This window comes from Dryobates pubescens, chromosome 5 (assembly GCF_014839835.1).
Source record: "Dryobates pubescens isolate bDryPub1 chromosome 5, bDryPub1.pri, whole genome shotgun sequence".
Lineage (NCBI taxonomy): Eukaryota > Metazoa > Chordata > Aves > Piciformes > Picidae > Dryobates > Dryobates pubescens.
The window spans coordinates 21,010,205-21,082,293 of record NC_071616.1 but is presented as its reverse complement, the minus strand read 5'-3'; positions in this window follow the sequence as shown (position 1 = coordinate 21,082,293).

Here is a 72,089-nt window from a genome sequence, read left to right as displayed (position 1 = left end):
GTGCTGAGTGACAATTCTCTTTCTTCTCAGTGCTTTTTCTCCACCAAATGGTTGATGCAGCATTTTACAGGGGAGTAGCATTGCTTTTTTTAAGAAGAAAATAAAAAAAAGCAAAGGATGTTAAAAAATTGATGTTTTGATTGCTCAGTCATCTAGACTCTGGTGTAATATGGTAATATGGAGCAATAACTGTGTAGATGATTGGCTTAAGAAGCTGGCTGGCCCTGATGCCAACCTGCATTGCAAAATGTTTGCAAATGAAAACCAGAGATGTCTGGTTTTGAGTTGTGTCACAATTACATTTAGTAGCTTAGCCTCTTCTGAGGTGTGCCATTGTGGGGATTAGTATCAGCATTACAGCCTTGGCAGTCCCTCTCCATTTAGAACAATTAACTGAGAAAACAAGACAGAAAATCAATATTGTTGAGGACTAATGAGCCAAAGCACGTTCTTCAAGTGAAAATGTTTGCAGTTTTTCTTTAACACATTGTGGAGCCTCACATAAGACAGCTGCAGAAAGGATGAGTGGCAGAAAGACATTAATTCTGTGCTATCTGCACTATCATAACAGAAGGTAACAGTCAGGTAGAGTGATAACCTGCTGCAAACCAACCAACTCAGAAACTTCATGGTTTTTAACGTTGATGTTAGAGTTAGGATGTGAGTGGCTTATTCATCCTTTTTTTCCTAGGTTTTGTCTCAAGGAAGTTGCAGATACTTTGCTGTTGTTTCTCTCTGCTGTATTTGGATTGTGATATGGACTCTCCCAACTGACAGAGGAGGCTGCATGCTTCGTCCCTCTGCTTCCTGTGCATGTATCAACGTCATCCAGGGAAAGCTGCACGTCCAGCTCTGCTATCTGGGGAAGAGTCAGGGCTTGTAGCCCTGGTTTGGTACAAAACATAGCGCGCACGCACGGATTTCTGTTTAACCAATTACACAAGTCTGGCTTGGTCCTTGCAGCGTTGACCCTCCTCCAGAGATCCTTGCAATGCTATAAACGGACAGACGATGGCAGTCTAGCATCGCCTTTCTTTGCTGGCACCGACGACCGTCTGCATGATCGGCTCATTCCCAGCGCTCTGACCCCCTCACTTCCACATCACGTTACTAATGGCCGTTTTGCACTCGTTCTCTCTTGAAAAAACTTTGGGCAGGGACCTAAACATCTCTTCTCCTTCTTCCGTATTGAATGCCTGTGTTATATGCAGAGAGAGACGTATTCCCTTCGTTGCACCAGGATGTGCAAAGTGTCCAGAGCTTTCCTCTCAGGAGGTACTTTCCTCCCCCTTGAGCACTGCATTTTTCCCAGTGCAGATCTTCTATCTTCAGCAGGGACTGTTTTATACCAAAAGGATGACATTTTACTGTCACATTGTACAACAGTTGGTATCTCTCCTGACACTGCTTAAGACCACATTTTCTTTTTACACGGCTGCATCACAGTGGCAGCATATAATCATCCCATAATCACCTCATATGCACAGGTCTTTCTCTGCTACACTCAATTCTGGCAGATGAGTTCTCATTTTATGGAAAAACGTTTTGTCATCAGTTCCTTATTTCAGGACCCTGAACACTGTTGTAGTGAATTTCATATTACTTTTATTAATACCTCAGTCCTCAGGCTCACTCAGATCTTCTCAGACTGCTCCTTCAATTATTTTCTTTGACAGATGCATCCTACTTTTGTGTCATCAACAGATGCCACGTACAACTCCCTTAATATTTATTTCATATCACTAATGCAAACATTAATCCTTACCACCTCTCATGAGCTCCATTAGCAACTGTTCTCTGACATGGTATTTCCCATCTTAACATCAACCATTGCCACTTCCCCTTAGCCAATTCCTTATCCACCATACAGTTCTCTCCTGTTAGAGTTTCTTGTGGCTCGCTCCCAAATGCAACAAAGTCCAAACAGAGATGAACTATCACCCCACTTCTGACTAGGGTAGTGTGTTGGGTGAATTGGGCAGGACTCCACTACAGTCTTCACTATAGTGTCTTTCATTATCTCTTTATTTGAAATCACAGAAAGAGTCATCACAGGGGAGCCCTGTTCTGGGATTACCCAGGAGGAAATTGCTCTCAGAACAAAGTTGCCCCCATGTTGGTCCTAGCTAGGCAGTGGAAAAAGATGAATTCCACTAGTGCCCAGAACAGAGGAGACTATACTAGTACCCAGGCCCTCAACCCTGCCATCAGGCTTTTTTAATTCATTTGACACTTCCTAAGAGGGTAGCTGGAAAACTAGCAGCATTCTGCAACTGTTGTGGAGCTTGTTCAGCTTCTCCACTGCTGACAGACTTGGTGCCTTCTCCTCTTTGTAGTCAGAGCACGGGGCTTGGCTGTGGGGACTTAATACCTGCTGAATGCCCTACAAAGTAAGAGGCCTGATGACAGTTTAAAAGTGGCCAGCCCCACTCCAGGGAATCATTTAGAATAGAATAGAATAGAATAGAATAGAATAGAATAGAATAGAATAGAATAGAATAGAATAGAATAGAATAGAATAGAATAGAATAGAATAGACCAGGTTGGAAGAGACCTTCAAGATCATCGTGTCCAACCTATCATCCAACACCACCTAATCAACTAAACCATGCAACCAAGCACCCTATCAAGTCTCCTCCTGAACACTTCCAATGATGGTGACTCCACCACCTCCCCGGGCAGCCCATTCCAATGGGCAATCACTCTCTCTGTGTAGAACTTCTTCCTAACATCCAGCCTAAACCTCCCCTGGCGCTGCTTGAGACTGTGTCCTGGTGCTGGTTGCCTGGGAGAAGAGACCAACCTCTGCCTGTCTACAACCTCCCTTAAGGTAGTTGTAGTTTGCTTTCTGTGCAATTTCTCTTGTTAGCATAGTTGCCCTCCAAACAGCACAAGTTGCCCTCCAAACAGCACAAGTCATAGCTCTGAAATGACGGTGGTCAGCTCTTCCCTCACAGCTCCTTCTCAGCTTCCAGACAACTGGAGAATGCAGCAACCAGTAAATGAGGTATCGAGCTCTGTTTCCCTCACTGGCAGGAAAATCTCCTGGCTCCAGTATAAAACCCAGTTTGTGCATCAAGAGCAGTTACAGTATCATTCACATCATGCTTCCATGGCAAGGAAGGGGAAAGCAAGGTGAGGTGACTTGTTAAAGGTCACCAAACAAAGATAAGAATCGAAGCTAAAGCAAATGGTCCCTATGGGAAGGGTGGGAACAGAATGCTTCCTTCTTCACCCTCTCACTCTATCATGAGGCAATCCAGGGGCTGCACTGTGAGGCATAGTTGGGTTGACTGCAGATGAGTCACCGTAGCTGAGAGCTGGCTGTGATGCACACACTTCCTGGCATGTTGCAGGCATATGAAGAAAGCAGTTGGCTTAAATTTTAAACTGTTGCTGGTATTTTAGACCAGTGTGCTTGAATCAAACTGGCAGGTTCTGCTTTGAGGTTTTGCAGACAGTAGGGAGCACACTTCCTTTATTTTTCACCAGCTCTACTGGATGTATCTAATAAAATCCTCTGCATTTCAAAAGAGGCTATAAATGAAATGCTTCTGATGTGGCTGCACCAGCTGGACAGTGAGCTCACTATGGAAAAAAACCCCAACTTTATAGCTGCACTTCTGGTGGGCACTGGCTTGTGTGGATTTCTGGCAAACCCAGCACCATGGCTCAGGAACCAGATTCCCCATATTCTGGGGCCACCATTTAATTAAACAGTGCACAGCTTAAAATCTTTATAGAAACTAATTTTTAGAGTGTGTAGATTTTTTTGCCTAATATACTTGTGATTCAAATATATGCAGTTAATTGATGTTTCCTGTGGCTTCCAGATGGTCTGAAAGGAACATTCTATATTGCCCTGATTAGTAGAACAAGGAAGAGATTTTTAGGAAGGAAATGGAGCACTTCAACCTGAGACAAGTATTTGCATTAAAGCAACCAGGGAGGTCACAGAGAAAAGGAAAGGACTGCCCAAGTGGTCTCTTCTGCAATCAGGATGTCATTCTTGCCTGGTCCCCTTCTTTAATAATTTTTAGTATGGGGAAAGACAGAGCCAGTTGTAACAGATTTTATGTGTTTTTACCTGATAGGAGTGGAAAACAACTGCTGCAATGAGTGAACTGCTTGCATGGAAATTATGGACAACTTGTGCATTCACAGAAAGGAGGAAATGCAGAACCTGCCCAGGATCCCTGGAGCCCCAGAGTTTTGCCCTTTGAGCTAATGTAGGTAATAGTTTGGTGGGGCCACCAGAGCAGAGCAGTCCTTCCACGGACTGAGCGTCTCCAGGGTGCTTCTGACTGTGCTAAATTTTGGGAACATTGCAGTAGATACTGACAGGTGGTGGTAAGTGGGTTGAGGAATGTATTACTCAGCCATCAGTTCCTCTGGGATTGTCCCTAGTGGTTTGTAGGCTGCACCTCAATGGCTTTCTTGTAGTGAGGGGCCCAAAACTGAGCACAGTATTTGAGGTGTGGTCTTTACTACATTGAATGCAAGAGAACAAACATCGCCTGCTGGCCACACCATTCCTAATACAAGCCAAGATGCTGTTGGTTTTCTTGGTTACCTGGGCACACTGCTGACTCATATTCAGCTGGCTGTTGACTGACACCTCCAGTGCCTTTTCTAAAAGGCGGCCTTCTGGCCACTCTTCTTCGAGCCTGTAGCATTCCATGGGGTTGTGGCAACCCAAGTGAGTCTTGACAAGACTGAACAATTTGCTCTCTACTCACTATTTGGGATTTTTTAAACTGAGGTAGTATCAGTTACTCTCCACTAATATACCAACTTAGTGAGCAGGTCAGGGAGCTTGACTGAGTGAACACAGCAGATTCGGCACAAGCTCCATCCATCAGAGAAGGAGTGCAGCCAGCCCAGGTTGATATCACTCCTGAAGACACAACAAAGGGAAAAAAATTAAATACTCTTAGAAAATTCATTCACATGAATGACTGCTCTAGATGTACTCCATGCCCTAGAATTACTTGATTACCCAGTTGAGGAACACAAATAGCGCTACCTGACCTACCTTCTCTATTAAGCAATTCAGTTTAAAGCTTGAACCTGAGGTGCTAGATAGTCTCACCATACACAGACTTTTAAAAGGTAAAATCATGTTTGGAAAACAGGGTCATGAGGTGCAATTCAAGCAACAAACCCCAGGAAATCACAGGTCCTCTAAGACAGAAAGTTCTTCCCCAGGCAAATGGTTTGCTGTGAGTATTTTACTCTGTGCTGTGCACAATGAATTACACAGCTTCTATACTCATCTGCACTCCGGGTCACCCAGTGGGGTTTCCTTCACTGCAGCCATTCAAGGCAAGATGCTATAATAAACCTTACTAATAATACTTCCCAGCTCCGCTGCAACTCTGTCTGCAAGCACTTTGCAGAGAACAAGAAAACCATTCGTCTGGAGAAGGACGAAAAAGTTTGGACAAGAAGTTTGCTCAGATCTCATATATCTTTGCTTGATATCAGAGCACCTTAAGGGCATTAGTGTTTTTTGGGTTTTTTATGGTACAGCCTAATAAGAGCCTTTGGGAAAAACACAAGAACATATTCAATAGGCAAAAAATCCTGTTTCTCCAAGGTATTCCTCACCTCAGCTGGAATGCTTTTGTAGGGCTTTAAACAGAGAAAATCATGAACTCTCTAAAGCTTGCAAACATGGATGTATTTCCCTGATGATGCATGCAGAGACAGAACTTAGCATCTAAAAGCAGAGGCATTTTTGCTGTGTTACCCTTCAAGGCTCTGTTATCTCCTAACATTTCAATTAATTCTGTTAGTAGGGACAGAGTGGAATTGGGGTTAGGAGGTGCACCAAGTTGGAGCAAAGGTTTGCTGTCTCTCCAGATCAGCTATTAAACCAGTCCTTTGGCAGTAGCCTATTTATTCAGCTTTTGCTCTTGCTTTTGACTGGAGACCTGCCAGGAGGCAAGGTGAAGCCCCCTAACTTGTAATGTGGCAAGTCATATATGCCCCTTTAGTCCTTTCTGGCTAAGTGGGAGTTATGAAACAGGTCCCCATTAATATGTTTCTAATTAAAATGGTCTGTGAGATGAAGGCAAGTTCTTCACTGAAAGCTTTGGCCTCAGTTTCATTTGCTCCTTGTCCTCAATTCCCCCAGTCCCCTTGCTCTGGGAAAGAGGCAGGACACGGAGGTCAATAGCCGCCTATGCAGACCCCTGACCTGCAGCTCCCTGGCCCTCAGCAGCTCCTGATGCAGACATCCTCCTCTGGCTCACCACTCAGTAAAGGGGTGTCTGCCTCGCAGAACAGCTAAGGAAAAAAGAAGGGGGGAGAATCTTTCTCCAACAGTTTTAGCATGCTGTGCAAGACGCTGCATCTGCCCAACTGGGCAGAGCTGTGACAACCCATGGGTGTTGCCCCAGCACTACTGGATCTTGTCTGAGATGGTATTTCTTCTCATTGATACTCTCAGGAACAGTGTCTTGTAGAGCATCTTGCAGCACTTCCCCTTTGTTTGTACTCAGATGCCTCTCATGCCACTGTAAATCTAGAGCCAGTGCAATGATTTCAAAGGAATAATGGGCAACATTGAGTCAGCAAGTTTGCTGGAAAGCACAATCAGACTCCTGGGGCCCACAAAAATCTGTGGATGGGTGAGGTTCCTGAGGATTTAAAGCTGCATCACAAAGCTGGGCCAGATTATCAGTCCTTTACATCCAGCCCTGGAGGAAGTGGAGAACAGTTTGATCCTTAAGGGCAAACAAAACCTCTCAGTGTGAGGCTGACTACGGAGAACTAGAAGTAGGTGAAGCCAGTTATTATGGCAGTCCCCAAAAGAGAGTCTGAGGGGAGGGCACATAGGCAGATCCTGCTGAACTCTGCCTGGGCTGGGCCCAGAGAGCTGCAGCCAGTTGCTCTAGGCAGAAGAGAGCAGTTGCACTGAAGGCAGCTACAGCACCGCTTGTGAAGGGTAGGAGAAATGCGCTTCTTGACACCATCACCCAGCAACAGCTGAACGAAAAAGAGAGACACTGTGGATACTACACTTCTTTTATACACGGGATGCTACGGATCACAAAGCTCAGAGTCCAACAGAGAATAAACTGTCCAAAGGTCATGAAACTGGGGATAGTGGGGTCCCCTCCAACTGGGAGGAAGCTTCTCTTTTTTCCCTTCTTATAATGAAGCATCAATTTTGCTAAGTACCAGCCACCTTACCAGTTAGTCTGTTGCCCCTCTTTGCACCAAACTGGCCACTTTACTGAGCAGGTGGGGACCACATGGTCCTGTGGGCTTGTGTTACTAAAAAACTGCAGGAGGCATCACTGATGGGGAGTCAGTCAGCTGGAACATACTTCATTTGCAGTAAGATTTTTTTGGCAAATAAAAGCACTAACGGACTCACATCTCTTATTTTCCAGACTAGGACACAGCATACCATGTGTTTTCTTAAAGAAGCTTATTGCCCCGTCCCTTCCCTGCCCCTGCCTTGTCTTTATCTTTAGCCTTTTACAGAGTAAGCTCAATTTATTTGTGAGTCTGCCTTTGTGTTTAGACAACAACAAAGCAATATTATTGTTGTCACACTAATTTTTCTTCCTCTTGCTTTCCAATGCTGCACTATGGTGTGCAGCTGATCTCTGATTCTCTGTGTACACACCATTTCTAAAATCAAATTACAATGGGCTTCTCCAGAAGCTGTTACTCTCTGCCACATCTAACACTGATGTGAACTGCTCTGGTTAAATATTTCTACTGTTGGGTAACTTTTCCAAACAAAATATTTCTGGCTTCAAATGTATATGTACTTGAACTCAGTCCAAGGAAGACTGTCCCAACCCTATGTGTTTAGCTGCCTTTTCCTCCTTGACTTGTACAAGCAGATCCCAGCTGGAATTTGGGTCCTTGCATAATACAGTAGCAGCTGCCGCTGACCTACAGCACCTCATCCCACTGCTTCTCATAGAGACCATGTTCCCTCCCACCAACTTTCACTGCACATTGTAACTTCCCTGGTTGCTTCTTGGTAGACAACTGCTCTGTGGATATTGAAAGTAGAAGACCATACATGATGAGACAAAGGACTGCAGTCCATCTCTTTCTGTGAGCTGGGTGGGACTGTCACTCCAGCAATAGCATCTATTTCTTCAGATGTGCATGCTAATCAGAGCTTTCAAGTCAGCAGCAGCTCAGTTTTATTATGGATGGACATAGTGGACACTAAATTGACAGTCTGACTCTGCAAGATGGTTCCAGCCATGATGATTCTGCATGGCAAGGACTAAAACATGGCTGCAGCTGAAAGCTCTTCAGTGATTTTGTGGGTTTTTCATTCCAGATTAAATGAGGGCTGGGGCAACATAATTTTATTTAATCCTAGTTATTAGTCTCTGAAATTTTCTTTAATTAAAGCCAGATCCTAATGGTGGTACTTCTGTTGAATTGACCTGGAGACAGAAGGGTGACACAGGGATTAAAGAGTGACACAGCTTGAATCTAGTTTGATGAATTCCTTGGGGGCTGCAAGTCTCATATTTGCCTGTGAAGTGCTGTGGTGCTATATGAACAATAAATAAACACAATTTTTTAACTTCCTTTTTAATTTTTATTGTCTTACAGACTTGGATAAAGCAGCATTTCCCTGTGTAATAAGAGTAATAACATCCCAGCCTCTCCAGGAGTTACACAGACAATATTATACACCTGATTTAGCTAATTAACAAAGGAGAAGCCACAGTGTGAATGCAGTATTTGCTTCCCACTGGCTTCTTACATGCTGTGCCTATCAAAAGAGAACAGCAAACATGTGTAGAGAAATTAAAGAAGCTTCTTTGATTGTGTGGACTTTCTAGTAAGTGGCACTTTGCATTTTGTAGATCAAAGTCTGGAAATAACACTGGCAGTAATTATGCACATGTGGCATGTCACCTTGATGCACTGGTATGGAATTGAAGGGGAGAACAAATTTACATAACTAATCACTGACAAACAAGATAAAGTGATTGCTATTAGCAAGTTAACTTTTCTCTACAATTACCACCCTGTGCTATCTCAGATATCCCACCTAGAGTCTCTGTGAAGAACAAGGAGGGCCTGCTGTGCTTCAGATATCACCACAGTGCCTTTTTTTACCCTGGCAAATCATAGAATATCCTGTTAATTTGTTTTTCATCCTTGGCTGTAAAACTTGGAATCATCCATGGGAAGAAGCAGCAAAAACAAGTCTCTCCCTCTGGCATATATTTGGATGGAGATTACATAAAAATATAAATTGCAGAACTTGGTGGATGGACTTAAAAACTGGGCTTATTCAGAACACAGCACATGGGGAAGGCAAAGCAGCAGGAGATCACATGTTTTACATGGAATTTGAAATTAGATTAATTGTTTTCAGGTTTTGAGTGGACGCATTTCCATGCTTTCCTCTGCAGCTACTAAGTCTGGAAACACTCAGTCTTTAGTCCTGACATTTTCCAGTCAGTAAATGGGATCATAGATGTTGAGGTGCTGGTATTAAGTACTGTGAATTTCATCATTAAACCTTGCAAGAGTGTGTGTCTTTCTGTCAGCTGAATGACTCCTGTCTCTGGTAAACACACACTTCTCATTGAGAGGAAAGTGACATGAGTTGCTGTGTCGGGAAGTAGTTACTTCCAGACTTCTTGGATCCTGGATGGCATTGCTGAGCTCCATGTTGGTTTTCTGTCCCAGTCCCCACTCTGCATGATGCATTGTGTGCCTTACTTTACACATTTATACTGTAAAGGATAATGACTTCTGCTTGCCAACCAGCTTCTTCACTTTCAGCATCCTGCTTATCTATTCATGTGGTTCCCCTTCGTGACTTTAGGGTTGGGACCCACATGTTGCTGTTCCACAGACCGAGTGCTCACAAAAGTTTGGTCTCAGGTCAGTGGCGCCTTCTTTTCTGGTTCACAGAAGGATCAGTATAGCTGTTTCCTGGAGTGGAACAGCTGGCGATAGTGAAAGGTGCCACCCAAGTTTCTGGACTGCATGGCAAGCTGTAGAAGGCCACATCTGATTCAAGAACTTTCTCAATTTGTACCACCGAGGCTGGGAGATTTTGCTCTGTGAAGTTTATCTCATGAAAAGATAGAGGAAAAGTGGCTGTAAATATATGCTGAGAATAAACAGAAGCAATTTCATGGAGTCTTTCTGAGTATTTTTCTTCTTTCTTTGTTTTTATTTATAGTTCTGCACAGGGAAATGAGACTTTCAAATTCATTCTTTGAAAATAAAGAAAATTGGGCCAAACATATTTCATTAACTACTCCATCATTTTTCTCCCTTCTATCTGGAACAATCCTCAAAGAAAGGGAAGGCAACTGTGCACAATTAACATAGACTATGGCAGATAATTGGGGGAAAAAAAATAAAAGGACTGAAAAAATAAACAGTGGAGATGGAGAAAATGTTCTCCTTGTCACATAAAGCCCCAGAGAGAAACCAGAGAGTAAGACTAGGGCTTTAGTGAGTAACATCTGAGCCTGAAGACTGTCTACAAAATGTGTTCACCAGGGTAGCCTGGTTCCATCTCAGCAGGGAATTTTCCCCAGGAAGAATGGGAAAGTTTTATTGAGTAATTTTTAGGACTTCATGATCAGTTTGTATAGGATGGTCACTACAAGCATTAATGTAATTGAAGTTTTATGAAGGGTGAACTGGACTCACTGGACTGGAGGCAGTGAGCATAAGAGCCAGCAGAGAAGAACTCTCCTTTGGACAGTGTGGTCCATTTCTTCTGCAAATTTCAGAGATAGGAGAGCTCTGGAGAATTAAGGAAAGATCATTAACTTTTGATTGGTTTTGATAATCATTGCTATGGGGAAAAGTTGTATTTGTCTGTGGTTTATATCAAGTTTATGTCAGGAGACATTTTGTCTTTATTTTACAGGGAAAAGAAGAGATGGTGTCTGTAGGGAGGACATACGTCAATGATGATTTAAGTGATTCTCTCTGGAAATGACCCTACACCCCTGGCTTCTTGTGTGAGCCACTTCACAAAGCAGAAAAGAAGGCAGCAAACAGATAACAAAATAGAAAGTCAGCATGACATCTGTCTTGCATGCATGCTTATGTTTCACTTTCTGATCTGTGAGTTTTCAGGCACAAAATGACTAAATTTCAACAAGTTCAAACCATGCCTCAGATCATTCTATGCAGCAAGTTGTTTACCCACTATATTTCAGGCAAGTAATTTCAATATTGACAGATTGGCTAAAGCCCAAATTTGATATGCTGCTATTAGCATATTTTTACTGTTTCTGTGCTTACAAAGGAGCCAGAATGTTCCCTGGCAGTCAAGGCTAATAAGTATGCAAATCATGATCTGTGCTTATAGGCACGCTCTTTTTTTGGTACGTGAATCTGTATGCCAATTTGGCACTCCCCTTTCTGATCAGAGATAAACAGAGCTGCAGGGATTAGAAAACATAATTTCTCCTGAAACTCTTTTGGGCTTTGAAACACAGAATAGTGTTTAATCCCCTTTTTTCTGCGCAGTGGATTTGTTGTAAGAGAAGCTACTGACCAAAGGGCTAGTACACAGGTCTTTGTGCCAGAATATGTGAACCCATAAGGCTTTCTAGTTTCTTAAGGTCACTTTCAAGTTTATATCTTCAAGAGCTAAGAAACAGCCTTGTGTCTAATGATTTTAGGACCTGAAATTGGATTTATAGTACTAAAGGATCTGGATGAACCACGAGCATGTGAAATAAGATCTTAGCACAATCACTGATCATGGGGTGGCATGCATATATTTCCCAGGCTTCGTGTTATCTGTGCATTCTCTTCAGTCATGACCTGCTCAGTATGATGTGTCACACATCCTTAATAGCTCCTATCTCTTGAGTATCCCCTCCAGACTTCTCTTCCTTGTATTGCCACATGAACATGTGCGACTGGAGCATTGCTTTGTCACATAAGGGAAATGACATCACCTTTCCTGTTCTTTCAGTGATACTTTTTAACTGTGGGACCACTATTCTCCATCCTTCAAAAGAGTACTTTAAGAGCGGGCATCTAAAAACCAGTGCATTGTGTCTCACTAGCCCTTTGTTATGTGCACTCAACTTCTCTCTACAGTAATAGCTGCTGTTTAAGTTGCACAGTATAACTCTTTTATCTCAGCTAACTCTCCTTTGAGAGCATCAGCAAAAGGATTGCTAAATGTCACCCCTGTTGAATGTAAACTGGAGACTCTCCTGTGTTTGAATATCAGTGTGTTTAATCTTGAGTCAGGCCACACAGTGGATGATTTGGGAGATCCTTTGTGTGTGCTGTGCCTGATAATTTCTTTTATAATTCTTGTTATTGTCTTCTCACTTGGAGATCTTAAAATGTGCAGCTTGCTTTTTGTTGCTCATTTTAGCCCAGAGAAATAATGCCAGGTTACCTTGTTCATTTTTTTCTGTCCTTCTCAGGTTAGATTCAAGTCTTCCTCACCACGTTTGGAAAGCCTCTGAACTCACTGGAGAAACTTACCCTGAAGATCAACCTGGATTGTAATTATGGGGGAAAAAGAACAAAACCAACCAGTGAACAGGAAGCCTTGAAGTTGCCTGCACCCTAAGAGAATGCCAGCTCAGATGATGCATCTTTAAAAGCTTGATACACCTTTCCAGCTGCCGGGGTCTTCCTGAACATGTAGGGACTGTGCGCAACCTCACAGGACCTTAATTGTCTGGTCTGATTTGTTCAATTGGTGAGGTCTAATCTTGGATTTAGAACTCCCAATTTCAGTTTTCTGCTGTGTGACAGATGTACTGGGGCTAATCATTTAATCTCTGTGGGCCCCATTTAGTTTCTCTAAAAGGGGTGCATTTTGTACTCTCTGTGAGAATGGGTAAAGAAATTAGAGCACTCAAATATGACTTCAGGCAAAAGAAAGGTACTACATGCTGGAAAATGTTTGAGGGAAAAGAATTAAAAACCAAGAGAAATGGGAATGTAGACTTCTTAGCAAAGACACAGAAAAAGTCAAGGAGAAAGAAAAAAAAAGTAACTTTTAGAAGAACAAAGCATGCAGAACAATGCCCATAGCTGGGGGGGGGGAAGGAAAAAAGGAAAAGAAAAAAATAAAGAAAAAAGGTAAGAATGGATTCCATCTGTGGACTCGTGGCTTAATAGTCAGATTATCCCACACCTCTTAGATGCATGGACTCCATGTGCAGCCACAATATTAATACATGCCCTTAAAAAGGAGTTTTTTAGCTTATCATGCTTTTAACAAATGTACACAGGAACATTTGTAAAGCAGACTACCCAGATGTCTCTCAAGACACAACAATCATGTTATGTTGGCTGGTGTTAAAATGTTAAGACTTGATAGAAGTTCCTCCGTGGCATGGAACCCAAATGTGTCCTCAATTACATGTCAACTGCACATAAATAGCAGCCTTCAGAACAGCCCTAAATCAGGAGTCCTTCACATTCCTCCCATTTTCTACACAACCACCCCTGTAAGTATGGTGGACTATGACTGCTCAGGCACAATCTGAGCTCTCCAGGCTATGTGCTTTCCTCCAGTCATGCTTACAGATTTGGCATACAGAGTCTAGTTTTGGGGCAGGTAATACAGACCTATTCTTTGGCTATAAATGCTATAGATATATTTCCAGTGTAGTCAACAGACTATGGATCAGAATGCTAATCCCTTCCATAGCAGTAGCATAGTGAGCAGCAATTGTGAGTATATCCCCATCTATATTTTATTACACTTTGTCTTGCAGAGGTGATGGAAAGTGTAGAATCTGCACTGCTGGAAGGAAGAAGAAAGAGTTAACCATCCATGCTAAGATTTTTAAATGGAGATGCTGCCTGAAGCCTCCCAGGTGATATATGTCCTGAGGTAAGTGACAAGACTTCTGATAATAAATTGTATTCAATACTTATGGTGTTGACCAAATGGTGACTAATGTGTTGTCACATTGGAGCTTCTATCTCTGCCAAAGCTGTAATTGTACTGGACAATACATGAGCTCAATGTCCATACCAAAGTAAGCTCCATGCAAGCTGAATATTGTATTCAGGTCATGCTCTGTTGCCCTGGTTTTATATGTTCTCTCAAATGCCTATCAAAATCTGAGATTCCTGTGCAGAAAACAACAGACATGTTTTCAATGTTCCTGCAGGATCTTATGGTGTCTTCCCGAGGAGAGCAGATAATGGATTAAGAGGCATTATTTTAAGAGCGATCCAAGAAAAGGATCTAGGATTCCTTCTAATAAAAATGTGCCTGACAAAGCAGCGAATCTAAGACAATCTTGTTTTATGGAGATGTGGTAATTACCTTGTGCAGAAAAACTATCCTAGACAGATCTTCCACTTGCCTGCATTCCTGATGGAAGGAAGCTAGCAGTCTTTTCAATGCTTCAGAGTCAGCATTTGTAAATGCTTCCTGCAGATACTTTGTTTGCTTGCATAATGACCAGTACTTGGCCTGACTATTATAATCAGTAACATATGAAGAAAAGAGCACAAGAACATATTAAGATGTATGCCTTAAAGCTTGTTGCTCTTAATAGAATTAATATTGGGTCAGTCTCAGGGAAGAATGCTTCTGTTTGCACCATGTGTCAGCGTCTAGACTCAAACTGCTAATTTATTTTATTGTAAAACATATTTTTTAGTCCTTTTCAGCACTTGGTAAGGGAAAGGTTGTCATCCCTTAAGCTTTACCTTTGTGAGGGTCATCATTCTCTATCATGAGGGTCATCATTCTCTATCATTCTCTCCACCTCTTTTTTTTTTTTTTATCTCTCTGTGATACAGAAATCCTCACTTTTCATCTGGACAAAACTGACACATTTAGCACTAGAAGTCTTTTTTTTCAGACATTATAATAACCAGGAAAACTAGTACAATGAAACATACATGCTGACTTTTGTCACAGCAAGTATGTTTAGTTGTGAGAGAAGAAGTAACTACATTAATAATAACAAATAAGGACTCTTTTGCCCCAAAGAAAAAGGTTAATTTTAAACAGTCTGTGTGTGTGGCAGTAAAGAGTATTCCCCATCCAAGTCCCTTTTCTGTACACCCACTGGCATATTGCTATGAAAAGAATTCCTGATTCAGCAAAATATTCTCTGCTTTGAACGTGATTGGGGAAGTATTTGCTGCAGCAACAGGAAAAAAAATGATAAGTTAATTGAAGCAACAGTTAGCAACAGGATAAAGAAGGATGCGATGCGTGAGGAGACAAAGTGAAATCAAACAAAACCATATATTCTCCTGCTTGAATGGGAGAAGGCTTCTGTGTTCTGCTGTATCAATACTGGATTGGGCACCCGCTGTAGACGAGACATGTGATAACAGGCAATAAGCAACAGACCTAAGATCTCCTATGTGATGATCTCCTAAATTTATATACAGAAAATGCCTCTTGGTAGCAGCATAAGGTCCCCTGAGGCTCTGTTTCTCCTCACAGTTGCAGTTATTGCTGCTTGAACAGCATAGGGCTAAGAAAAGGAAAGTGTTTCTTAGAAATGTTACTCCCGAGTGGTTATTGCTTTTAAAGGTGCTTCTGCTAGTCATACTGAAAGCATGATTGGGAAAAGCTTTTAGAAAGCATTTTTTACAAAGCAAAGAATATCTGTGTAAACATTCCATGCAATTCTAAATCCCAGCTAAGGCTGGAAACAATGCAGAATTGTACCTGATACATTTAAAATGCAGGGAAAATACATCTGTTGGTAGCACTCTTCTCTAGTTTTCCTGTAAAAGGATCTTCTTCCTTGTCTGTGATATGAGCAGCTGCTACCATTTCATCTTAAGGCTTCTCAAATCTTCAAAGTCCTGGAACATATTTTGTCATACATCCATAATGACCCACAGCTTAGAGAGAAAAAAAAGAGCTGTCTCTAGCCCATTGGCCATGAAATCATTCTCTAGTGATTCCAATCTCTTATGGCCTTGTTAAATTGCCCAGGCTAAATCATTTGTCAGACTTACCCAAGAATAAAATTATTTTATGCTCTTGTCAAGTGTCATCCAGTTCTGGCAGCAGCATTCAACATTCTGTTCTTCTTGAAACTCAAAATGGAAAACAAAGCCACCATCACATTTAGAGATTACTGCAGTGAATTTTGAAGGGGCTAAAACTCACATGTGCTGGCTCATTAACTCTGTCCATTGTTTCCCTTCAATGCCCTCTAGATCCATATATCTGGATAGTTTTTCACATGTTTTGAATAGGGGTCAGCTGCAGAAAGTAGACTTGACCTTTTTCTAATTGCTTCTGCATGTAACTGTAAGAGATTTGAAGCTATGCCACTGCTATTTCTCTTTATTTCATCATTTTTGTTTGTTTTTTTTATCCTTCCACTTAAGGAGACTGTAAATAAATTTTACAAGGGGACTGTGTGGCTCAGTTGGTAGAGCATGAGACCCTTAAAGGCAAGGTCATGGGTTCAAGCCTGCAGTGGACAGCAGTGTCTTAGGGAGTGGTGTGGCTCAGTTGGTAGCACATAAGACCTTTAATGGGGAAGGTCGTGAGTTCAAGCCTGCAGTGGGCACTAGTGTCCTCCCTACTCTAGTCATGAGGTCTGTGGTGACAGGTTGGACTCGATGATCTTTGAGGTCTCTTCCAACCTTAGTGATACTGATTACTAAATGGGAAGAAAACATAAATACCACAACACATTTCTTCCCTAGCTAAAGCACTGAAGATCATCATATGCTTTATGGCATATAATGAGATATCTAAACATGGCACTAAAGAGTGTCAGTCCTTGTTGAGCAGTGAAGTTGCTCTGCTGCCGCTGCTCCTTCAAAAACCACATCCAGTTCCTGGTACCAGAACCAGACATGATCAGGGTTCTGCAGAGATCCCAAATAATCATGTGTTGTCTTCATCTGGTAGCCTGCTTCCCTCTTTTCTCTTGTTAAGGGTCACAAAACCTTAGAGACTTGTGCATATTCATATCTTTAAATAAGTGTTGTCTAATGAAAATACAAAATAGATGAGGTGAAATGTTTGTGTAGGCCTTCCCTAAATGAAATTTTAGCCTTGTCACAGTCAGTCTCCCACTGGCTCTACTGGACTTAGAACAGAAGCTGTGCGTGTTGAAGTTACAGATTTCAAAATATTTTAAATGCTTTCTCAAAAGTTCTTTTGACTGGGAAAAAAAAGAGGCAATGGTAGACCCAAACCCCAGTGCAACCACATACATCTGCAGCAAATCTGTATTGCCCAGCAGCTGGGATGGGTGCATGCTGATACCTAGTGAGCTGTGCATCACGGCCTCTGTCCATGCACCACATTCCACAGCCATGGCAACTTTCTAAAAAAAGGACAAAAAAGCACAAGTGAACACAAGAAAGCTGAGCACACCACTCTTCAGCTGCTGTGTCACGTATTCCTGTCTTCAAATAGTTGTGCTCTGTATTTAGGAAGCATCTTCCAGCTGGTGATCTCCAAGCAAACGGAAAAGAACTCAGGACTGCAGTTAAGTATAATTACTCCACCACTGTCTTTTCCTCTTTCTTCAACTAGAGGAACACAGGAGACAAATTAATCACTAAGTTCTACATGTTTACTTCAGTTGAACAGCTCGTTTGTCCCTGAATAGTCATCTGGATTTATCCTGGTTGGATACTGTACTGCTTAATTTGGGAAAGAGGAACAGATGCAGGTGTGAAATTACTTATATTGAGACTTGATAAAAAGGGCACAGACAAAACCTATTGGCCTTCAATTTGCCAGTCTGAAATGGTTGTTAAAGTAATCCATCCAATGGAACTTTTCTGATGAACAGTGGTAGTAGTATGTTCGGCAGTATTTTATAGCACCTTTTATATATCCACCATGTTAAGCCAATCCAGAGCAAACCAGGGCTCTTTTGGTAGGCTGACATCTCTTTTCAAAACTAACGATGATGCAAAGAAGTTTGTGTGTGTGCCTTAAAGAAAGAAAAGTAGTACTGTTGAAGCCTCTCTGGCTTGCTTGCTTCTGATGCCAGTTCCTAATCAGTGATCAAAGTGGTGCAAAGGAAAGTGAGGCTTTTGCCTGTGATGAGCTGATAGCATTGCATGTAAATTGATGATGGCTTGTGGGATTTTGATGGATTTTTGTCCTCCTTAAATCTCTAAGACTGTATTATGTTTTCTTTACAAATGTCTAACCCACAGGTAATATTTTTCTACTAAAAGTGCTCCCTTGAAAGAGCTGCACCTTTTTACAGATTTCCACAGATTATGCATTCTCCTTGATCAACTTCCCCATCCCTCCCTCAAAATGCATTGCAAAATAAGAGGAAAGAAATGTTCCCAGGTAATTTGCAGAGGTGCATTATACTTGCTCAGTGCTGCCTAACAATTAGTGTCACATGGCATGTTACTGTCTTTTTCCTTCTAGAAGCAAATTCAATAGCTGTTTCAACAGAACAAGGGTGGTTTTGGCAGCTATGTGACCCAGATACAAGCCTCAGTTTGAGTATATTTCCAGCATTCCTATCTTGGCTTATCTCAGTGTTGGGAATCTGAAGCTCTCTATAAGCATCCAGCTGCAGTGGAGTCAGGCAGCTGGAGTCCTGGCATCCTGCTTAGGGCAAAACGTTAAGGGCCAAGCTGCATAGAAAATGCCCTTGGCAACTGCTCAGTGGAGGGAGGAGAGCAGAGGAGAGAAGGCAGCAATAGTGGATAAAACAGATCCTAGAAATGAGGGAGAGAAGAAGACTTTTCTACATCTGAGCTGGGGAAATGCTTGTATTATTGGGGCAGGGTTGTCTGAGTAATAGGGTTTGGGTTTGTTTTTCAGCTTTGCTTTAGCATCCCTCTCAGCTTAGCCGAGTGTAGGGCAAACAGGCATAGCATAAAGCTCCTTTCTGCTCTTAGTCTCAGGGAGCTCAACAAAACCTAGAGTGGCTCAAGAGAGGTGTTAACAAGGGGATTCACACCATCCTGTTTTCATCACATCTTAGTCTGGACAATGGCAGGGTCCTATCAGAAGGTGATTTAGAGCAGGGCTGGGTGCTGCCTTGAATGTCTGTGCTCAGCTGTACCCACAAACGACTCCACAGGAACATAAGCCAGCAAGTCAAGTGCCTCTAATGGGACAGTGTGTTCATTTTCAGCTGCCTCTGCCAAGGAAGTGCCAGCATGCTACACAGGCTGCCTTATCTTCTCTCTTGCTTTCTCATTATACTGAATTTTGTAGGCTGGCAGAAAGGTGGCCGTGCTAGCTTGTTGTCACCTAAGAAAGCTTCTGTGTCATGGGAAGTCTTTGACAGCTTCATTTGGGCAGCTTTGTTTGTTCTCTGTGCCATATTAACAGCATAAATGGGTGAAAACTGGACCAAGTATCCAATCTCTAACATATGATCTGGGATAAACCAGTTATGGTAATATTTCCCCTGCCTTTTGTGACCACCACAGGAAATGGAACTTGGCATGGCTCAGCCTGCACACTCCTTATTGTTCTGTAAATTGTGTCCAGTAAATCTGGAGAGAAAACCTAGCAGGTGACAACAGTGCAAACAGATTGAGAGAATAACTGTAGAGCTGGAAAACATGCCAGATATTTCCAAATCCCAGTGTCTGAATTTCAACACATCAGTCACAATGGCTAGATCAAGAGAGTCTGTTGGCTGCTGGCTAGTGATTCTCCTACGCTATTCATAATGTTCCTCTCTGGATTACTTTGGGCAACCTTTACCACGAACAGAGAGGCTCTATATGAAGAATGCACACAGATGAAGATCACAAAGCAAGTATTTACTGTCTAGCATGCACAACTAATAGCTAAGAATAATGAATTTCTTTAGGTGAAGCATTCATGTGGTCACCATCATATTGTACTGTGGGGAAGGGTCTGGCACTGGCCTTAGGTTGTGTGCTGGCCAACATGCCAGTGATTGGTCAAGACCCTACAGAAGCACTCAGCAGACTGATAACCTTTTGGTTGTCTTGCAGGTCTCAGCCACAACATTGCTTATATTTTTTTGTTGCCTTTATAGAATAATAGAATCATTTTAGTTGGAAAAGATCTTTAAGATCATTGAGTCCAAATGCTTTGGAGCAACCTGCCACATACAATATCCCAAAAAAGACTTCTGTGGATATTTGACCTAATTAGTCTTTGAGGGATCCCAGATATTTCTAGTGCTACATAGATTTCTTTGTTGGACATTTTGAGCACTAGCCTTGGTGGGAAAGACCAAGCTATATGTTTATGTTTGCGCTTCTTTCTTATGGAGTGCTGTAAGGTGAGAGCAGTCTTTTGTGTCTAAGTCCCTGCCAGTTGCTTCACTGTGTGAGGCAGTACAGTTTGCTTGCATTCAAGAGTAGAATATTTCCTATTGACAACTATGTAAGCATGTATCTTTGCTGTCCCAAAAGCTCCCTTCTATCTCAGAGACTCAAGATCTCCAAGAATGATCATGAGACTGGGCAATTGGCATCTAACTCTGGAGCGAGTGGAGCTAGCAGTAGGACACAGTGAATAGATGATTGCAAGATATGTGGGAGACTAGGATCTGAGGGCTGTGTAGGGTAGCTGTATCGCTTCATCCTTCTTCCTCTACCTGTCTTTGTCAGGCTGCTCCAACACAAATGAGCAGCATGTAGATGGGATGCCTATGTGACAATGGGGCCTTGCAATAAAGTACCTCATATCCAGCATGGACCTTAAACAGGCAAGTCCTACCTGAGGGATGTGTTGCCTCTGAATGGTGTATTGCCAGGTGTATTTTTACAGGAAAGTGATGAAGTCTTGATCTGTCAGTAACAGAGCTGGCTCCAGCCTGTTAAACTTCCATTACCTAGAGGACTGCAGTGCACAAGTGTGACGAGCTAGTCAGTGAGGAAATGTGCATATCACGCAAACCATAAAGAATTATTTTTACTTATTCATATCCCCTAACTGATGACTTCAAATGACAGAATGAATGACTGGAATTTTCAAAATCCTAAGGCAGAAATTCACTGCTTATCTTCTTTCTCTTTTTTAAGCAAATGAGGGAAAACAAGCCATGAAGTGTCTAGTTCTGTTCCTGCACCTATTTTACATGTTGAAGAATTGCTTCATGCCAGAAATGAAGGATATTTCAAAGAGAACAGAATACATTGAAGGCAACAGTTCAAAGAAAATACCAGTTACGTATATGGCTGATACAATTAAAACATGTGCATATATATGGTCACTGTTTCTCATCTGCAAATTCTCATTAAATTTCCCCAAGTCTGTGACACCACATTCCACATTCTTCTTTTTCTCCATCTGTGTCAAGTATGTGACTAGATTTATTTACTTTAAGTGAATAATGTTTAAGATGCTTAAAGTGAAGCAAATCCTTCAGGGGTTTGCTGGACAAAGGCCAAAGTTGTGCAGTGTTGCTCCTGTCGTATCACATACTTAAGATATCCACTAATAAACAAATAAAACAAGTTCTGGCATGTGCTAATGGCATTTCCCCCCCTAATTTGCTAGCCAAGTGTTTTCCAGTACAGACGTTTTTGAATGCAAATAAGGAGAAAATGTCATTGAAGTGGTCAACATTTTGGTTTTGATTCCATTCAAATAATACAATTTTTAGAATCATCCCCCCTTAAATGTTACAGCTATGTGTGTCTTGGCACCTAAAATCAGAGAATCATAGAATCATTTCAGTTGGAAAAGATCTTGAAGATCATAGAGTCCAACCATAACCTAATTCTACCAAGTCTGGAACTAAACCATGTCCCTTAGCACCACATCTATGCATCTTTTAAACACCTCCCGGGATGGTGATGCAACCATTTCCCTGGGCAGCCTATTCCAGTCTTTGAGGACCCTTTCAGTGAAGAAGTTTCTTCTAATATCCAACCTACACTACCCCTGGTACAACATGAGGCCATTGGGTCTTGTCCTATCACTTTTTACCTGGGAGAAGAAACCAGCGCCCACCTCATTACAGCCTCCTTTCAAGTAGTTGTAGAGAGGTCTACCCTCAGCCTCTCTTTCTCCAAACTAAATGAACCCAGTTCCCTCAGCTGCTCCTACTAAGACTTGTTCTCCAGACCCTTCACCAGTTTTGGTGTCCTTCTCTGGATCTGCTTCAAAACTTCAATGTCCTTCTTGTAGTGAGGGCTCCAGAACTGAACATAATAGTCAAGGATAGTACTCAAGTGTAGTCTTACCAGTGCTGGGTACAGGGGAACGTCGCATCCCCAAGGAACAGAAATGACAATACATACAATGTCATCCCAACTATGGGAAAGTATCATTATAATTAACTCCATGTATTCTCTTAATTGCCAATAAGATTATGATGCATTTTCTCCTTGCAACATGAAAAATATCTCCAGGGTTAATTTCACCCCCACCCCCCACCTCACCCCCCCCAATCCTTACTTTTAATTTCATGTGCATAAAAAACAAATACATTTTTTGAACTCTGATCCTCTGCCAAAACTTGCATAAGCAGCAGTTCATGAAATGTTTCTCCTAATTTATGCAAAGAATGGAAAAGCATTTGCACTAACACCACAGATGGCTATGCCCTGTCTCTAGCAGCCACTTAAACACATTAGTGGAGATCTGAAACTTGTGCTCTTACAACACAGCTATGGCACCTAACAGCTCTATTGGTCTAAAAACAGTGCCTCTGCCACTCTGAGAAAACTTGATGGCCAAACTATTCCTTTTATGTTACTGTCATGTTTTGTAAAGCACTTTGGAAGTCAGTGATGCACTTGAATAATGCCAAGAAAACCTCCTGGAAATCGATACAGATTGTATGTTGGATAACCCTGTTTTGCAAGCATACCTCCCAGGCTGCCCACATCAGGCACATCCTGCAGTACATAAGATCACTAACATTAGCTCCCATCCCTAGTTAAAACTGATCAGCTATGAAGCTAGACAAGAGATTGTGTCCTTATTGAGGAGCAGGTATGGTTGTGCAATCTACAGGGATCTTTCTCCTGGGTCAGCAAACTTTGGATAAATCCTTCAGCTATCAGGATCTGCCTGTGGCCATTGATCAAGCCTCTGAGACCATGCAGAGCTCCCTCAAAGGGTGGCCCAATGGAGAACCTATCAGACCATTCAAGTCTAGAGACAGTGGGATTGCAACATAACAGCCACAGCAAAACAGACATCAACAGTTCAGGGGCTTGAGCAGATTTTGCTGTTTCATTTTGAAATGACTCTTCATGATATTTATTCCTCTTCATGATATTTATTCCTCTTCAGCAGCAGCTCTGACATCCTTTTTTTCTGGTGCTTAAACTGGTAGGCAATAAAAACATCAACTGAAAATGACCACTGCAGTTCAAATGAGCTGAAAAAGCTCCATTAACATGAAGTACTTGAACATACCTCTTACCCATCTCTAAAATATTTGTGGCTGCATTGACTGTTATAGCCTCTTGGATAGTACACCTGTGTTTAGAAAGCTTAGCATCAAGCAATGTCTCATGAGCAAATGCAGGCTTCTGGCTTGAGCATCTATCACTGGATGAGAAAGCACATAGCTGAGAAAGCATAAAATATCTGCAACATGTCTCTGGGTAAGTCTCTGGTATCCTGTGTTTCAGCATATTCTTCCAGTCTGTCTGCTGGATATGTAGTAAATAAGGAGTCTTACTTAGGCACAGAGAGCAAGGGGTCTGATGAATGGCAAGGAAATGTAATTTATAGGGAAGTAACCTGAGAAACTGCACTGGAATCTCTACTCCCATACATAATGTGCCATTTAACCTAATGTTGAACATGTAAGTCTTACTTGTTGCAGTGAAATTCCTCACTGCGTTACCTTGGTGGCTTTCACGTAGCACAGGCAATCCAGGCTGTTTAATGGCTTTGGCTGGAAATGCAGAACTGAAACAATGAAAAGCCCCACCTTGTTGAAAATCGCTGCTCAGAAAAAGTCCAAAAAACCTTGGACTAACTCAGAGGCCCTGTGAGACTTTCTGCCCTGGGCCTGCTGTTTGTCAGAGCTTGTGGCAACAACTGGGTACTTGAACTGCGCAGATCTCATGCCCTTCCAAGCCCTTTTCTCTTCTTTTGTAAGGGTCCTCCCAGTTAATCTCCATCTCTGTCTTCTCATTAACTGCCACTTAAGAACAGGACTGGTGGTTTGGACAGGTAATAGCCTAATAAGTGAAGGAGCCTTTCACCTCTGGGTTGGAAATTCCGGCACAACGCACAGCAAGTAGTGTGGGGAAGTCATTAGCATCATACAGCTCATCGCTGGCCAGCTGAAATGCATTGGGTATCTCTCTTCACCTCATTTCCACATAAGGCACTGTGTCATCAGCTACCATGTCTCCTGTGTTCGCATGGCCTCAGCGTCCTCAGCCTCCTGGCTCCGTGGCATCACATTGCCCAAATCTGGGAGTGACACCAGCTTGTTCCTGTCTGGTGCTTAAGATGAATCCTCTAAGTCCTGCAAGCATCTGCAGTGCCAGATAGACTGACCATGCTCGTTCCCAGCATGGACTGTACTAGAGTAGGATGGATGCAGTCAAGGTTTTGGCTGCCTGCTCAACCATGTAGGACAAGTTAAAAAACATTTGCCTTGTGCACATATTCATACTGAAGCCTTATTTGTTATGCAGCTTAAGTTACATTCTAACTTGGCATTACTTGTTAACTGTGACCCAAATTAATGTCTTTGCTTTAATTGTCTGCATCAGATTGAGCACAGAAAGAACTGAACACTTATGGAAGTCATTGAATTCACAGCAGTAAAAATAAAGACCCCCTGCCCCAGATAGCAGCTGCCTGAAGGACTGCTGCAGAGCAGCCTCAACAGCTCCTAGATGGGACTGGAGACCTTGCCCATGCCACCCTCATAAGCTGGTTCATATACATCTGTGGACTGTCTCAACAATGTCTTGCAGTTTTATTCTTGATTCTACAGTGCTGGACAAGTGGGGGTGCAATGAAAAATTCTATCATTGTCTTGAACTCATATTTAAAATCCATTCCCATTCTACTCTCTGCATGCCACATGGTAACTGCAGATGGCTGTGGGAAACCTGCATATGTATTTCACAGGGAATTGCTCCCCTTGGTACTTAGGTCTGCTGACTGCAGAGTTTAAAAAAAACAGCAACCCACAAAACCAACAAAAGCCCAGAAATGTCCTGGTAAACCCTCTGTGTTCCTTCAACTGAGTTGAAGAAGGAAAAATACAGGTCTTTGCCTCAATTAGCAGAGCAGCTTTTTAGCACCACCCTGTCATCACCAGTGTCCTAAGCTGATACTGTAGATGGTGACAAGGGTGGGAAGGGTAAGACGAGGACATCCGTTTCATTCTATTTCTGGTACATGAACAATAGCCATTGGTCAAAGGGGAGGGCAGACAGTTCAGCGTGGTTGCATCTCTAAATACTGCAGCTAAATCTGATTGGGTTCATGAGTCAGATGTCTTTCTAACATGGCATCAGACAAGTATCTGAACTGCAGCCTACAAAGAGTCCTTTCTTTCTATTTTAAGAGCTGTGTGAACAGAACTAGACCTCTGCAGCTATTTTCCATTATGATTTATTTCTCCACATACTTGGAATCTGCCCTGATCGTGTGACAAAATCCCAGGTTTAGAAAAATCCTCTCCATGTGATCAATAACTTCTGGTAAGAAATCTCAAAACACGGAAAAAGTGAAAAGACAGTAGAATTTGATGGTGCAGGCAGAGAGGAAGGAAAAGAAACAAAAAGAAACGAGACGAAAAGAAAAGAAACAAAACGAAAAGAAATTAAACGAAATGAAAAGGAAAGGAAAGGAAAGGAAAGGAAAGGAAAGGAAAGGAAAGGAAAGGAAAGGAAAGGAAAGGAAAGGAAAGGAAAGGAAAGGAAAGGAAAGGAAAGGAAAGGAAAGGAAAGGAAAGGAAAGGAAAGGAAAGGAAAGGAAAGGAAAGGAAAGGAAAGGAAAGGAAAGGAAAGGAAAGGAAAGGAAAGGAAAGGAAAGGAAAGGAAAGGAAAGGAAAGGAAAGGAAAGGAAAGGAAAAAGGAAAGAAAGGGGAAAAAAAAAAAAAAAGGCAAGTAGAGAAGATATGCCCTAGTTCATTACTGGAACGAAAAGAATGTATCAAGAAGTACAATCACAGATGAGGAAGGAAAACAACATTGACTGCCTCTGAAAACATACCAGGTGTCATATAGCCCTATAAATTATGTTGGGAACAAATAACGTGATTTAAAAAAATCTCATGATACTCCTTAGATCAGCTGGACCTGTCATGGCCCAGCCACAATGACAGGGTACCTCTGGCTCCAAGGAGAAAGAAGTACCAAGTGAGATCCAAAATCTCTTAGGTGAAACCTCCCTCACAGGGCTTTGGACCTGCTCCCTCAGTGCCAAATGCCTCCTGACTCCATCAGAAATTCATGCAGCCTGTGAGAAAGGAGGTCTTTCCACGCACAGTCTGCCTGGCTCCAAATCTTCTCCTCTGATTCTGTTACAGAAACAAGGTTTTTCCTCAGGCCAGGATAAAAACTGACAGATCTCTCTCTTCCTAATCTCTGAATTTTATGAAGTTACCTGAGAAGTTCAGAGTCTGTAATGCTGATTCCTGAGGCAGGGCATTTAATTCTGCAGTACAATAGTCTTTTGAAGACCCATTCTGCTTTAAAGGCAGGAAATAAAACTTCAGGTGTCACATCATAGTACTTCAATTCACTGAAGCCAGACAGTACATTTCAAGAGATTCACAATAAAGTCCAGCAAATAACTTTGCCTCAGAATTTGCCCATAATTGACTGAAATCCAGCAGAGAAAAGAGATAATGAGAGTCTGCTCATCTCTTGGCCCAGGCCAGCAGCAATGCTGTAGGCTGTACCTAGCAAGCAAATCACACCAGCCCTGTTCCTCCAGGTCTGGATTTTAAGTGTTAAACTCTTGCAGCTCTGCCACTGCTGGAGCACACCCGTGGGCCCTTGATCCAATTTTTTGCAGTATGTCATTTGCCCATGAGAGAGTATTTCTTGTTTATGTTTCAAAGAAAAAGTTACTTTTCCCCCTCACAATCAATTCACTAACATAAGTGTCCTCAGTGCAGAATTTCTAACATCTTTACCTCTCCAGAGTGTTGCTCTCTTCTTTGCAATAAAATAGGTCTGCTGCAGTGGGAAAATTCTCAGCTTTAACTTATACACAGCAACTCTCTTTTTCCTTTGGAAGCCATAGAGAAATACACTAGCAACTGTTCCCATTCTCTGTATTTATTTTATTATCCACCCAAACCTGAATCACTAATCAGCATCTATCTTAAATCACCATAAACTTCCTGACTAGCTTGCTTTGTCTTTCCTCTAGGAAGCCAGCCCAGCTGGTTCCCATTGGTACTAGCAAAGTAAAACCCTGAGAGATCTAAAATTTGATTCTTGCAAGCAAAGCTTCTAGTATTATAACCCAATAAAGCATCAATCAGTGCCTGGCAGTGTTCCTTTCTTCTGCTGCATCAGCCCAGTGCATCCCTGATCTGTATTCCTACCAAAAGATTGGAACTTCATTGAAATATTGACCAAAACAAAACCCATCAATTTGTGCTGTTACTATGGGCTACAATTTTGTTCATTCATTATTACCTGCAGTGAAAACCTAAGCCAAATATGAGTAAAGGGCTGTAGTGACAATCTTCAAGGCTGGCCTCTCCCTTTCCACAGGGTTTCTGTACTCAAGCAGCATGTGAAGAGAGGGTCAGATCACCTAGAAGAGCTCCACGGATGTAATAGTACCTCATCAATTTTGACTCACTCACCCCCTTATTCCTAATGCTCAAAGGGGTGTTGTTGACATCTGCTTTGCATATTTGGGACTTTCTTTGCTCCCTCTTCAGGTCATACTTAAAGACAGTATTTGTCCCTAATTCACAAATGGTGCACAAGCTTCTGAAATGCATTCATCTGGATTGTCTTGGAGGGCAAATGATTGCTCTAAGGGGAGGAACCAAAATGTGACCAATGTTACAGAACCCATTACAATTGCACTAATTTTCAACCAGACAGAGAAAAAAAATCTGCCTGGAATGTTACTTTCTGGTCGAAAAAGGTATTTGAAGGGTTGTTTATCTCAGGGACCAAAAAGTCTCTGAGGGAAAAGAATGACTGTAGGCCAAATTACATACTATTTGCTTTTGCTCCTCTTGGTTTGTCTCCTGAACCAGCCTGAAGGTAGGGTCCATAAAACTGACACCAAGCCTGGATGGAGAAAATAAAGTGGGATTCAGAATAGGCTTCTGCCACATCTGACATCCAGGCAGTGCTGTTCCACACTCTGCAGGCTGTGTCAGCTCCAAATGAGTAGCTACACCTTAGTGTAACTGCAACCTTTCATCTGAGTCCCTTGGCAAAAGAAATTAAGAGTAGCAGCTTCTCATACTCCTGGTTGGAGCCTGACAAGCTGTTAAGTGCCATTTTAGGTCTCCTTTTGGCCTTTACCCAGCAGGATGAGCTGAAGAAGAAGGGCACTCAAGAAGAAGGGCATATCATGTTCAGTGTCATACATGCGAGAGAGGTGGAGGCTTGACTGCCATTGAATCCTGAAAAGAAAGTTGCATTGAAAAGGAGAGTTATTCAAGGACTGCTCTAGGTTTTATTTATCTGGCCAACACCACCAGGGAGCTGCAGACTGAGTCACTTTATGCATGGCAGAGCATATAAAAAGTTGGAGGTTATCTCTAATGGGAGTCTTAGGTATAAAAGCATCAGAGGGAAGAAAGGATGCTGATGTTTGCTGGAACACCCTTGAGGTGGGGGTGGTCTCCTAACAGATTTAGCTCACAGCAGAATACATACTGCAGACTGCTGTACTATGGCTATGTATAATTTCCACCACCAACCATTTTAAAGACAGGAGCACGTGAGTACCTAACCCATCTGGCCTCTTGCCTACTTTCCTATACTTCTGTTTCCACAGTGATAATATTCTGAATCTCCTGGATGTTTTCTGCAGCCATTATTTGGCCAGAATGTGAAATCAGTTACATTTGTTACTATCTTAACAAAACAGGGTTTTGCCATGAATTGTAAAGTGTGAAGGACAAAGGAAGAAAGAAATATAAATTGATGAATAAAAGGGCAGCTATGCTCAAGAATAGGAGTTTTGATGGTTTCCAAGTGCTATTAAAGATAGGTATAATGCAATTTATTTCACTGAAAACAAATAGCTATGCTTTTGAGTACAAATCAACTGAAGCTAAAGTAAGTTTATGGGTGCCACAGATGGAGCACAGGACTGAGAGTCAAGCCACTTGTCTTTCCTCTGCAGGGCTACCACTGATCTGCTGCATGAGCTCAGGCATGTCCTTTACAGTCCAGGGCTGCAATGGTATTTGAGCATTGCTGTGCTGAACTCTGGAAAGCCAAAATGACACAGTGCTCTCACAGAAGTGTCCTGATGGTTTTAGCAGAAGCAAATCCTCACTCTGAGCATCCATCTCCCACTTCTGACTGGTCTATGCCACTGACAAGAATGATGGATACTGCACTGCTACTGAAGCCCCAGAGGTAACCAATATTTGGATGCACATCTCAGCCTACAATCCCAGCTTTGGGATCAGCACCATCAGCAGCCAAGGAAAGCAAGTGGCAGAAGCTGGTTATTTTGGATGGCTGAAACTTAATTTGCAAGTGCTCACCTATGAAAACCATAAGCAGGAACATCAAAAGTGGTAGAAGGAGCCAAGATGCCCATACCACACTGCAGGGTGCAGGCCTCTGAGGACCCAGGTTTGAAAGGCATTAAAGCAACACAGCTACTTTCAAAGTATCCTCCTCAAAACACTCCTGAAAGTAGATGAAATCATAAATCATATAAAATTTAGGCAGCATGAGGAATTACAAGGCCTAAGCATCTTTCCAAAGACGATATCCATTCATTCATCTTTGCTGCCTGTGCTTTCAGAGTAAGCACTGCAAAGCCACAAGCACTGCTCACCCTGATGGTCCCCCTGATCCCATTCATGCACTGCTGCAATAGGAAGTTGTGGAATAGTACTATGAAAGTCCAGATTTCTTCTCCTCATTCCTTCTTCCAACCCCAGAGTCTCATCAAGAACACTGAAAAAGAACACACAAGTGTTTTTGGTGCAGGACACTAGGAAAACACTGAATCTTTTCAAGCTATAACACAGACAAATATTATTATTTTTTCGCAGTCATTGAGCCATTTGGGAAAACACTTTGCCACTCACCTTCTAGAATGCAGATGTCTGATCATCTATTTGATTTAAAGCCTGTTTATTATAAACTTATAAAAGATTTTTCAACAAGCAAAAGAGAAAAATCGTTAGATGTTTCAATAATCACTTCAGTAGAGAAAACACAGAAATGGCACAAAGGCTTTTTCTGTGATTGAAGAAGAAAGATGTAAAGAAGAAAAAAAAAAGGCTTGGTAGCTCTTGAAGAGTTGAGGCAATCTCCAGGAGTCTAATTAGCAGAAAAATAAGCCCTTTCATTGACTTAACAGTCAGAAGCACTGCAAAAAGAAGATTTGTCTATTCAAGATCACAAATGGGACATAAGTAATGTTATGCACGTATTCCTTGGAGCATTCTGGATTATGCATGCTTCTTCAAGACTTGAACAATAATCTGCATATTTTTGGCCTTTAGCAAGATAAATTATGAGATGGTGAAAATTGTACATTCTATCCTGAAGTAAAATATCTGCTATGTCTCTTAAGAGTGACTTAATTTTACAAGGAAATGAAGACTACACGTTCAATCAGCACAGACAGATTTTGCAGCTGGAACCAATGCTGAAAGAATATTTACATTTTTCATCTGATTGTGGAAAATACTTAGAAAAGCTACTCTTCAATCATGGTTTCAGGTTTCAGCACAAACCATGACACAGCGATAAAAAATTCCTCCTTACCAGTTCATTTTTGCCACACAGCACATAATCAGTACTTCATAACCCCAAGAAGCTCTGCAGAATAAACATGACACTAAAGCTTTATTCTTTTGAGGAACAGGCACAGGACTGAGGGCACAGAATTGGCAAATTTTACTTCTGTGGGTAATTGTATTATCATTTTGTGTTATCACAGCAATTTGAAAGCACTGGCTAAATGGTTCCTACAAGGCAAACTTTGTATAGGTAAATAATGCCTTCCTCATGATCTGCTTTTTCTAACCAGTCTGTGTGCCTGTGCTTGTCTATTTTAATCCAGTCCAAGTTTTGAATGGCCCTAAAAGGAGCAGCTTCCCAGGCTTGCTCATTCCCACCTGCCCTCTCTTGGGTGGAGGCAAAGGTTGGTGCAGCTGCATGGTGGGAGGAGAGCTAGAATAAACTTTTCCCTCCCTGTCATTGTGCTTCCTGGTGCACCCTGCAGTTCCTGAGAGATGGGGTTTGCAGATCAGACACAAGAATCTCCTCACACAGACCCCTGTACTACCCCCATTTCTGCAGCACAGGCTGGCAGTGATGGGAAGGTACTGGACAGCAAATGCTTTAGGAAGCATAGCACCTCCTTGACACATTGGAGTGCAACCAGGGTACCCAGGGACCCAGCAAACCACCAAGCCTGTATGGGCCTGCAGCTCACAGAGGCTGCAAGCAATAGAGGCTTGTTTTCAAAGTCTGTGTAGACCTCAGTCTCTAGATGAAGCCCAGGAGCAGGCTTGGTGTGGACACATGTGCCTTTGTGTTCTTCTGTTCTGCTTGTACCCTACAGCACATGATCTTTTGCCAGCTCCCTGCAGTGTGCTGTATCTACTTCAGCACATTAGGAAATGAAACAGAAATTACTCTTGGATAAATTATTCAGGTATTTGTTTTTATTTAAAGAGACTTTATGGACTTCTTGGTTAAATAAAACATGAAAGTGGAATGATAAAGCATGAAAGCATCCTAATACAAGCTGGATGGGAGCAGGGGAACAGGGAGTTTAACATCTGCCTCTTGCTTCAGGTTACAGGCTGGACACCAAATTCCATACTCTTGCCCATCAAAAATACACATTTTAACTTTTTTTTTTCCCCCCCCGTGAGTAAAGGCAGCATGATGAGGGTCTATTGAGTAACAGCAGCAACCTCCTGCTAGCTGTTGAGTTTGGGCTTAGTCTGTTGCAAAATGTTTCAAATACTGATAAAGGTATTGGTGTGTGCCAAGATGACGATAGGACATTTCAAATAATATGTGCTCACTTGCTTCCTGGTGCGGTTTGGCCTGCCCCAGGGAATGACTCCCAGCCCTTGCCCTGTCATAGTTCATGGCTCCAAACTGGAAGATATCTCATGGTCAAAATTTATCTGGAACTGTGTTCTGGAGAGAAAAGCAATTAAAAGCATGGGCTTGAATAATGCCATCCTCTCAAAGACAGGGAAGGAGCTTCTGCCTGTTTTATTTCCTGTTTCAGAAATTGCCGTCACCTCTGCACTCATCAACTCCTCACACGGAAGAGGGGAATAAGAGAGTTTGTCAGTTTTAGCTCCGTATGTGAGTAGGAAGGTCACTTACCATGTGACAATCCAGCATCTTCTACACCCCCCAATTTCTCTTACAGCTGGTAGATATTTCTGCAATTTATCAGCAATATATTTAATTCCACAGGGCCTACTTTCACAAATGTGTCTGTCTTGGCTCTGGTTCATTCATTGTACAAAAGCATTAGCTGATGGTTTTCTTTCAAATCCTATTTATTCTTCTCTTACATAAACTTTCTAAGTAGAATGTGTTGGATTTGGCATATTTCTGTGCGGGAATTTATATCAACACACTGCCCTCCCATAAATACTCTTGTTATCTGTAATTAAGAGCATATTACTCAATCTGGTGTCTCCAATGTTATTACAGAGCTATTTTCTAATTGTTCTTTTGCAGTACAGCAAAGAACTGATCTTAAGTAGGAGCTTTGTTTCATAGGTTGTAGAGTTATCTTGGTTAGCAAATCTGGGTAAACAAAATTAGCTGTGTCTTCTTGTTGTTGTTTTGAATAAGAGAGACTGATTTATTTATCTTTTACTGGACAGTTCTTTTATCTCCTGGAATGTGTGTCAGTGTTTTATATCAGCTCTTTTGCACAACTAAGGCTGAGCTCTTGCTCCTTAAACATAGTAAGAATTGCAGATATCCTTATGCAGCATCATGATGGAGCTTTATGTTCCTCAATGTTTTCCCATTCAAACATTTTAATAGCTGCAGGATGTTCTGCTAAACATCAGAACTGACAAATTTGTAATAAAAATGCAATGGACATTAAATCTCTCCCTTGCAGATCAAACTACAAAATCTCAGAAGCTGTGGCACCACGAGTTCATACAGAAGGATTTGCAAAGGTCTGAAAGCCATTGGCTGCCATAGCAAAGATGGCCAGGCAGATGGAAGGGCCAGAGACTTGTTGCTGCCTAAAGATATGGCAATTTCTGTCCAATTTTGCACTAGAGACCACCCTCTGAGAGGCTTTTAAAAAGCACACAAAATCTAAACACTAAATTTCTGGCTGTCCTTATCCATAAATTTTTTCCTATGCAGTTGTCTTTGCTCCTCCTGGCTAATCAAGGAACTAATTTTATCCATTACTATGGACAGTTTTGTGTTGCTGTACCCACTGCAAAGGAACAAATCCTATCTGAAAAATTGCAGTGTTTGCTCCCTCTTTTGGATGTTTCTCCTCTGTTCTTGACACAAAACCAAATTTTAATTCAGACCACCTGAATCTGGAGGCCTAGAGCCCTGTATATAGTTGATGGAGATGGGCATTTTTTTGCTGGAAGTCAAGCCAGGCCCCTGACAATTGCCCAAAGCTGTGCATGTCTCCCACAAGACTGCTGCAGATCTCAGATCTCCAAATGGAGACAGCAGCTGAGAACAGAGTTGTGTTCCTGAACAACTAAAGACTCCAAGGTCATGGCAGTAAGTCTCAGTTTCTGCAGCAGAAGGGTTAAAAGATGCAAAGGAAAACACTTCCCAAGGGTCAGAGGGACTTAGCTGAATGGAAGCCTGGAAGGAAGAATGCAACGGACAGAGAGAGAATGGGCTATTGATCCTCAATATTTGCACTCTTCTTTCCTGAATGTCTTTATACTTACTCTATTTCACAAGCCCAGTGTTTAGTAAAACCTGACTTTCCTGAGCTGGAAAGTCTTACTTCATCCCAAGTCCTCATGTAAGGGAGGGTCTGGACATGTTCACAGTGAGATCCTGGCCAGTTTGGAGTCTGTTATGCATGCAGATCCCAGCCACCATAGCATCTGCTTTGCAGGAAGAAAGTCTTGGATTTTGCAGCTCCTCCGACTGAGGAGCCAAACCTCCCACACAGAAGTAAATCTCTGTGCGTGCAGGAGAACGCAGCCATAGAGTTTGGGGGTTGGGTGGTGTGGGTTTTTTTTTTCCTTTTTTTGTTTTTTTTTTTTTTTTTAATGTTTGTGGTTTTCAGTTTTGGTTTTGGTTGGTTTGTTTGTTTGCTTGTTTGTTTGTTTATTTGGGTTTTTTTCCTTCTTATTATTTGCTTGCTTGTTTACTTTTGTTTAAGAATGTATGATCAAGACTTAACTAGATGATGAACATACAAAGCTAACAGTGGGCATGGTGGTCCTGGGTTAAAAACCCTTCAGCTGAAAAATTCCTGGAGCCAGACAGCGATGCTGGCAGTCTGCATGCCCCTTACAGGGAAAAATGTGGGGATGCCTGGGAAATTGGCAACTGCCAGTGAGAAGTGTGTGAGATGGGGAGAAAGATGAGCAGAAGTTTCATGCTCTCCAGCCAAGCTGCAGTATGGAGCCACCTTTCTTCTCCTCACAGGTAACTGAAAAGAATTGGAGAAATCTACTCTTTTAGAAGATTCAGGATCGTGGGAGGAGTGCTTTGGCTGTTGCTGCATCTACACAGCTTTGCTGCTCTGAATGCTGCAGTAAAGCTGCTTGTTCTCTCCATGTGCAAAGGGAGAGAGATGATGGCCAGAAGAATGTGACCATCTTGGTGATTTATCCCTTGTCTGTGACTTAAGGGTTGGAATATATTTCCAGGTGCCAAGGAAAAGGTCTAATGTAATTACTCCTGCCTTAACTGAAAGCACAATGAATCTACCTATTGTTCTCACAGGGGCCAGCTAATTAAGCAAGGCAAGCTTTGGGGAAGAAAGGAAGGAAGTAGCACAAATACATACATCAGAAATCTGCATATAATGTTGAGGAGCTCATTGAATGGCTGTTGAGAGCCTTGCAGGCTCGTTAAGCTCTTACCTCTCAGCTTCTTCCCAAATTCTTTTTGAAACCCTCTCCTCATGGCGACAATCATCTCAGGCTCTTGAAGGAAGTGGATAAACTCCACTTGATTGCAGCCTGGTGCTGGTTCAGCCCATTCTGCCCCCAACACCCCCCTTGTAAAAAGGTCATGTGAAATCAAAGAAAGGTAAGTGAGACAAGGTGCTACAAATGAATTTTGCATCATCTGTCAGCTCTGCTTTGATTGTTTTATTTTCTCTTCTGCTCAAAGCCTTTCTGGAGTCCGCCAGCTGTGCCATGCAGTATCAGTGCTTTACTATTAACCAGGATCATGCACCCAAGAAACCAAGGACTTTCTACCAGAATCTTTAAAAAATAGAAATCCCTAAAACTCTCAGATTAGAGTTTGCAATATTTGGCCCCAGGAAGAAAACAACTGCACCCCAAACACTGTCGATAGACTGTAGTTGTTGTAACGGGTAATATATGACTGTGTCTTAAATTTTTCTTCAGACATTCCTAACTCAGAAGCAGGAGCTTATTTTTCATAGATCTTGCCCAGGTAAGGTGTCAAGCTTGTTTTATTACTTTTCTGAGGACCAGAATGTGTAAATAAAATGAGGGGGGGAAACTGTCACTGCTGAGGCCATTTGGCTTTTGGGGCTTTAAATAACTATTTGTGTGATAGCTGAAATTTTCTGCTGAGTATATCCAACATTATTTTCACCAGATCATCCTAAGAGTTCTTGCTTTATCCCATTTTTCCAGGCAGGGAGACAAGAGAAAAATCTCTGCTCTACCATACATACTTCAGGAAACCTGAATAAAAAACAAGAGAGAAAAGAAGGGAAATTCACAGTGACTGCTTTGGATACTTTTCCCCCTCATTTCTCATCAGCAAATTATGGATTTTTGACTGGTTCATTTAATGCATTAAAAGGAGCTTTTTAAACTTTAAAGTATCTAAGATACTGTAATAATACTAAAAAAACTGTCACATAATAGTAGACAGAAAAACAGATAAGTGCTTTTGGTGTGGAACCATACAAAGCCAATGGACTGTGCACAGAAAGGCTTTTCAGCACGGAGGCACTCTGTCCATCACTGGGGCAATCAGCTGTTCCTGAGGCTATTTGCTCTGATGACAGCTCTGATGAAACCAGGGCTTTCTGGGAGTCTGTGATTTTTGCCACTGACTTCAACAGAGACATAGGAATGAGAGGTGAGCAGAAAAAGTGGGAAGATGTCAGCTGGCTATGTGGATTGAAGTGGCCAGAAGGAGAAGGCCAAAGAATCTCTCTGCCAGCACTGAACAATTTGGGATGGCAGGAGCTGAGAACTGTTTTGGTGGTGTGGGGTGTAGTGCCAAGGGGGTTCAGGTGAGCATCATCAATATCTAGAGAGGAGTAGAGAGCTGTTACTGGCCCTGACAGAGTCTGTCCTGAATGAGCAAGGAAGAGGTATCATTTCCTGACTAATTAACAGAGCTCAGCCCATTAAGATCAAGTCCATCCCAAATGTAATGGTATCTAATTAATCTACTAACACCAAGCATCAACAGTAACCTTAAACATATGTGCCAGTTCGTCAAGTATGGCTGTTCTCGCACACTTCATTCCACAGCAAAGATACAGGCACCTTTAATGAGACTACACACAAGCATAAATGCTTTCCTGGAAGGGCCATGGACTTCTTAGCAGTGTGAGATATATGTGGAGCTTTGTAAAGGTCAGAAACTCCTCTTGCAGAGTCAGGTTCAGGTCAGTATCACTCATCTCATAGAAACATAGAAACAGAATCATTTAGGTTGGAAAAGACTTTTGACACCATCAAGTCCAACCATTAACACGGTACTGCCAAGCCCATCACTAAAACATGTCACAAAATACCACAACTACACTTCAATCACCTACAGGGATAGTTACTCCATCACTTCCCTGGGCAGCCTGTTCCAATGCTTAACAACCCTTCTGGTGAAGAAGTTTTTCCTAATATGCAATCTAAACCTCCCCTGGTGCATCTTGAGGCCATTTCCTCTTTTATCACCTGTTACTTGGGAAAAGAAACTGACATCCTTCTCTCTACAACCTCCTTTTATATCAAATTACCAGCTTCTTCTCCTCTGAGCTCTGCAAACTTGTGACAAATGCACACGTGGACTTGCTCAGCTATAGCACGAAAAGGACTTTGGGTTGAGTTCACAGGAGGCTTCAGATTCCTGTATTCAATCAAAAGTGGGACATGGAAGGACTTATGGGAAGGATATGTTGATAAAAATGGGGAAGGAGGCAGTGGGAGTGCATGAAGGAAGGAAAGAATTGATTTATGATGAAGCCAAGGCAACTGATCTGAAAGAGATAATTATTCTTCTATAACTGGCCAGGGAATGGGGGAGCCATTATGTGGATGAATGGAGACAGCAGAAACAATTTGTCAGCCTGACTTGTTTGAGTGAGTAACTTCAATTCCTTCTTGTCTTTTTCTAAGTGATTTTTCTTTCATTGTCACATAGGAATGTGCTTTACATTTCAAACTCTTCTGATGTTTGCCTGAGAGAGGGAAGAGGAAAAGGAAGACTTTTGCATGAATATCAGCCATATTATTTCTGCAGCAGTGCCCACTGGCACTACTACATGCATACCATGTCTGTCACTTCCAGTTTTGGGGGATTTCAGGCTTGACTGAGGAAAATTTGGAATTCAAAAGGCACAGCCTAGAAGCAGAATATTTCCTCTCTCTTCTTCTGTGGGCATTATTTATTTGTATTTTTGATTGAAGAGAACACATTTTGCTTCTGGAACTTTCACTTTATGACCCTAAATCTGTATGGTATTGTGCCTGTCACGTATTAGTCTTATGCACTCCAACATGGCTGTTTTTTAATGAGAGTCTTCAGTGGGCACAGCTCATGCATTGTGCCCAGGTTTTTGGAGGATGGGTCATTCCCCATGGAAAGGAATCTTGCCTGCAAAGTGTAAAACAGGGGTTTGGACCACCTCAGATAGAGATCAGAATTTCTTCTGGTACTCCTTCTTTGTTGGTCCACCCTTTAAGACTATATGTAAAAGCCTAGTCATCAATACAAAGGAAAAGCATCTTTTCCACTTCTGTTTTAGAAGAATAGAGGGAACGCTGCTCTGCAGTTTGAATGGTAGAAGTTCTGAGAGGGAATTTCTGGCCTCTGAAGATCAAGTGAACTTCCAGCAGCCCTGAGAAAGGGGAAAAGGATTTAGGATTTGTCCTTTACCTCATTGTTTCCTGTTGCCATGCCCAAGAATGGTGGCGAATGGAGTTAAATCTGCATGGCATCAGTTCACTAATGATGTCCCCCAGGGTTCAGTACTGGGGTCTGTCCTCTTTAAAATCTTTATCAGTGATCTGGGAGAGGGGATTGGGTGCACCCTCAGTAAGTTTGCAGATGACACCAACCTTGGTGGCTGTGTCAATCTGCTAGATGGTAGGGAAGCTTTGCAGAGGGATCTGGACGGGTCACACCCATGGGCCATGGCTAATTGTATGAAGTTCAATAAAGCCAAGCGCCAAGCTCTCCACCTGGGAGGAGTGTCTGAGGGAGCTGGGGTTGTTCAGTTTGGAAAAGAGTCTGAGTGGAGACCTTATTGCTCCCTACAACTACCTGAAGGGAGCTTGGAGTGAGGAGAAGCCTCTTCTCCTTGGTATCAAGCTAGAGGACTAGAGGAAATGGCTCCAATCTGCACCAGGTGAGGTTCAGGCTGCATATTAGGAAATATTTCTTCACACAGAGGGTTGTCAAACATTGGAATGGTCTGTCCAGAGCAATGGGGGAGTCCCCATCTCTGGAGGTGTTTAAGCAGCATGTAGACCTGGTGCTTAGGGACATGGTTTAATGTTGACTCTTCAGTGCTGGGTAGAGGGTTGGACTAGATGATTTTTGAGGTCTTTCCCAACTGGGTGTTTTCTGTGGTTCTGTGAAGCTGACCTCTGCTCAGAATCTTGAGTGTTTTGAACCTTTCTCTGAGAGGTTTTCCCATTCCCAGGTTCTGCATAGGGCTCTTTGGTCTCTTCTTTTGTGGACATCAAGCATATAAAAGCCAGGAAATACAGTGACTGCAGTCGTTCAATGACTGAGGGATTAGTGAGAATTTTAATGGCACATGAAGTTATGGCATCTTTTGGGAAATGTCGCCTCTGGCATAAGCCTGGCTTTAAGCAAGGGGAGATCCTGTCCTGCTCCAGACCACACATGGCCCTATTGCAGAGCCACATTCCGATTACCTGAAAGAGGAACTGTAAGTGGTTTTTTCCAACTACTTTCAATGCCTACTGCTTGTTACATGCTTAAATTAAACTCCACCTTTAGCTGTTACTCAAACAGTAATTATTCTATGCCCACATCAATCTTGGTAAAGAAATTCAATATTGGGTGTCATTGTGGTTTCCTTTTGATGCTCTAGCCAAGCTTATGAGCACTGTCTTCTCTTCCTAGACACACTTTCCAGTCCTCTTTAGAGACCTCCTTCTCAATTACTTGTAGTGTGGCCACAGCTTTCTGGAGAGAAACAGACACTTGTAAGGAGAGAGATTCAGCTGTCCTGCTCTGGGCCCTTACCTACCAATTAAATAAACTTCATGCTCAAAATGTCTCTTGTTCTCTACTGGCTGTGAAAAGTGACAAGTTCAGATGCATCCAGATTAACTGGGCCACCTGGTATAAATTTCCCCAGACCTTTACTGAAGAGGTTTGGAGACTGGGAATAAATAGAATAAAACTCAATGAAAGACTTTGTCACCTTCTTTCTCCTAGGTATGGTACTTGGGAGGCAGGGCAGAGGAACAGCAGAGGGGTGCATGATTTACTTTGCCCCATGGCTGTCATTTAGATAAGGCACAGTTCTTGTATCTTTTGCCTGAATGATCTCTTAAGTGCAAATACATGTAATTTCAATCGTGTCCATTCATTATTGAACAGGAAAGGGTAGCAGAGCACTTCTGTCAGAGGCTGGAAATTATAAAGAAGCCATAAAATGATGCTGGTAAAAGACAAACTGTTATCAGAGGAAGAAAGGGAGGGAGAAAAGAGGAAGGAAAAATCCCTGCATTTATTCCTCTGAGACAAAATTAAAGCCCTGAATGAAGATTTTTTTGGAAGGTTTGTGTCATTCCCTCTGTTTTATGTTTCACACTCAAAATGACTTTTCAGCAGAAGGAAGTCTTTCATCCCTGCTTTAGCTACATGACTCAAAGTTTAAGACTAATGAACCTGTGAGGCCCCATTCTGCTCATGTACCAGTAAAAGCCAGAGAAACCTCAACTGGTGTCAAGGGTGAGTATGGTACAAAGCCTGGCATGAAGGCAGAGAGAAAGCAACACTGCACCATAGGATATATATGTGCAAATTCAGGCTTGAAGTGGTTCAGAAAGAGACCAGCCATCTGGGGATCAGCTGGTAGCGTTCAGAATTGTTGCTACAAGCCCGGAGGGAATGCCCTCTCTTTCAAAGACATCTAATTCATTTTTCATGATAGTTTGGACTTGGCCTTTACTTTTTTTTTCCCCTCCTAGAAACTCTGAGACAAGTGGTGGAAGAAAGCTATTAGAGGTAACTTGTGATTTATAAAGAATAAGCATCTTTCTCAAGTTAGGATATGAAATAAGGCACTTGAAAATTAAAACCCAGCTTTATTTCAATCCTCTCCTCAATTGTAAAAAAAAATATGTTGACCCAAAACTTGTAAAGATTCAGATAATGCATAAAAAATGGAAAGTTGCTTTCTTCAACTGAAAGAGTTCCTCTTTATCAACTTAAATGCACTTTTATTTAATGTATTTAACCTGATCAGCACAAAGGACAGCCTACAAATGAATACACCAGCCACAGAGCTTACGCTTGAAAGCCCTGAGACATCTTTCTTTCCCTTTGATGAGACTGACACATCCCATCCTTGGCTTAAAATAATCATTATTATGTTTCTAAACAGTCAGGGGTTAGAGAGTTTAAAATTCCCTGGACAGAGATGAAGTTTTCTGTTCAGTGTTGGAGTTGATCTTTCTTTATTAGGGAAGCTAATGTGATATTGATTTTGTACAAGGGAAAAATATGCTGCCATATTGCAATAGATGTAAAGGGCAAAAGGGTTGGCAAAATGAGATTAATATTTTTTATTAATTTTGGGAACATTCCCTGCAAATCTGTAATTGCCCAACTTGTGAAGTTTTTTTCTGTGAGGTTAAACATTTTATACTGTTCTTCTTGCAGCTACAAGTCTTTTTCTTTCCCTTTCTGAACACATACATAAGAGAAGAGCAATGTTATTCCTTGCTATGAAGTGTTACAGTTAGGTAGCAGCTGTGATGGTATCAGCCAATATGTTGCTTTTAATGATCTCACTCATGCATTATGAATGAGGAATCTGCAAGGCAAGAAAACATAGTGAGCATAATCTTTAGCTGTTCAGCTGCTAAAGAGCTTTCTATGTGATAGTTACAGTCCCTCTGAATTTCCTGTTTGCAAAAACAACTTGGTGTGTCACTTGGCTTAGGATCAGTGTAAAATGGAGATGTGGGCAAGCCACAAGTCATGCTAATAGGTTTTCGTGAGTTAAAAAATATCTGACCTTTAGATGAGGTTGACTTTGTTGTTACATCCTGATAAAATTAACCTGTTAATTCCAAAGCAGCATTTTTACCTACCAGATCTCAGCTTGGCAGGAGACATGATGTGAGTTTTGGTACGTACATTTAGCAAATGGTGGTTCTTTGGGGTATGCTGCTTAGTTTGCAACCTCACTTTGAGATGTCACCAGAAAAAAAACGTGCTAAGGGCTCCTCTATCAGCCATCAGCTCTTTGTTATTCAGGGCCAAACTAGCCATGGCAGGCATGTTGAAACACCCAACCTGACCAGCAATGTCAAGTGGACGTTGGCGGATGTGGCTTTGTCTGCACTGCGAGGGGCCAGTGGCTCCACAGGGACTTCTTGATGCCACATTTCCTGGCAGACAGGTGCTGTCTCTTCTTGTCACTCAGCATTTTTCCTTGTTTCTCTTTATCCTCTCTGTCAGTTATCTTCCTCCTCTCCCTGGAAAAGGAGGAGCTGACTGTAAAGGCATCCCATAAGACGCTTCAGACAACTGCATCATTTGTTCTTTCTTCCTAGATCAAAACAGCTAACATTTCAGCCCTGATCCCCCAGAGACAAGAATCAGCTGCAAACTCCTCTTATGCTGCAGGAAACTGCTGCGACTTACGCCCTGAATTTCCTGCCTTATCTCTGCCGGATGTGAAGGAGAGATTATTGCTTTCTGCTTTAGAACAATCTTTTGGATCCTTGAAAAAATGTGACATTTCCAGTTAGGCTTCCGCTCCTTAGACTCTTGGAGTGGTTGTTGCTGGCTGAACTCCACCATGTCCCACCACAACTACCCCTGTTCTAGAGCCCACCATGAGCACTGAACACTGTCAGTAAAGTACAAGCTGTCACCTCTTCTTCTTGCCTACAGACTATTGTGCTACAAAGGGTAATTCCAAATTAATTAATGGAAATTAATCTCTTTCCATCCTTCCACTTTAATAATTTCCTAAATATACTGGGAAATGTCCCCTTTCTTTCATACAGGATTGCAACACTCTCCTTGCTCAACGAAAGATTTGGATAATTTTTGCTTGTTATTTTTCATTGCATAACAAAGGCATTTGTATGTCCTCCAGTTTGAGGGCTGCTAGAAAATAAGGGTCACAGAGTTTGTTCCCATGCTCCTCTCACATTGTTCAGCCAAGGGCAGTGGAGGTGAACACAGTAGAGGAGGAAGAAAGAACAAGTATCTCCACGGATAAAAGGAGATGCTTAGAAGACACATCTGCAGCCTTTGAGCCTGAATTTTTATGTCAAGACACCTAAAATCAAAGCAGGGATCACAGAGAGCAACGGTGCAGCTAATGCTTTGCAGAAAATGAAATTAGATCATAATTTCTATGGGTAATTTTAGGAAAACATGACTCTAGATGCATTTCTAGATTATATTCTTATGCAAATATTTTAATATGGATGATATATTGAAGGAAGGGTATTCTGCCATGCTGAAAGAAAATAAATTAATATTTATATCTGCTTCAAGAGACAGTTTGTGTATGGAGGACAGCCAGAAGGAGACTCTCAGAAATGTTGATTTTATCCCTTGTAGGCAGGTACACTGAGCTGTTCCTGTCCTCACAGCATGGCATACTCTCAAGAAGGAGAAGAAAAAAATAATGCAATCACCTCCCGGCAGGGTTGCCTTGTTCTTGGCATAAGGATTACTGAAGACAGAATGGGAAACACAATGTGCAAAGGAAAAAGAAGGGCAGAAAAGCAGCCCACTGTTCCTACTGGTGCTGCAAGCGCCTGCAGAACATTCTCACGTACATCATGTGAGCACCTAGAATAATATGTGGCATGTCTGGCTGCTTGCAAATGCTGGGGGAGACTGTTCCATGGCTAATTTGTGCCAGCTGCTCCGGAGCAGCTACCAAATCTACACCTCTGTCTTCTCAGACCCTGGCCCTGCTAAGACTGATACGTGTTGGACCATGTCCTCCCTCCCCATTGGCCATTTGTACCAAGCCAGAGAGTGACCCTGCAGGGATGTCCTTGCCAGGTCTCTACCCCTTTGGGCACCCCATTTGCTGCAGCCTGTATCAGATGGATATTGTGATCATGAGATCCCCTGTTGGTGGTCCTGATGCCAAGTAGGCTGACACAGGGACACCTGAGCTGGGTTTGCTTGAAGAGTGGCTCCATGTGGTGCTGGGGCCGCAGTATGGGCAGGTTCTTAGAGAGTGAGAGAATCCTTGTGTCCAGTGGTTTTAGTCCTTCTGTTGAAGACAAAGAGCAAATAGAGGTTGCTACAGGGGAGCATCTGCTGTCCAAAGTTTCTGTTTAGCTCACTTCTCAAAGTCAAAGAATGTGAGTTTAGACTATGCCTTAAAGAAATCCACTCTTGGACACAACACCCTCTGCATCCTCCTTCAGACTCTTTGCAGACATGTTGCCTTATGGCATGTGGCACTAATCCAAGACTTGACATGATAAACTGTGACCGTCTTCCTTCCTATTCCTCTTCACTCTTCCTTTTTTTCTTTTCCTTAAATCTCCTGCCTCCTACTTGCCACTTTGAATGAGATGATTAATTTGTTTATAAATTAATTTATCTCTACTTGTTTTCCCATTCTTTTCTTCTGTATATTTTATCCCTACAATCTTCATGACTAAAACTCTCTTTAATTAAAAGCCTTCTTCTAATCCAAAATTTTTGACAACTTAATCTGCATTTTTTCACCCTTCACTGTTACGGTTAGATACATTCAAAAAGAGGCAGTTGCCTGCTTTTAGGCAATATGTTAATATTTTCATATCAGGAATGGTAGAAATTGGAAGAAACCTCCATAAATCATCAAATCCAACCCCTCACCTTTGAATGACCAACACAGGACCTGTAAAGAAGATTTTCTTTACTGCTGTTTGCCATCCCACCTATGAGGCTGTGTGATATGGGCCTCTTGGCCCTGCTGTGCAGAATACTTGTATTGTAATGCCCTAATAACTCAACCAAGAAGATAAAAAAATGTCTGCTGAAGTTCTGTCATTACCAATAGATATATCTGGGCTCTATTGAAGGCTGCAGCATATTGCAGTTCATCTAACTGCACTCTCTCTGCCATTTACTTATGGCATTATCTTAAGTTTGCTTCTCCTTCATGGGGAAAATAAAATATTTTCTCAGGCTGACAGACAAGGATTCATGTTCTGCTCTTTCAGTAATTTGAAAAATGAAAATATACTGATCACAAGTTGTGGTTGTTGGGGTTTTTTTGTTGTTGTTTGTTTGGGTGTTTTTTTTAACAGATCTATATTTTATCCTTTCATGTCAGATGCGAGACAGATTAATGGCTTCTGGAATTTATTTCCAATGCTGATTTTGTTTCCAAAGTTTCAAGTGATGAGATGGATTTGCAGTCCCCTCTCCACTGGGAAAAAGAAGTGGCATCTGTTCCTGCTTTGTCCTCAGAGCTGCCAGCAAAAGTGTCTGGATCAACCATCCATCCTCTGCCAGTGTACGTAGTCAGCCAACAACACGGGCCAGAGAGCCCTTTTCTGCTGATGTAAATGAGAACTGGCCTGGAAGCGCTCTAATAGATGGTAAGGAGCCAATAGTCCCTCAGTTTGCTGAAGGAACAAAAGTGTTTTAAATCATTGTTACTTTTCTTGTCCTTGGGACTTGTGCTATGTAAAGCTTAGCTGGACTTAAAGGCCTTGGCTTGCTGCTCTGGCTCTTTCTCTGATTTCTGTTATACTGGGCATCCTCATGTAGAGTTACACATCAGGTATGAACAGTTTATGACTTTCATCCTAAACCATGTTGATAAGCTAAACTTCACACATGGCCATACCTCCTTACAAGTAAGCTACTGCTTCTGCTGACTTGCACTGCAAGATCTGTGCTGCAATTGTTAAATCCATCTCTCCACATTTTATCAGACACAGGTTTCTGGGTGGCATTTGACATGGCTTTCTGGAGGCCAGTAATATGGAATGGTGATTTTTCCCATTACAGACAGCATAAGGTTATTCGTAAGACAAATGGAGCCAAAGATACTGAGGGTACTCCAGGGCAGCTTTCCCAGAGCCCTCAATGAGGAGAGACAGGGTTCAAGGCTGCATGGGATAAGGGCAGGAGCAAAGGCTGCTGCTGGCTGTGCTGGAGATGTCATTTCACTGCCACCTCGCTGCTGATTACAATATGTCACTGCAGCCAAATGAGATCAGCATGGTGTTTGCTTTAATGTGGGTTTCTATGTGAACTGGAGCAGGAAGAATGGATAACCTGAGCTCCAGAAGAAACCATTTGCACTAACTTTCTGACACAACAGATATTAAAGCCTCCCTTTCTCTCACAGCAATTTCCAATGTTTGTAACTTGAGGGGGAACATATTTTGTAATCCAGACTTGATTTAAATCCTTCAGGTGATGGGGAAGTCACAACCTTCTGAGCAAAACTGGTTTAATTAACTCAGTGGTTGAGAATTTGTGCCTTATCTTTTATCTCAATATATCTGTCTTCAGTTTCCAGCTGCAAAATCTTATTATGCTGTTGGCAGTGAGATTAAGGTTTTCCCTCCACACAGGTACACAGGGTAACATTAATCTGACATCTACAGTGCACATCTATATCTGCATTACAAGGATCACTGATGACTATGGTCAAAAGAGAGAAATGGAAGCTAGCATGGTGTAATTTACCTCCCTTAAAATGGATGTCAAGCACAGATCAGATGAACTATCCTGTAGAAGTGCCAGCTCAATCAAAATTTAAAGGAGGGAACCTTCACAGACTAGAGGTAGTCACCACTTAATCTAGTCAAGGCATTTGAACGGAGTTATTGTTCAACCTACAGAAGAAAAAACAACACTATGAAACTCACAGAAAGGCTAGGCGACAAGAATACTTCCTAAGAAGATTTAACCCTATTCTTTACTCTTTATCTGCAAATGGTGGCTGGAAATTACTTTCATCTCACTGAAGAGAGTCAGCAGCATGTCTATTTCCCACTTTTGTTCCCTATCAGCTTTCAGGTTTATGTGTGTGCGAACTACACCTGTTTCCAGCTTTCAGTGTTTCAGGATTATCTGGAATTTATTTTGCTTCCCCTCAAGTAGATTGCATGGAAGAAAAAGTCTTGATTTTTTAAACTGAGACAATTAATAGGGTAATATTTGCTTTCTTTTACCTGATGTGATTTAAAAATTACTTCTGCCTCAGCCGTGGAAAAGAATAGACTATTGAGGTTATATCCAAAGAGAGTTCAAAGCCCAGTTTTAAACTGTATGGAGAAATGAGTTAAAATCAATAAGATTCAACTTTAATTGATTTCCTATAGGGAAGATCTGCCCAATAATACATGAAAGCCATTAGTCAATGTCTCTTTGAAGTATTAAATTTATTATGAAAACCCTGAAGATACTCTGTTTTAAATGCATGGAATCTTACTGGATTATAGTTATATATTAAATACAACACTCACCATCTAATGGTTCACAGCAGCATTTTCACACTACTATCATTATTCTGAATCTCATCTTGCTCCTGCACACTCACACAGAAGATACCCATAAAATGCCCATCTAGCTTCATGCCCACTTAATTATCATCTCAGTTTGTGATACATGGGAACATCGGGATCTCATTTGAGATTACAAGGCCTGTGTAATAACATCCTTTATGCTTTAATTTTTAGGACTTTTCATCAGATACTTAGGTGTTTGGCAAAGGGTCCTGGGTTTTAGGTGTTGTTAGTAGGTAGTATTGAACTGGTCTATGTGACTAGCCATGGGATTTTCCATCACTGTTATGTTTATTTTTATTGTGCCTCACACAACAAACCTTTTGGTAGCACTTCTTGGAGATTCAGTTAGTTTCTAAGGGAAAAAAAAAAGAACAGTGTCACTGTACCCAGACATTTACATGTCTAGTAGTGCTTGGACTTTGTCATCTCCAGCTCCACACTGAAGCTGCTACAAACCACAAGCCAGGTAGAATTGTGACTCAGCAAATATCCCTCACTTACATTTTGCTATAGCACAAAGCAAACAGCATTTCAGTTTGTGACTACAGGCTACATCTACTGATTAAACTCGCTGAGTGTAAGTAGGCCTCAAAGCTGTATCAGTGGGATGTTTTATGGGGCTGCAGCCAACCAAGCATAGAAGATAACTTCTGGATTTATGTGTGGCACTTATGCACCAGTGCTGGCCTGGGATTGTCATAGTCAGCATGTGTGAAGGCACAGTCAGATAGCAGCATGTAGGCTGATGGAGAGGGCAGGGAGAGGCTGATACTGAAATTGTACCTTGCAGTGGGGAAGGCAGAAGCCAGCTAGTTGATGAGACCTGAGACTGCAGAGGAGGAAAGGGTAAAGGCATCAGGACACCTCCTTCTTAAGCACAACAGTCCTGGTTGACAAAGATGATGCAGGTAGAATGGGACCTGGATCATAATTATGGCCACTCAATGTGCACACTGGCAGCATACTGACTGTACTGGGTTTGAACCACCCTCCATTGCTCTTTAGCTGAATATCTAGAACAAGTGATCCAGATATTACCTTATTCTATCACATCTTCAGCTGGGATTTCTCCTGAAAACAGAGAAGAAACTTTTGTGGTAAAAAATCGCACTGCACTGCAAAAGCTTCTACAGGGTAAATCTGCAAGTACCTATTCTACTGCTGATGAAATATGCCCAGGTCCATTAACAGAGAAAACAATTTATTCCCAAGAAATAAAACTACTGAATGATGAAATATTAATTTAGATCATGGGCTTTGCATCAAATAGATCTCCTTTCTGTTTATGAACTAGAAACAGTAGGTTTTCTGCCTTATCCTCTTAAAAATTCTTTAGCAATATTATGAATTATTACAGTTGGAGCTTTGGCAGTTCTAATTCATGAGCTGGGGAATTAGTTTTTAATTCCTTTTCTTGCTTTAATATCTTCAATAAATCAGAATTGTCTCCTATCTTATTTGTTTTTTAGGGGATGGAGAGGTGAATGAAGTTACAGGGTATGTTAATAGCTATGCAAGAGTCTCAACGGGGAAGGAGCAGGGCACACTCAGGCACACAGCAAGCTGATAAACTTATTCTTTTTTCTAATATCCTTACAAATTTTGCCCTGTGGATCATTTGAGATGGAAGAAGTTTCCATCAAAGTGCCAGAAATAGGGCATTTCCCTGTTGAGTGTAAACCCCTGAGGACAATTCACTCCTCCTCATGTCTGTGAGTGGAGGTTACTCAGCACCATGGGAAGCTGAGCCTGCCTGTGCATTACTACAGCACTGCACAGTGCTGGGGCTCTGAGGTGTGTGAGCTCTCTAATGGGACAGAGTTTGGGCTACTAAATCCAAAGCTATTTTCTCTGGGCATGCAAACCCTTAAAATTTCTCACCCCTAGGCTTACATCTCCTTTATAGGGATATTGTCTGCCAGTGTTTTGGAACTAAGGTGGAACTGGAGATATACAGACGAACAATTTCTTTGGTGTCCTGGAGAACCAAGCTCTTTGATATGGAAAAAATGTTAACAGCTATTTCTCCCACCACCAAAGCCTTTTCAAATTGTTTTGCTCATGTACCTCATATTTATTCTTAATGAACAGAAAGCAGAAATAGTTGTTCTTCAGGAATAAAGCCTATCCCATGGAGAGCTCAGAAACCTTGCACACTTCTGCATGAACCTCTCCATCCGTTTCTGAAATGCAAGTGTCATGTAATTGGTTCATAGTCTCTGGGGAAAGAGCAGATGAGGGGTGAGAAAGAATTTCACCCAGAAAGGATAGGTTCATTACTTGCTCTCACTTAAAAGGCTGCATTTGTACAATCAGGACTGAAGCAGCAGCACCCCCAAGAAATGTCTGTAGAGAAACATCTGTAGCAACCCCATCTTGGTGAAAAGTACTTACAAAATAATAAAATAAAGAAAAATGTGAACAAGTTCTAAAGCCTGGAGATCAAATTCTTCCTCTTTTTTTTTGCTGCTTGACAGAAGTTTTGGAAGCCCTTTCAGAACAAACAAAATTATAATTTTCATTTTAGAGGAACTTGGAGTTGTTGGGGTTTTGTTTGTTTGTGGTTTGGTGTTTTGTGTTTTTTTGTTTTTGTTTTGTTTTTTTTAATTAAATTCAGACAAATGCTGAAAGAACTAACACCTCAAAATGTAAACATCAACACACTTCAGTTTAAACACCTTGAAACAAGCCATGATGGTAATTTTCTTCCTTTGTTTGGGTCAAAATGACTCATTCTTGTGAAATGATGTTTCATATCCTAAACAAATGTACAGATAATTCGATTGATGTAAGAGATCATTTGGGTGATCACAGTTTTTGCCTGAAAAAAACAAACAAACCAGCAAAGAAACAACTTCTCTAGTGCTTAAATAGAAGCTTTTAAACAGTGAGTGGAAGATAGGGCAATTCCTGCAGCCTAAATAATTGTACATAGAGATGTAGACAGTAGCTGACTAGGGCAAACAAGAAAGTAACATACACTTTTGAAGAAATTCATAAGATAAACTTAACAGGTTTCATCCTGTTCTATAGAGTTCTTTAACAACTAATTTCCTGACCTAGCAAATATTTCTCCTTTGCAAACTGAAACAGAGTATTTCTAGTAACTATTCAGACTATGCAAAGGATTCCTAAACATTATTAGAGAGGTTTTTGACCTTACTGCTTGTGAAGACTTTGATGGGAATGGAAAAGTCTGGGAATGATAAAATCTGATGCTCATAATGGAAGCAAAGGAATAGAGATGAAGTGTTTGATGGTACTCAGCAAATTAAAAACTCATTACTAAGCACATATTTCTGAGTCAAAAATATGGAATTGTCAAAATGTAGCTGCAAGTCCAAAAAGAAAAGAGACTTGATATGACAGGAGACTGAAAATATCTTGCATGAGAAAAATCAGCTTTCTCCATGCTTGGATGCCATGGCAAGAGGGCATGTATAAATATAATGCAGGAAAATAATGTATTGATTTTGCCATTAAACGTTATAACACATGCTCTGTTGTTCCAGGAAAGCTTAATCATATTGCTCAAAAGACAAACATGCTATTATGTTCTAACCTATTCCTGAAAGTAATGAAAGTACATTTAAAAGGTATTACCCTAGGCTACAACAGAGCATAGGACAGGCTAACTATTAAAACTAGCACAACATACAGCGTGATGAGAAACAGGCATCGGTACTTATTGGAGGGCAAGATTTTTTTGCCAAATGGGGCTTAAAAGAAAGTTGATTTGTTAATATACCAAAGGCCTCACTCGTCACCCACTTCTGGTTTTGAGAATACCAATGAATTTCCTTCATTTCTTCCCCTCCATGGTGTGCTAGCAGCAGTTAATGTGAAGTAAACATGAGGAATTTTGCAGTTCATCTTGCTGTGATGAATCACTGTTGCATGTCTCTGTGTGCACTTGATTGGTTTTAGCTGCACCCTGTGTTTAGCTGATGACACCACCCTAGGTCATCCTCAAGAAAAGGAATATAGCCAAGTAAATCCCCTATTTGTACCCCATGGAGAGAAACGGACACTGAGCTTAGATGCCTGTTTTACAATCAGATGAGTGACACACTAGAAAAACCTCCTCTTGACTGTAGTCTCAGCAGCAACTTAGAACAGGTAGCTCCTTTTCAGAAAGCTGAAGGTATGTGGATTCTCTTGAAACTACAATACCTAAATGTGGGTGTTTGCATAGAACTATGCTTAAGATGCTTCTATGGTTGGGACAAGTTGTGTAGATGCCATCAGCCGAACCAAGGGAGATGAGCACTTACTGCTATTATTGTGGAGTGAGCTGAATCCTTCTCTAGGCTTCTCTAACTGCAAACATAAGGGTAGCAAGGGGACAAAACAGTATTATTTCATTTTAAACCAAAATCAAAATCAGAGTGATTTGTTGGGTTTTTTAAAAGCATATAATTAATCAGTGATCAAATAACTATACATTCAGGATCAATATTGGCAACACAACAAATAAGCCACAATGAGAGATACTTACAGAAGAGTTGCTGTACCACTACCGACTTCTGAACATACCTCTATAATTGATCCCCCAAATTCAAGTCTTGCAGCCCCACCCATCCTGAATTATATTCACTCCCCAGGCCATATGGGTCACAAGCACAACATCCCCATCCCCTGAGATGTGAATTTTCCTGCTTCACACCCCTTCTGATGGAGGTGTAGATGCTCCAGTTTCATGTGTACCTGTGCTGCAGCCCAAAATGCACTAACATATCCACACTGATGAGAAAGCCCCCATGAGATCTCCAGCATGGGCACCCTAGGTGAGGATCTCCCCGCTTTAGGGCAGGCCTCTCAGGTGTCTAGAACCAGCTCACACTTCCTTGTGAGTTCCTTGGGCAACTGAGACATACTGGGAAGAGTGGTGTATGCAACATGGGACCTATGTGACATTCATGTAATTCTGAGATAGCGGCCGGAGGTTAGATAGGTTATGTCAAAACATCTAGGTTACACTGGACACCTGCATCTAGGCAACTGAAACCAAGACACATGTTCATCTGTTCTTTTCATACATGCATCAGGAACTCTACTCAGACCAACTGTGATCAGTGCTAGAGGCTGAATGCCATGGTAACATTTAGATTTCATGCCTTGCTGCTTGTGTCTACAGGCTTTCTGCTCTTGATGTTTAATAGTTTTCTTTCCCTTAGCTAGAGTTCCTCCTTCTGTGAAACAAAAAGGTGGCTCTGTGGGCTCCCTGCACAGTCCCTCCATCACCTCTGCTTTATGTACAATTTTCCTAAGAGCTGAGGAGGGCTTGATGGAGAGACAGGAGACATATCCAAGAGCGGAGGAAGCTGCTGAGTGCTGAGGTATGGCCTTTTTTGAGAAATTGTCAGCATGTGAATTGATTTCTGTTTCAAGAAGATCAAAGCTGGCCAGCAATTAACCATTTCCAGGAATTACTGGCTGACCCCTGCAGTGTAATGCCATGGGGAAGGCATTTTCACTGCTAAGCCTGCTGTTTCTTTCAGCGTTTTGGGCAAGGAGTGCTAATTAGCTAGACAGCTAGACAGGGTCAGATGCTGACATCACTGCAATTGTTCTTGCCACCATCTACCCCTTTCTCTTGGGGTCCCTATGTGAGGGAAAGCATCACACAGGGAAGGGAATGTCACTAGGGTCTGCGAGGGTGGGACAGTGCAGTGGTGCAAGAAGGTAGCACATCCTGACCTCCCTAAACCAAGTACCAGTGTGTACCTCGAACCACTGAGCTGCCTGTTTTATAAGAGCATCCAGGTTTTCACATCTGTGGAATATTCTCTTTTTCCTCCATCCCTTTGGCTTTCATTTCTCTCCTTCCTCAGAGCCATCCATTTTATTCTGCATCTTTTAATCCATACTTCTTCAGGAACCTTTATTCAATTATTTGGGGATTAGTAGCTGTCATTCATAGAGGGAATGTGCTCCTTGTAGCTCCCCACAGATACAACTGCCAGAGGAACGCTGTGGATTTCTTGGGAAGAGAAGGGGGGAAGGAACTCTCCTACTTAAATGGATATGACCCTAAACTGGGAATTTGTGCTCAAGACTGATACTGAATGCTGTGGAATGGCTAAAGCAGTCTTTTTCCTTTTCCTTTTCAGATTGGTTTTGCTTCTGTAATGATTCTAGTCAGAAATACCATTTAAATCTTTTTTTCAGCCAAGAAAAAAAAGACTTTTTAATGACATGGAAGTTTTGATGGAACTGTTTCCATTTTCATCCCTTCTAAAAAAAAAGGAGCTAAAGCAAACTTTAAAAATTTGTGAACAGAAATTTAAATACATGACAAAAGCACAACATTTTCAATGACATTATTCTTTCTTGTTATGCAAAAAAGATTATATATATATATGTATATACATATTTATAACTTCCAAAAGCTGTTCTCAAGAAGAAACACAGAAGAAGCTTTCAGAAACATTGCAGAGTATTTACTTTTTTTTTTTTTTAACTTTTTTTTTCCCCCCCAACCTTTTTTTTATTTTTTTCAGAGCTGGAATGATATAGTGCTCATGGGGACAGCTTACACTGATCCTTCCCTCTCAGGGTCTCCATGAGGAGAGGAAGGATGAGTGCTCAAAATTTGTTAAATTAACCTCTGAGCTGCCAGGGGAACATGTCCTGCCACGTACTGCTGGAGTTTCTCAGGAACTCAGCCATTCTGGCATGCACTGGCAATGAGTGGAAGAGGCAAATTGAAAAGAGATCTACATTCAAAAAGAGACCTACATTCACAATACAATTTTGAAGATTGGGAGAATGCAATGCTTAGCATTGGCGTTTACAATACCCGCAACTTGTCTGCTGGTGGCTTTAGAGAAGAAGCAGGGATACCATGAACTGGCCTACCTGGCACTTCTTTCATCTTCTGAACATCCCTCTCTCCATCCTTCTTCTTTCTCTCCTACTCTCCCCATATCTCATGCAGAGCACCTCCTTCTTGTAGCCTTACCTTTCAATCTACAGAGATCATACTCTTGGTTGAGTTGTTTTTTTGTTTTGTTTTGTTTTAATATGAAAGAATTTCAGAGAATGAAGTCTGATCATGTGCCATAGTTTGCTGTAGTATTTGGAGTTGAGAGATTTCTTTCTGTGTGAACTTAGTGCTATGGTTTAGTTATTAGATGGTGTTGGGTGATAGGTTGGACTTGATGATTTCAAAGGTCATATCCAGCCTGGTTAATTCTGTATTCTGAAATACATAACCACACCTCAGAAATTGCAATATCCTTTTCTGTGCTCTTTTACAAATTTATGCTTTGATTATGTATGCTTAATGATGCTGCAAATTATCATTTCCCTGGCCCTTCACTCTGAGATGGATCTCTCTCCACCTCCCTTGGCTCCATCGTCTTCACTGCTTTAAAGTTTTGGGGTTCTTTATTGTTGGGACTTTATGTTTTTTCTTAGTTTGATCTGCCACTTTTCTAATTGATCAGTCTCCTTTGCTGCCATGTTACATCTTCTGAGTGGAGGTGTTTTTGGACTACCACCAATACCATATCCTCCTCCTCCAAATGCCATCCTTTCTGATTGTCCATAGATGTTACAAGCATACAAATATTTAGCCCATTAGCAACCACCAAATCCTATTGTCTGTCTTCTCATTAATATCTCAGGGCACTCCATTTAATCTATTTTATCCACTCCTCCTCTCTTCAGTAACATATTTACAAACTGAAATCAAGACCTCTCTTGTGCTTCTTGATAACCAAAATGGATTTGATTCAAGACTTGGAGACAAAAGCATTTTCAGAAGCCATTCCATCATTCTGAGTTTGTCTTCTACAGTCTCAACCAACAATAATGCCAAAAAGTGCATGTGCATTCAAGTACTGCACTCTGCACCACACCCTGGATTTCAGTGTCCTGCATGGAAGACAAATATACTCCTTGCTGCTTCTCACCTTTCTTCTGGTTATGGAGCTAAAGACTGCACTGGCAAGCTTATAGCCATGGCATCTTTTGGAATAGACAATGTGATTCTACTTACATTTGAACAGCTTCTCCATTATGAATCTAGCAACCTTGTTGGACCTAGTGTTTTACAGCACATAGTTGCTCCATGTTCCACACAAGCTTAATTTGCTTTCTCTGTTCCCAGATTTTGCACCTTTGTGTATTCAAATTCAATTTGTTAGCGTAGGCCCAGGTTAGCAAGCAAACCAGCGTGCTTTGATGACTGACTGGTACTTTAGTTTACTCCTTTAATACCTTTTGCATCACACAGGCATTTTTGGGTAGCATTCTAATATTTTAATGATTTGTTTGATAATTTAATTGATTATCTGACTGGATTCTGCTTGGCCTAGAACAGAGGGAAATCTGTGAAGTACATGAGATACAGGTACATCTTCCTGCTCTTTTTGACAACACTATAAAATTGCTTATGGGATATGTATGCCTGTTCTGAACCATTTGACCCATCTCTCAACCTCCTTCTGAAGACTGGTAGCATCTCAGCTCTTGCTTTTGTCTTCTTCCTGGCAGTACTTCTTCCAAACCTCATTGTACTGTTCTTAGAGATGGATTTTTCTCTGGTGCCTTTATATACATTTATAATTTTTCTGTACCTCATTAACTTCTCATTTATATTGATTGCTAGCTTTCCTTTTTCCCCTCCATTTATTATATAGTGCCATTTCATTTCCAGTTGCTGCCTTCCTTCCACTGTTGAACTAGGATGGCCTTTTGCCAAAATTCTCAGCTTGACATCAGTCAGTCTGCTGAGATATTGAGACTATTAGCCTCCATCCTGACCAATTTTGTCTCCTTGTTTCTTGCTTTCTCCCTTTTCTCCTAGTCAGTCTGCCTGTCTCCAGCTACTGTCTCATTTCCTACTTATGCGAAAAGCTCTTTAGTTGGAGAGATTTCTGTCTTTGTACAACATCTATCAGGGCTTGATCCATCGCAAGAACTCATCAAGCCTAAACTATAGGTTGGTGTTCACCAGAAGAAAAGCAGTAACTCCTTCAGAGGACACCACCCTTCAGATGCAACACAGAGTGACCCAAGGGCCCCCTGCTATGGTGCATTCAGTAACCTTGTTTCACTCTGTGAAGTGGATTAGGGCTACTCACCTGGCCAGTTGACTTGCATCAGTCAAGCAGGGAGGTGAAGAACATTTTTATGGGCAGTAATTTCATATAACTTCTTAAAATATAATGTGAACAAATGATTTGCTGTACATAATATTGATCCAGCAAGGAATAATGAATTGAATCTGGACGGTGGACATTGCTCTCTTTGTCCCAGACTTGCTTTGATTGCCTTTCCTACAGAAAAACTCGAAGAAAGGAAACAAAAACACCTTCACACTCTGGTTGTATTAGAAGTCACTCTGGTGACACAAATACCTGTTTGTCTTTCTCTAAATAACATACTGCTGCATGCCATGATAAGTGAATTTGTCTGATGTAATTATTAAATACTTAACAGTTTTACTTGCATTTGTCAAAACAGATCAAAGTTCTGCTTTTGTTAGTCTCCTTGCAAACAGCGTGGCTATGATAATGTATCAGTTACTACTTATTATTCAGCTGGTGCAAAGACAATGAAGGAAGAAAAAGAAGGTTTGTGTGCATGTAATGCTATTTTTCAATTAGTTTGCTTGCGGTTTTCAGCATTAAATTGGATAAGTGAAAGATGCTGGATAGGACCCATCTGCCAGGAAATTGCTAGCATGTGGCCATCTGTTGCTATCCTGCATTTGATCAGTGGTATACAGTGTGTGTTGATTAACTTGTTCAAGTCATTCTGAGGTACACAGTCTGCCCAAGAACATACATCCTAATAAACAAAAACTCAATCCACAAAAAGCACTTTGTGCAAATATTGAGTAATGCCGCTACCATGTAGAACAAACGAGAGGGACTCTTGCCCTCTCCTTCTCCCACTGTTCCCTGCACCAGCATGGCTAGGATCCCATCTGAAAGAAAACCAACTCACAAGCTTAGGAGAAGCCCTTCCCACACATATTTCAGATCTCTCTGAGACTGAATGTCTAGACACCACAAATAGAACAGACCAAATTCTTGGCAGTTTTAAGCTCGGTAGTGACAGGACACTTTCACCAAGACGCAGTCAATCAGCTCATCTAAGGTGACTGTGTCCCTCCTTTCTTTACAGCCTGCATACATAATTCTGCTCACAAGGCACTGCTCAATGAAAGCAAATCCCAGCATACCCTTCAGCCATATAAAAGACATAGACAAGGATGGTCAAGAAAAGCAGTGCCAGTTTGATGACCCTGCAATCAACTGCACAGGAAGGTGAGACTGAATGTGTGTCCCCCATCATAGGGAAAGGACCTGTACTTGTTAAATATCCTATCTTTGGGCTTTCCAAAGAAAACCTCAGTTTTTCTGAAAAGAAATGTTGACTCTTTTACCATGGTGAAATGGTGCAGGTGACCCAAGTCCATTTCTCTCCTGATCTTAAGAAGGATAAATTAGATATTTTACTGTTTTTCAGAATGGTAACAGTTTTCAAAAACCCATACACTGCATTTCAGCCCTAATCCACATCATATTTTGTATGCCTTCTCTGTTTTACTCCCAATCTCACCTCTTAGAGCCCTTTCCGGTTTAGATGGACCTTTCTGTATCTAGCAGAACTGGATTGTCAGGGCATCCTAATATGTATCCCCAGACCTTCTAGGGAGACGGATAGTTTGGGATTGCAACAAGGTGGATGGAAGTAAGCATCAAGACACCATAGAGTTGTCAGATGCAGGTAGAAGGTTAATACTGGAGAGGGATGCATTTGCAGCACCTAGTAGGCTCACTTGAAGTCATAGCAACTATTCTGTACTGCTTGTGCTTCAGGCACCAGACAAAAATCTTAGCAGGTACTGAAATCTTCTAAGATGTTCCTCTGTTCTCCAATATGTTATCAAGGTGACCAAGGACAGACTTCTAAATCCTTTGAGTGAGCAACTAGAGGATTGAATACCTCATAGTATTTACTCTGAAGAGTGCAGAGAATAAATATTTCTGCTTGCCAGAGAACTGTTTTAAATCATCTCTTTTTGTGGCCGCTTGGGTAGCACATCACAGCTTGCTTCTCTAGACTCATCATTGTTTGCATAGCCTTGATGAGGCTTATGATTGTTTTAATACACCAGATCCTTGAGTAAACCCTGTGGTACTATCTGAGACTTTCATTAGGGATGTTACAACTAAAAATAGCAGTTATGCTCAGAAGGCATGGTGATCAACTCTATATCTTGCTTCACTGAATAATCCTCTTGTTTTATTTTTTCTCAAAACATGTTTTAAATGTAAGAGGGTTTTACAGCATTTAACGGAGAATTCAAAGCCTTTGTCTTTTGTCATGCTTAAACTTAGGGGAGCAACACCAAGACTGAGCAGCATCAAGAGCTGAGTCAAGAATGCCATCCTATACAAAGGAAAATCACAGATTAAATTGCTTCCAGGGAGAAGGTTTTACAATTCAGCCTGAAAAAAAAAAAAAAAAAAAAAAAAAAAGTAAAAGAAAGAAAAGGGGAAAAAAGGACAATGAATAGCATCCCTTAGCAAGCCTGACAAAATCTTTGATTTATGTCCATAAATAAACAGTTAAGTTTTATTAGATACAATCATGTAAGTGCTCAAATCAGAGGTAATTCAAAGCTGGTAAGGTCCAGAAAGGTGTGTTTGATCTCTCTTTACAGCTCTGTGATCCAGCTTAGCCATCTTTGCAAAATAGGCTTTGTCAAAACTTGAAAACTGTAACTCTCTATCACTGAAGAAAGAGTGAAATTCACCCAAGGTGACAGCAGCCCTCTGCAGCAACCTGTCTACCAGGAATTTGCTGGGCCTTTTCCCTCCCTCCTCACCTCCCCAGGGGCTTGCATGAGTCACTCAGTGCAGAAGTGAGCAATCCCAGCATTTGTGCCATTTGTGAGTGGGTCTGCACGTGCATGAAAGAGAGAGAGACTTTGGGGTTTCATTCATTCCTTTAGTGCAGTATCATGGCCTGGTTCTCAGTCCTGAGAAAATGTGGAGGTTTAGGGACTAAACCTACTGCTTCTTCCCAAAGCAGCTGATCTTTCATCATGAAAACTCATACATGTAAAATTACCAGATGTCTGCTCCTTTCTCATGGAAACTCATTTCTACTCCCAGGATATTCTAACTTGACATAATTAACAGTAGAAAGTAATGGCATGAATAGAAAGTTATTATCCCTATAGGTTTGTGGGGTTTTTCCTAGGTGGACATTTCAAGGGTGAGTTGCTGGCACAGCAGAAGGTAGCATCGGAGCAAATGGCATAACTCTATAAATGTATTTTGGCTATCTGTGAGATTGCTTTTTATCAATACCTGCAAACCAACATGTAGGGTGGATAGAACTGAACAATTTAATTGGAGTTTATTTTGACATTGAGTAGAAAACCCTCATGAGCAGAATCTCAGAGAAAAAAATCAAAGTTTAGTTCTTTCTGAGTTTTTGCAGAAACATCCCTACCCAGAAACAGCTGGCACAGATTTCCTTCACACCTTCAGGGTTACAGTGCTCTTCCCACTCTCTTCCTGTTTCTGGAAAAATTCACTAGTAGTCTCTGGTATTCCAAACCCCACAGCACAGAAAGCTCTCAAAACAGCTTTACAGGCAGCTGAGGAAATGCCTTGGTGCCTTCTGGACACCCAAGTGCAGAGCTTGCACAGCTAAGCCAGAAGCTGATTTATGAACATAACCAAACCCAGAGGAATTGTATGTGTGGCAAATATAGATTTGGGTAAAAGCAAATGTAGTTTTAAAATACTATATTCAAAGTAGATCACATTTTTGCACACTTTAAAAAAACAGAAATTGAGAGAGTTTGAACAGCTCCAGTGAGTGCTCTTGTCTTGCTCACATCCAGCCAACAAGTTGCCAGACCAAGTTGCTCTGTATAGATTTGAGGTGTTTGGAGACACTGCTTTTCATATTAACCCTGTCCTCAATTACAACACAAAATCATAGTGGGTAACAAAATACTTTCCATACCAATGACCCAAACAGTTTCTGAGCCTTTAGCAGACACCAGCCTCCCATCTATAACACAGGACTGTCTGCTTCCAGTACTGACTTACGCTGTTCCTGCATGTCCATTTATTACAGGATGTGAGAATGATGGGACATACAGACATCTGTGTTAACCTCACTGTGTTCCCTGTCCGAGTCCTGCCCTAATTAAATTTGGAAGCCTGGTAATTTCTCCATGGACCAGTTTGCAGCACAGACAGCAAGTTCTCTGCTGAGATAATGAAACTGTTATTATAATCTGTAGGATATGTTTTCCTGGGTGGCAGAGTTTATGTTTGGGGTTACAAAAGGCGTAGAAAAAGCTTGTGTTTTTGTAATTTTTCAGTCTAGATGGTAACCAGCATTTTTGCAGCTCCCTGGGAATATCTCCATGCCATTGACAACATGGTGAATTACAGTGTTCTGCCATATCTCCAATGCTCAAAGATGTTGAATTTCACTGTAATTTGTAACACACCCCACAGTGTTTTAGAAGTCAACATGATATATTTGTTATCAGTTGATGGTGCTTTTGTTTTTCTCGATGAGCAGAATGAGAAGCCAGAAATCCCACTGTGCTGAGACAGGGCTGGAGAATTACACAGTTCAGCCTCCATCCTCTCACAACATGGTTTGCAGAGCAGGCTTAACGCTGCTCTTAGCATTCACCTGACATTCACTGGGAGGTGCTAAGGGATGTATTATCTTTATTTATTGAGGCCCCCACCATGACTTGAATTACTTCTTAACAAGGTCACCATAATCACATTGCAATCAGGCTGTCCTTTCCTTTCCCAGTCCTGTAATTAGTGTTTGTCCTTGTAACTGGAAGATTAACCATATGACCTATTATTAACTTCTCTTCACCCATTATGGTCTCTTTGCTGTTCCCTTTTAATGCAGATAATGTTGAAACAGGGGCTTTTGTAATTATATTGTATTAACATGGGAGAGATTCTTAAATATGTGGGGAATGTGATGATTATGATAACTGCAAGTATCAGAAAGTATAACTGTTGTATAATTAGAGAGCTCTCTGGTGCAACAACACACGGTTCTCACTCAGTACTCACTAGAAATCAAAGTGGCCCCACAGTACAAATTGGTATACATAAGTAGGCAAATTCTCTGGCCCATGGAGTCCCATTCCAGAGCAGTCCAGTCCTGATGCTGACAGACAAGTATCATATTTGAGCCACCCGTATCCAAACCTGGACAGTTTTCAGCAATCAGTGCATAGATGTGCACCCCTGTATTGGAAGACCTTCATACATTGCCCCAGTGCTGGTTCAGCATCTCCACTGAGGCCTAGAATTGTCCAGAGACCACCTGATCTGGCAAAGGGTGTGATGGAAGAGTAACAAAATGTAAGAAGAAGGATACTTATATCTGCAATTGCATTACAGTTATTACTATTATTACAGTTATAGCTATTATTACAGTTATTACCATTATTACAGTTATTAATGGATCTGAAACAAGCTACCAACTCACAGCCTCCTGAGATTACTTATACTGTGAATCTAATTGCACAAAGCCTGAATAACCATTGCAAACAGAGCACTAGAGACTTGCTTTGGGTGAAAAGGAGTTAAAAGAGCAGTTACTGTATAAATGTTTCTGAGGCTGCAGTCCACTTCAAAAAATACTCCACGTTTACTCACGGGTAAAACAAGCTAAGTGAGTCGTATAAATGATACTTTGAATTATTCATGCAGTTTGGATGGTTCATTGGGAATGTACTCTCATACCTTTCTGAAAGCTGTTCAGATGACAGTTACCCTCTCCAGTGTTAAGGCCATGCCCTGCATCACTGCAGGGATGAGCATATTCACATATATGTCTCCTGGTCCCTGTATCATGTTCATCAGATCTCCTAATGCCTTGTCACCAGGGAAGAGCAGTGCTCCTCCTCAGAAATACCCTGTACTCCCAGTTTTACTGAAATGGTTAGAAAAGAAGTGTGCAGATATGAAATCCCCCACAAGCTCCTGGGGAGCAGAAGAGGAAGCCGGTAGCAGCATCTAATAGCTTATTATTGGCTTCTCTTTCTTAACACATGGTATTGTACAAAGTATTTCCTCCTCTTGGATTATCGACCATCTGATGCCGTATTTCTCCTTTTCATTCATGGTGTCTCAATTAGACTGTAGATGAGACACAAGATGTCTAGTCTATGATAATGTCTGAACTGATTGACTGAGAGCTTTCCCCAGCTGATGAGGATGCCCTGACTGCATTTGTGCCTGTGTCTCACAGTTTGGATGCAGACTATGAGAAACCTGGGCACAAACCTGATCGCTACTCTGCTCTAGTCCTGGAACTCAAGAAAAGTGTACAGTGTCACCCTGTAAAATTAGCTAGGCACGGCAGAGCTATTGGGGTTTCTGTGCCTCTGATTCATCAGCAGATAAAGCTGATGTCAGGTCCCATTAGGTTTTTATTTACTGTATGTCTGTTTACTGATCCATCCTAAGCCTGTCCAGGACTCGACTCAAATCCTACCCAACTCAGGGTGAGTCTTTCCTTTTGGACTGGGGCCCAAGTGCACAGATGTTCAGGCTTATCCTCCATGACCTCCCTGTGAGCTGTATCAGATCAGGCAGAAAAGTCTCCCTTCACGTGACAGGATTGTTCATTGGAATTGTGGCCTCAGTGCAGCCACTGGACATGGGGCACATGTGCAGAGGGATAGGTGTCATGAAGTTGTAGGCCCACCGCAGTGTACATTACTCTCTCCCAGGAACAGTGGCTGCAGATCTCCAGAGAAGTAATTCAACAACCATCAACACAAACAGGCTCCCAGTGCTGCCACTGGTCTTGGACTTCAACATGCAGGAGGTAATTCTATGGGCAGCTGTAACAGACATACCAATGAAGGTTGAGTTTGGGGTATCCTACCCCAGAAAAAGTGAAATTAAAAATGACAGTGACCATCTTGGTAGGATGCCATTTATTTTCACTTCTGTTAGCACAAAGAAGTAATAAATTTAAGTGGTGTTTTAATCCAATAGCTTCATAGCAAGTGAAAAACCCTAAATGACTTTATATTTGTTGTCAAAATTATTCCTATAAACTGATCTCGTAAATCCAGGACTCTAAAACGTACCTATAACACTTTATGTTCTATCACAGTTTGCTGTAATCACAAGAGAAAATGTTTAAAGCTGTCTAAAGCTTGCAAACAAGTGGAAAGAAGGATTTTTATGATTTATAGTGTAATCTCCTTTCCTCAGCTTTTTGGGATATCAAAAGTGATATTTTAATCACACATCTATCTATGCCAGGAAATAAAGGAAAGACACATGTGGTACAAAGGGAAAATTAAATCCAAGCAGCTATTCTGTGTGGTCTGGCTATTGGAAGAAAATCATCCATGTTTGCACCTAATTCAAATTCACTTACCATAGGATGCTTCTTAAAATATTTCATTTTCTACTTAATTTAGCTGCAGTGAGTCTGAACTGTATTAACTGATTCTCATTTTTCATCTGCACACAAATGTTTAAATGCTGTCACTATCCAATCTACAAGTCCAAAGAATTACCTTTCATGGGGACCTTACAGGGTTGATGAGTTGTCTTTGCAGTTACATTTTTGCTTTCTGGTGAAGTTTTGGTGATACCCTCCCAAATGACCTAGAGAAAAAGTTGGGGGAACTATGATTCATTTTCATATGAACAAAAGTGATGAAGCTAAGTATTTTCCATGCCCTGAATCATGTGCTTCACAAGCTTCCCTTGTGTTATTGGAGGAATAAATAAACTGAGATTTACAAGACGACACTGATATGGTTTACCAGGGAATGTTGGTGGATAGAAATATCTGCCTAGGGACTGAAGTAAACAGAGATTCTACATTCAGAATCTATTTGATTGAGAGATACCATAATAAACTCAGAGATCAAGAAACTGTTGAGATTATATTCCTTGTGAAGGGCAGGAAAAAAACCCCACAGCATATTCCTTAGGGTTTCCATTAACCCTGTCTATGGGACAAGACATCCTAACTTGAGCCTGAATCTTGACTATTTCCTTATCATCCATGCCAGTACAATTTTCCATACTGCACACCTCTAGCAGGGCAGTAGATGGCATCTGGTGTGGATGGCAGAGAGGGTAAAATCTTCCATTTTACAGCATGTTGTCAACAAGTACTGGAGCTCTTCTAGTAGCAGGACATGGTGATTTCTTGCAGGCTTATGGATGAGTGAGGCTGCAGTCAATTGGTACATTTCTTAAAATGCTACAGGAATGTATTCAGGTGGAAGAATAGAATAGAATAGAATAGAATAGAATAGAATAGAATAGAATAGAATAGAATTAACTAGGGTGGAAAAGACCTTTGAGATCATCGAGTCCATCCTATCATCCAACACTAGCTAATGAACTAAACCATGGCACCAAGCACCTCATCCAGTCACCTTCAGTGATGGTGACTCCACCACCTCCCCAGGCAGCCCATTCCAATGGAAAATCACTCTTCCTGTGGAGAACTTCTTCCTAACATCCAGTCTAAACCTACCCTGCTGCAGCTTGAGACTGTGTCCTCTTGTTCTGTCACATGTTGCCTGGGAGAAGAGACCAACCCCCACATGGCTACAACCTCCCTTCAGGTAAGTTGTAGACAGCAGTAAGGTCTCCCCTGAGCCTCCTGTTCTCCAGACTAAGCAACCTCATCTTCCTCAGCCTCTCCTCATAAGACTTGTGCTCCAACCCTCTCCCCCGCTTTGTTGCCCTTCTCTGGACACGTTCCAGGAAGTTAACATCTTTCCTAAACTGAGGGGCCCAGACCTGGAAGGATGCACTGCACTGTAACTCTCCTCATCCCTGCCACAACACAAAGAGAAAAGGAGTGGAATAGGAGTGTTCACAACAGGGTTCTTCATGAAATACTGAACAAAGCAATTTTTTAAAGCCATTGCTCCACACTGCTAGACATATTCTAGTCATAGCCCTTGCTCCTTTTAAAGTTCACCATCCCTTGTTTACAATGATAAGATTTGCTTCAAGCCCATTTCTGTATACTTCCGACACACTTACCTACTTCTAATCTTTCCACCACTTTCTCTTGGCAGCCACTTGCCCCAGCTCTTGCTGAACACTGAGGCAAATGCTCATTCTTGCCCCTTGCTTAACTCCACTGTGGCAGATGCTGCAGATTCACAGCATTAAACATCTTTTTCACCACCACTGATAACAACCAATGAGCTGTTCCTCTTCTTTCAACACTGAGAGCAGGCCACTTCATTGATCTTGGAGGAACCTGAGTGTGTTATTGCTGTTTGCCATGCTCTGAGCTGATTTTTCCTAAAGTTGCTCTGATTATTCATAAATCATGTGCTCACATCTTTTGCATGCAGTGGTTTATTTCTTCTGCTTAATGGGAGCTGATACTTTACATGGAGAAAGGCCTTTTTTTTTGTGAGTCATGCAGAGCATTCAAGACACAATTTGCCTGTGAGAAATCCTGGAGTTAATGTGACCTGACAACAGAAAGTTTGGTTCTTCATGCCTAGTTCCCAAATATTTGCCAGCATCAAAGCTACAATTTATGACTAGTGTTGCTACAATCCAGTTTTTGGAAGAAAAAGAAAAAGATACTTATTTGCACAGAAAAACTCTAATTTATGTATTATCAAAGTAAATCTTCCTGAGCTGGAAGAAGTTCAGTACTGCACAGAGAGAGCACTTTCCAGACCTATGGCACTATTTCAGTGACAAAGAAGGGAGTGACATGAGCAGGCTGTAATTTCCCCACAGAATTTGTGTAGGAGTTCAGCTGCACGCATGCATGTGTATTTGTGAGAAAAAGAAAGGGACAGACACAGAGAGGAAGAAACTTGCTGCATTATGCATTAATTTCACTGTATGTAGGCAGAGTACAAGCCAGAATTTTCTCTCTTGGGGGCCCACAGTTAAGCCTTAATTTTGTGTCAAGGTGCGTAGGTAGAGTGTTTCAAATGAGTTTCCAGTGTGCACAACTGCCCACAGCTTCAATTATGAACACTAAAACACAGTGTTCACTTGCATGGTTTAGTTGACTCGTGGCTCTGAATGGCTTAGGATGGTAGGAGCTTATATTGTAATCATTCACTCCAAATTTGGCCAGACTGTTTTTTTCTGACTTCACCTTTCCACTGCTACCAGAAAACTTGCAACTCAGTAAAATAAGCAATAAGCAACCAATCCTCAAGAAATTTAGAAGATACATTTCATTTACTTAATATTAGACAAGAAGAGGAATCTTTGGAGAGCACCACCTGCCTTAACATCCCAATCCTGTCACTTTCCACACAGAGGACAGGGTGGTTAGACTTAGTCACCATTTTCTCTTGATAATGAGCACCACTGCAGCATGGCAGAGAGGATGACAGATTGTCAAAACCTGGGGCAGTGAGAGGGAATCCACAGAGGAATGCAACCCACTTTGGGTAGGTAACAATGGCTCACATTGATTTCTGATAAGACTGAGTTCAGTACTTATCCCAATGGGCTCCTAAATTCCTTGGTGGGGTGTGTGTGTGTGCAGAAGTGCTCTTGTGCTCCTTAGGGAGCTGATGAGTTTTCCAGAGCTGCCAGCATTTAGTGGGATCTGGCTCTGAAGGTTGGTGCTTAGAAATACTGAGCATTAGACATCTCTCATTGGAGAGCCCATGTGTTCCTTCAGAAACTGAGCGCTGGGACTGGGGCACTGCTGTTGCTAGCCCAGGCTCCCTGCTCTGGGCACAGCCCTCCCACTGGCAGCTCCAACTTTCACATACCCCACAAGTGGTAGCTCATGATCCAACTCTGCTCTGCTGTTCCCAAACCCTCCCACCTAGCCCCACTAAATTGTACTTGGGACTTTTACGGAAGTTGTCATAATTTTATCCACAAGCTCTGAACTAAAAACAAAACAAAGCCTCATCCAAGGCTTTCAGCCTGACAGCTTCTCCTGAAATGACAGATTCTCCATGTGTGACAGATCTAACACCCCAGTTGTATCTTTATGCATCTCTGTCACCTCCTCTCAGCTCACAAGACCCAGAGCCTGGTACTTTCATGGCTATCATTTTGCCAACCTCAATCTCCAACACTATCTATCACAGGGCCATACTGATTATTTCTTTGATTCTGCTGCATACTCAAAACCATTTCCTATTTTCTCTCCTGCTGTTTCTGATCTGGTAGCACCAGGTTCAAGAACAGCACTGAACTGTACGCTTAAAACAAGCCAATATTCAGTATCCTGGAAGAGGATAATTTTCTGGGTCATGGCCCAGTCTTTTTGAAGGAATGGGATACTTATATGTTTCACTTCCTAAATTTCTCACCAGGGAAGATTAAGATAGCTTAGTGTCTTGCTTGAAGTTCACACCTTGGACATATTCAGTGATGAGTGTTCATGCACTGCTTTGCTGTTTGGTGCTTCCCTCATCCTGGGGTCATTCCCTTCCCCACAAGAAGTGATATCCCAGCCTGTTTTCCTGTCCAGGTTTGTTTTAACAAACATGAAAAAGCAACAAAGACCTAGAAATGTAAATATCTCCATGCTGCCCAGGAGGTTTCATTCATTGGTGCTGCCAGGAAAGTCTGCTACAGCTTAGCAGCTCCATTCTTGCTATTTTTGGAGAGGAAGAAACAAAAGGAATCCAGGATGGAGGAGTTTTCTTATTCCTTAGAAGGGTACGCTTGCCATCCTAGACTGCATCGTGTACATCAAGCACCTCTGGATCCCTAGTTGACTTTCTGTTCTGGTCCATCTGAGCCATCCCCAAATACTGTGCCTACATACATGCACACTTATTTGTGTTGTCCTATACCCAGAGGAAAGAGTTAAGCTCTGCAGCATCTCAACACTAGTCTCCTTTACAAAGGAGAAAGTAGGGCAGTTATGTCCTATGCCATAATCATGAAGGTAATCCACAACAGACAGAGACAGAAGGATAATCTCCAACCTGTCCCTGTAGAGGTACCCCATTAGTCCAGTTCTTACAGCTTTCCCAAGCAACACAGTGGTATTTTTTCTATTTTTATCAAGGTTGTTTATTTAACATATCTTGTCAATATTTCTTCCTCTATTTGCTTCATAATCATTACTTTTAGAAAGAGATGTTTCTTCAACATTCACCTTAAGTACAATCAGATCATAGCCCCATATGACTTACAATTCTCAATTGTTTTGCTGAAGTCTTTCTATATGACAGTGCTGGGTAGGAAGATGGGGTACTTCAGATTTTTTAAGAACCATTGTCAAAACAATTCTATCAGCCCATGGCACTAAATGCTTTAATTACTGTTCCTTAATTTCAAGAGACAAAACTTCAATTGTAATAACAGAAACATCCATCAGAAAAGGCATTGTTGCCATATCACTAACAGCAGTCCTGACAAAACTCAGAGTTTGACATATTTGCAGGACTATATTTCTAAAATATCATAAGAAGGAAATGAGTGAAAAGAGAGAGAGAAGAATATTTAGTACCTCCTCCATTGCTGCAGGGCTGATATGGAAATTAAGGACTCTTTCTGGCATGCTAGCCCACACAGTTTATGGGACTGTAGCGAAGGATGTCTGGATTAACCAGTATGATTCTTAAAATATTATCACAAATTCTGCCTCTAAAGCCACCATTTTAGTCTCTTAAATATAGTTACAGAAGCAGGCTGCGCAGATACAAGTCAGCTATTTGCTAACTGTCAGAGCTGAGTGCTGTAAGTGATGGCACAAAAGCAGAGCTAATTTTGTACTAGAAGAGTTTCTGAGATCTGTGTATATAGAAACAGACATTTTTATTAGTAGTGCAATAAGACTGTTTTTATTTTCCCCTGGAGAAGCTCTGTACACAATCCTATATCACTCTGCAACAAAATTAGCTCTGGGCAAAACTATTCCAGGGCTGGAAGGCACACCCAGCTCTAATTATGCTCTGAATTCTCTCTCTCTCTCTCTCTCTCTCTTTTTTCTTTTTTTTTTTTTTTTTTCCCTATTGGTATATAAATACCTTGGCAAAATTCAGGCTTAGTTTGATTCAGCTTCTAGTAATGCTGCACCCTGATACAACAAAGTCTTATGCAGCACTGCATTATCCATAGGCATTCAACTCAAAATATGGTGAGGCAGCACATCTGCCAGAGAGATCTAGCCACTTGTCCCCTCTAAGTGAGTCTCTGGAAGCATTTCAAGAGGTGTCTTCTGAAACTCAGATACCTTACATGGCTATCTACTTTCCATGCTTAGTGATTCTAATCTCTCTGCCCTCCCTTAATGCAACCACGTGTGTACTTTTGAGGTCAAATGATTTAATGTCCAACATATTCCTTGCTTCTCCATTTAGAAACATTTGGTTTTTTGAAACATATGTCCAGTAGCTGATGAAAAAGATGTCACAGTAATCCAGAAATTAACACTGGGGCCCCGTACCCCCACAACTGTAGTGAAGTCTGTGCAGAAAACACAGTGAAGAGAGCAAGCTGGATCACTGGCCTAAGACTGAAAATATCAGGGTTCAGTTTTTTCTTCACTAAAATGAAGTTATCGTACCTTTGTACCTCACACTGACAATTACAGCAAACATTAATTCTTTGTAAGACATCCCTTTAGAAAACTGATGGGGATGTTCAGATCACTATCAAAACTTTGGAAATTAATATAATTAATTCCAATGCCATCCTGAGTGGGGAGCTGAACAATTATTCAATCCTCTTGATAAATTTTCAAGTAAACAAATTAGTAACAATTAGTTATGGGCATGTATACAAGATCTAGGTATTTAAATGGCTACGTGAATTTGTGGTTAAAGTGCCTAGGCTGATTAAATGCAGCAAATGTGGCCCTGGCTGAACTCTCTGCAGCCAGGAAAGAGAACTGGAAGAATGTGAAGGGTGGGAGTTTACAATAATACGAGCTAAATTCTGATCAAAGTCCTACCTGAGCAGAAACTTGCAATAACTTACACAGTGCTCTAGCACAATGCTGTTTATGGCTGGAGACGATTTCTGGGAGAACGTTGCAAACCATTCTGCTGGTGTGGCTAGATCTGGAAATAGTGGTGGAAAAAGCTCTTACCTGCTTTTGCCCATCTTGTCTCCTTGGTCTGCAGGCCCTGTTTCAGTTATACAACCCAAGCAAATAGTTTTGGACCTGCTCATAACTGGGCAATGATTCAATGTCACAAGCAAAGCTTTAATAGTCATTGCATAGGGCATAAAAAAGCAGACCGGCAAGCCACCCTAAAGGTGCATTTACCATACAAGAAAGGGGATGGGAGAGAGCTCCTGAAAAGATGCCTGCTTAAAGGCTCTGACTCATGAGGTCAATCCATATCTCCTCAGCAAGGCTTTGTCTTTGCCTGAAAGTGAGTGCAAATCCCTGGTGCCATGGGTTGAGATCTGCAGTGCTGCAGCCCTGGTAAGACCTTGCTGTTTGGCACTGGGGGAGAAGCAGTAGCAGCACCGTGGAAGGAATGAAGGGCACCCACACATGTGAAGGCGCCAGAGCAAACCCATGCATGGAAATGTCTAGGCTTTTATCCCTACTTAATGCAGGAAAAAGTGAGGCACCATCCTCAGCACACCTGAATCCCACAGGTTGGACCTGTCTGGACGGCACCAATGAGCCACCTACAGATTGTGCTGGTGTTAGGGAGCAAACAGTTCTGCTCTCCAATCATTTCAGGAAAGATATCTTTCTGGAATATAAGCTGTCTGTGTAACTAAAGCTACAGCTTTGCTGAAGAGGGATTGAGGGAGGTCCTTTTGTCTCTGCCATGTGGGAAGTTTGATGGGTGATTAGGAAGATCACTTCAAGCATCAAAAATCTGCAACACTCCAGCATCCCAGACACATGTCTGAACCCCAGGACCTCACTTCCTCTCTACAACCAGCAGAGCTAAGTGTGTGTTGATCTTTTGTGGCAGTATAAATCCTTTCTTTGCAGAAAGCTGGAAGCCTTTCCTCTTTTTCAGTTTCATTAGGGTTTAGAAATCAAACCCCCTGCTCCGAAAGCAGCTGCTGGGACACACAGACTTGTGAGCTTCCCATTAACCCCCCTCTGTTATGTGGGAGTAAGATGAGTCTTTTCTTCTAAGAGTGACAAAATCTTCAATCTCTGCAGGCTACAGTTGCATGTGAGTCCTAGTTCAGCCATTGCCTCTCCTGCCACACTGACAGATCATAATCGGCTTCCCAAGAGGGAAGTGGGCAGTGACCTCGATAGATCATATCCTTGGGTATGTTATGAAGGAGCTGGAAATGTGCTTCTAGAAGACTATGAACTTTGGTCTCACACCCAATGAAGTAAACAGGAGCTCCTGACTGAATCCAATGGGAAGAGGGTTTTTTCCCAGTATCCACAATGATCAATGAGGAACTAGCGCACATTGCCAGCAGCTCCTGATGCAGAGAGCAGACCAGGCACCGGTGAATTGAATTGCCAAGAACTGCTGGCTTTTACACAGGCTCGTGCAAGGTCATTCATCACCACAGCAGATGCTGACTGCTCTCAGCAGCATGGAAAAGAAATTAAAAGTAGGTAAAAAAGACCTTTTTGTTTAGCTGGAGGATAAGTAATAGATCAAAATCTTTAAAATATTAACATATTGCTGCAGCTCAGACATACAAGGGGGTTCCTGCAGCTTAACACATGGTAGAGTTGTCACCTGAGCTGTGTGACTGAGTGTGTTGGTGGACAACTGCCAGGAGAAAAGCATTGCCCTAAAGTTAATTATTGTGAGTGATCTGTGATAGCTTGCTGCCTCTCCCCTAGCGTCAAGTTCTTGGCGGAGCTTGAGAGCTGGCTGAGGAAAGCATCTATCCTGGCCACACAGCAGCCTGACATCGAGGGATGTGATGGCACAGGGCATTGCCCATTGCCTGCCTCTGTCAGCAGCTTGGCCTTGGAGAA